Source organism: Neltuma alba, unplaced genomic scaffold (assembly GCF_004799145.2).
Source record: "Neltuma alba isolate B1F8T4 unplaced genomic scaffold, ASM479914v2 tig00010684_pilon, whole genome shotgun sequence".
Taxonomy (NCBI): domain Eukaryota; kingdom Viridiplantae; phylum Streptophyta; class Magnoliopsida; order Fabales; family Fabaceae; genus Neltuma; species Neltuma alba.
The window spans coordinates 1,353,473-1,425,561 of NW_021635524.1; the positions used below are offsets into that span (position 1 = coordinate 1,353,473).

Below are 72,089 nucleotides of genomic sequence, written 5' to 3' on the forward strand. Positions count from 1 at the left end.
AATTCCACCTCATAACCAGCCTGACGTCTCGGAGCAGGACGCTGTGCAGCCTGGGGATACTCATTCCCCTGATCCTGCTGCTCCTCCTCCTCCTCCTCCTCGTCAGCAGCATCAGCATGGGGTTGCTCATCCCCAGTAAAATGAGCCTCCTCAGTCCGCTCAATACCATCCTGCTCCATAAAACTGAGGATATCCTCCTCGCTCAGATCGTAGTCATGAATGCTGGGAAATGGCTCATCAGCATCATGATGAACCTCACTGGGTCCAGCTCTCTCAGGATCAACTGGGTCTTTCCCATGTCGACGAGGCATCCTAATAACAACAAATAGTAATTATTTATAAATGAAATAAAAAAAATTAATTTATAAGCTATAACATAATAAAATTAATAAAATAAAACATAAAATAAAAATTATTTATCAATAAATTACTATTTTTACCTGAAAATAAGGATCTGCAACTGAATCAGAACTCAAATATGTTTGTGAAGAAAATTCAGCAGAGCTTCGCTTCCAGAACGATTGAAGAAGTGAGAGTGTGGGGGGGTATATATAGACCGAAACTTTCTAGCGGTTAGGCACAAAACCGCTAGAAATTTCTAGCGGTTTTGTGCCTAACCGCTAGAAATTCCCAACGGTCATATGACCGTTGGGAATTTCTAGCGGTTCGCGGCCGAACCGCTAGAAATCTCTAGCGGTTCGGCCGTGAACCGCTAGAAATTTCTAAACTCCTCGGGGAATGAAAAAAATTTCTAGCGCTTCATGCATCAACCGCTAGAATTTTTCAGTGTCTAGCGGTTTATTAGCCTGAACCGCTAGAAAGTAAACGCTACAAATTTGGCGCCAAGTTCCCGCCAAAGCCCGGGGAGTTTTCTAGCTCTAATTTTCTAGCGGTTAGGGGGTAACCGCTAGAAATGTGCGTTTAATGGTCAAACCGTCTGTATTTTGCAGCGGTTTTTGTAGGAACCGCTAGAAATATCTGAAATTTCTAGCGGTTTTCTTTAACCGCTAGAAAGGTTCCGCTGCTACTTCTACAATTTCTTGTAGTGTATTTTGATTTTGATGAGCCCTCATGATCCAACTCATCTCATTAAACTTTTGGTAAAAATATACTTTTGATAATTTAATTTTATGTATGATTTTACTTTGATCTTTTAATTTTAAAAAATATTTTTTTCAATCCCCTAACATTAAATAATTGATACTATTAGTCTCAAATGATCATTATTTTTGTCACAATGATTGTTATTTTGGAAATTCAACTTAATATGTTAACATTTGATAATTGTTTCATCAATACTTATTGTTACAAATATTTAAAATTTCAATGTTAACATTTTTTCTTTGCAACATTAAGGTTAAAAACCTAAGAGTATAGATGCTTTATAAAATTAAGAGACTAAAATAAAATATTATAGGAAATTAAAAGGATCAAAGTGCGCCCGCATATGTATACAAAGATTACTAGATTCAAACAGAAGTTCAAGAGGCCTCCCTTTATTTCCCAAACTTCACAATTACACCCATAAAATTAAGAATACAACAACTAGCTTTTTTTTTTTTTTTGATAAAACAAAACTTCAGTAAGTGAATTGGTTCTGGAGTTTACTAGGGTCAAGAAATGCTTTCAAACTAAAAAAATCTTTACAAAAGTACTTACAGATTGCTCACCATATCAAGATCCTTATATCAATAAAGCTTCAAAACTAAAATATTAGGGATATCTTTAACACTTTAGTGTACCACTTTAAGAAGATACAACAGCAACATAATTGGCCCTGAAACTACGATAGCTAGCAAGGTAACAGCTGAAAGAGCGCCTATAACACACAAGAAAACCTTAAAAATCTCGTCACGATACCTTGATATGATGCATACAACTAAAATACTCCTACTCGCATTTGACAATATTAATATGCCACAGAACGAACTGATCCCAATGAATATTGTGAGAGATGAGATCCATGAGACATGGGTCACAACTAGACTGAAAGCAGCCATGAATGAGAAAGTCATTGACAATAAAGCTAAACCCACCATGAAAATTGCAGAACTGATGAAGGAACTTGAAGGAGACAAGAAGAAGTTGCCAATCTGTGCCCACAAGAGAAAGAAAGATCCAAATATGGAACTGTACATAGCTACCATGTTGAAAAGAGCAAATATCTTGAACATTGGTTTTTGAGCCAAAATTGCTGTCCCTCTTTTATTTGGGTTTGGATCTTCAGAGCTATAAACACCTCCGGGTACTGTGAATCCAGCTATGAATGTCACTGCTACTATTAGTATCGCCATTATCATTAGTGTGTTCGTTTTATTCTTTGTCACATCATCCGGTTTCATTATTGGTTCTCGCCGTTTAAGTAAATCTTTGGCTTTATCGCTTTCTTTGGCACCAGCTAACTTCAACACCATGTTTGTTATCTCCTATGCAAAGAAACATGAAATAAAAGAATGATACTAGAAGTAATTGGAAGATATAAGATGTGTGTTTTGTGAGTGTGTGTGTGTGTGATCATAGTTTAGGCGGTTTTTTTTTTCTTTTGTGCAGTTTGATGAGGTTTGAAGCTAACTACACGATCTTATTACCCATTACCATTCATGGATTTGCGAAATATGAACTTCAAACCTAAGAACTTCTTCTCCGATGGATCTTAAATGCATAGAAGCTAGTGGGTTTATTGCTTTAGTTTTAAATATAAGATCTCAATTTATTGTCTACCAAATTTATAATATGTTCTTCAATTATTTCAATTAATTACAGTTGTTATATTAAATCAACACATATTTTTTATAAATAACTAACAGAACTAAATTTTTTAATATCTAAAAATTAGTTTATAGCTTATATATTTAAGACAGGAGGAATAATTGTTATTTGCAAGCATTTTGTAAGCTATCTACGCACTTTGTGCCAGTAAGATTGTTGATTGTACTACCTACTATCCTAAATATAAAAGACAGACAAGAGTTTTAATTTATCTTGGTTATAAATATAAGACCTTAATCTATTTTATCTCTTAATTCTATTATTCTTTCCTTGAAGTATTCCTATTGATTAAACCCAATAAGGGGATTTCCATCAAGGGGTAGCTACAATGGATATGATTAGGAAGTATATTCTAGGAAAACCAAACATACATTTATTACAAATAACTAACTTAACTAGTTTTCTTAATTTTTTATATAACTCTTGTATTAAAGATTCGGGTAGTAAATTGTATTGAGTGAACAACTACATAAACCATACCTGCACAACTCCTCTTTTGGTTTCTCTTGTCAACAAAACAAGATCTCTAGCTGTTAAGCCGTCATTATTCGTGACTTTCAGATCAATCCTTTTGTCCAATGTGAGATTCATTACAGTGGAATAATGCAAGTTTTCAGCAGCCAAATGCAATGGAGTGTTCCCATTTCTGTCTTTCAGGTTCACATCGAGTTGCTCATGCTTTGTGTTTCTTAAAAGATATTGTACAACGCCTTCATGTCCATGCTTTGCTGCGACATGAAGAATGTTTCGACCTTTCTTATTAATCAAACTTCTCAGAGAAAGCTTTTTTCCTTCACAGAATTGCTTCACCACCTCAATGTGACCTTGTTTTGAAGCAAGATGAATAGGAAGGTAACCCTTCATATCAAATTCTTGTGCTGTTAAAATAGATTTCTCTAACAGTATACGAACGCCTTCAGCATAACCTGTTTTGGCTGCAAAATGAATTGCAGTTCCTCCCTGTTCATCTCTTAGGTTTATTAGATTTCCATATGATTCTTTCTCCACCATCAGTTTCAATAACTCTGCAAATAATTAATTAAATCATCAAGACACCTTAGAAGACAACAAGTTGACATTTTGAAAATCATCTTATATATTGACCCTATTATAATAATGCATTTGATATAGATCATCTCTAAGCTTTCTATCAATACCTTTCTCCATGCACAATTTTATTATCCATTTGACTTAATGGTGTCGGATCACTAATTGTGACATAAAACAAAATATATTATTTATTTAATTCACTACAAAAAAAAGACTTTAGGCGACGACTTTCAGCGGTGACAAAAAAAGTCGCCACTGAAACTAAGACTTTTAGCGGCGACTTTTTTTGTCGCCGCTGAAAGTATACCTTTGAGAATCATTGGATTCACTTTTAGCAGCGACATTCTATGGTCGCCGTTGAAAGTAGACTTTCAGCGGCGACTATCAGTGTCGCTGCTGAAGGTCTGACTTTCAGCGGCGACTTTATAATGTCGCCGCTAAAAGTGTAATATAAAAATATATATTTTATTTTACAATATTAATAAACAAATTCAATTTCGCTCAGCGGCAAGAAGATTGGACATGAAAGGACGTGGTCATGAGTTCGAACATTGAAGAAGACACATTTAAGGTGAAAATATTTGGACGATGATGTGGCGGGGAGGAGTGATATGGCAATGACATGGAGGTGGCTAGTGATGACGTGGCGGCCGGCGACGATGGCATGGCGGCCGAGGGTGATGACGTGGCATTGGTAAAGCCAATTCTTCTTAGGCATTACTTTCAGCGATGACAAAAGAGTCGCCGCTGAACATCCCTTTTGGCGACGACAAATTGTCGCCCCTAAAAAGTCTTTTAGCGGCGACATTGAAAGTCAATTTTTTTTGTAGTGATTACTATCATAAACCCTGGTCCAAAAACGTATTTCTATAGCAAGTTGGTTGCGCTGGTTATAGCGGGAATGGTGTAGAAAAATGTGGTCATTGGCACTTTTATATATAAAAAGTGAGACTGTTGACTTTCTATATCGGTTGCTATTTAATTTCAACCCGTGTAAAAAACACTTCCTACACCGGATTAAACATGTAGTGTACAAAGTAATTAAAAAAAAGGTTCTTTTTAACCTTTCTATACTGGGTGTCTTTATAAACGGTTTATCTACCCCGACTTGGATGTAGATGTAAAAAGGTTTTTCTTTTTCTTTTTTTAACCAACATGAAAGACCGTTCTGCACTAGTAAAACCGGCATTATGATCTTATTTTCAAAAGCATTTCAAAGATAATAATAAATGATTAGCCTTTAAATCATATGAATAATCAATATTATATATGGATAGATGTATTGAGAAAAAGTTTGAAAAGCATCCAAATCCGTAATTTAAAGCAACACTCAACCAATGAATAAGAATGGTTTGTTCATATGATTTACCTGCATTTTTTGTAGATATGGCAGCATGAAGTGGAGAGATTCCATGGATCCTTGGAAGAGTCATATTTTCAGGAAATAGATCTTGTGCATCCAACCAAAGATCAACTAGATCCCACCAAAGATCAACTTTATTCCTATTTGAACTCTGAACTGCCAAATATAATGGTGATATATTCGAATTATTCAATAAATGAGCAACTTGTTTATCGGCAACAAAAAGTATATCAGCCCCTTGAAGATTATTGCTATATACTGCTTCATGAAGAGCTGTATTCCCATACTCATTAGTTATTCTCGTTATTATACTCCTTTCTTCATCACACGTTGATTCATATTCAGAGAGGATAACTTGAATCAGAAACGAGCTATCGTTTGATCTTGCAGCAACATGAAGTGGAGTATCGCCGTGGACGTTTTTCTTGGTGAGAAGCTGAGGAAAGTGATGACTGATCAATTCTGCAATTTCTTCTCTTCCAAAATAAACAGCATCATGAAGCAAGGAATCACCTGAAGGAGAGACTTGGTTGAATATAGCAGACAAATGAACTGATGAAGAAGGAGAAGAAGAAGATATGATATTCTCCAACATATCAACGAACTGATCCACGTTCCCATTATTTTGAATAGCTTCTTGCGATTCCAAAATTAACACACCAGTACTATTTTCAGAACATCTTTGATGATCTTCGGTACTATTTGAAACCTCTCTTGCTTTTAGGCCTTCGATTCTTCTGTTGCATCTCTCTCTCCAATTTTCTAATTCATTTTCTTCCACAGAAATTTCAAGTTGAAGATCCATATTTCTCCTTGCACCTGTAAAATCTCGAGGTCTTTTGCTGGGCTTGGGATTTCCCAAGTCTTCTTTGATTAATTTATATATCATAGATACATATGCTCCCTTTTATATATAAGAATAATGTATGATATGCATACTTGTAATAATTAATTGTTTTTAGTTTCTTGCTCTGAAAGATAGAGGGTGACCTATGGGCTATAATATGTTCCTGACCTTATCAAACCAGATTTTACAATTAAGTTGACTTGTATTATTTATGGAATAAGCCTTTCATATGAGCTGTCCCTTAACACTTTCTTATACACACATACGTTTTACAAAATCTTAAATAAGCTTGTATAATTTCAAAGTAGTTTCAAGGAGCATATGTTTTATGAATTTTGGAAATTAAATAAGAAAAGAAATCTGTAATATCCTAATTTTCATATCTCTAAGATTTAAATAAATTTTTATTAAGATAAAAAAAGATAGAGGTTAAATATATATAAGCAATTAAAATAATTAAAATTATATGTATTTGTGTATATGTATAAACACATATATAAGTAACTGAATAAGATAATAATATTAAGAAGTCTCACATGGACTAAATGATGAGAAGATGGATAAAATACTAATATGAAAATCCCACATCGACTAAATGATGGGTAGATAGAGCTTTTGGGGGCTATATATAGATGGTAGTAGAAGAGAGTTAAGAGTAAATTAAATAATTTTCACACAAAATTGAGATAGTCTCAGTAAAGTGCTATTTAGTTACAAGTTATTAGGTACATTTTTTTTTCCAGATTTGGTAGATAGAATACTAAATAAAATTAGCATTTTTAAACTCGTTGGATTAACCTGAAATTTAGAGAGTAGACTTGCAAAATTTAAGATATTAAATTCAACAGTTGGATTAACAATTAAACTTCTACAATAAAAATAAATTAATTCATATTAAGGCTGTTTGCCCAAGTTCTTTGAAGATAGAGCATAAGTTATAAATTGAGGGTTTTCTATTTAGGTTATGAATTTGGTGATTCTAATTATGTAATTTAATAATTAAACGATAATATAAGTTAAGAAAACCTAGGAATAATTGAATTTAAATCCTCATATACATGTTCTTACTCCAAATCTTTTGAACTACAATTTTGAGTAACAATTGAAGGTCTTAGAGGAAAAGTTAAAGGCTAGAAATTTGTAGGTAGTTTACTCTAATATGGTAGAGATAATGTTTTAATTTCATTTGTAAATATAAATACTACTATGGCATTTTCAAGTGCGGTCCTCATTTGTATTTGACTGTTAGTTAAGAACCTAGATAACTAAATTTCTATCTATTGCATGCTGTATATGAGGTTGGTAGGTGGTTTTATAACCAACTTTTGTATATATAGATTATGTTTTGTATGAACTATCTTGTGGTATGCTATTTTGAAAAAAGTTGAAATCTTTTGTGTTAATAGAAATTAATAATTATAACTATGAGGTATTATTCTAGAATCTGGTTAATTATGCATATAAATGTGTTGTTGTGAACCCTGTGCATCAGGTTTAGGTGAGGGAAGGAGATGATTAGAGTTAGATTTATATACTTACCACGTGGTATTAGCCTCCATACGGAGTTCTATGGTTGGCTGCTATTATTGTCCCACTAGTTTTTCGAGGGACTGCAACACCCTACTAGTTCTTCAAGGGGGAACCTCTTCATTTGCTTCATTATTGTAAATGTATTTAGTAAGAATTTTTTTTGTTGATTCAAGAAAAAGTTGTACATTGATTCTATCAAGTGCTCTGTGGTCTTTGACTTGTCCAAATCACTCGTGTGTTGAGCTTGTGAGAGTATCCAGTCAAATAGAAAGAACTTAGCCCATGAGTCCAGTCGGCAAAAATAAGGTGGATATAAGGGTAGATTTGGGTTCACGGGTTGCATATGACATGGAATCTTGATATTTATATTTTTTGGATAGATGAAAAATATATGTTATCCCTTATGATATTATCGACTACATGCATGAGACTAGTTGAAATATCTAATTTATATGGTCATTATGAGTTTAACTGTCAAATAAGTGATATTGTGAGCTTAACTGTTAAATAAATTATCATTGATTTATTAATTGTGTATCTCAATTTCATCACAATCTAGAAAACTCTAGGGTTCCACCAAAAATCCTCAGAAATTCCAAGAAAGAAAGTAAATTAGAGGTTAAAATCACTTACTTGAGGTAATGGATCCTTAGAAATGCCCTCTCCAAGCCAAAATACCGTAACACCTCGCTAGCCCATACTAGTGTGTGTGATAGTAGTGATTTAGTTACTGAGATATTGTCCCATCTCTGCTACATAGTTTGCATTTGAATAAGTTAAGGAAAGTTTTTTTATCCGTGACAAGATATATGATTGGGTGCTGCTCTTTTTTATCACAGATAATATTATTATATACTTAGCTTATATGAATATGATATAATTTGAATTTGTTGTTAGCATAGTTTAGTTACAAAAAATTATTTCTTAAAGTTACTATAAAAAAATTATGTTTATCAGTTTATTTAGGAAAATTGTTTCAAAATGGTTATGTTTTTAATGGAGTTTGTGAAACTACAGAATAGTGTTGTTTGAAATTCAAAGTGTGTTATGTTTTGAACAACTTATAAATAATAAAGCTTTTTAAATATTATATGCTCATTTTATACTTTAAATGAAGTTTCAAATGATGAACCGTTTTGTTGAAGATTTATTATGGTTTTTTTAAATAGATTATTTTATAACATATATTAATATTAATATATTGATTTTGAACTACGTATCTTTCTCCAGTTAACAAATAAAAAAATTGTGAGATGGTGGTGTTTAAGATTTTTTTTTTAATGAAACTAGTGTTTCCCAAAAATCTGAAGCGAAGCAAAGCAAAGCATTCCAATAAATTTTCAAAATATTCATAAATATAAATTATTGCAAAATTCCAGAAAAAAATTATGAAATTAATACTTTTCAATTCATGCATATAATACTTCAAAATGATAGAGAATGAAGTAAACCCAAATTAGAATTTTGAAATTTAAGGGAAATGATAATAATGCCCCTCTATGAATAACAATTCATATGGAAATAACAAGGTCTGATTGTGAAATAATAAGTCTCGACTTGGGATTAACAGCATGCTTTTTTCTAATACATAACATGTGAAATAACATGTGAATCAATTAAAAATGATAACAATTCATTTAGAAATAACAAGTCCTAATTGTGAAATTATAAATCTCGATTTGGGATTAATAACACATATTTTAATGGGATTAACAAATGGGTATTTTTGTCATTTCTATTGAATTTCAAAAATTTAATTTGGGTTCACTTCCTTCTCTCATTTTCAAGTATTAGATGCATGAATTGAAAAATACTAATTTCATGATTATTTTTCTTGAATTTTTCGTAAATTATTTTGTTGTAGTTCTTTCTTTTTCTTTAACTGCCACCACGACCATGTTCCCGTTGACCATCTCATTCACAGCAAATCAACCAACCAAGATCTAGAAAATTATAACATTAACTTGCAAACGATCAAAAATATTTTTTGAACTTAATTAGATTGCGTGCGTTTGAACTTTCCATTGGAATTTTGAATATACATTCACATACATACATAATTTCCTGTGCAATAGTTTTGACTATGCTAATAATATTGTTTAAAACAAACTAATTTAGCACTGTCACTCGCCTAACTTTAAATATTTGGTCAACGATAGTAAATTCCTATGTAGCAAGTGTTTAAAACGAAAAATTGGTTTTTACTTAAGAATAACAAGCCCTAACTTCAAATTTTTCTCCACCTCTATATGATGACAATAGTTACATTATGGTTGGGTTTTAGCGGAAAATATTAACCCTTCATAATATGACAAATCAATATTTGAATTCCTATAAAGAGAGAGGTGCTCACATTAAATCCCCAATAAGTACATCAAAAGAAAGAGTTAGTTAATATGTAAAACCACACACACATATGAAGCGTAATTTGTTTTAATGACTACTTTTATAAATGCTTTGTTAATCTGAGTATTTTTAACGTATACTCCCATGTCTATCGCCATTATTCTCAACGTAAGCACGAATACGATGCTGACCAAAATGTTAATTAAAACAAAGAAAAATAGAAAAGGTTGAAACGTTCAATTTTATGGGAATTTTCCTCACAGGTTTGTGCGTTTGTGTGTGTGTGTGTATAACTCCGAAATTTCGTTCAGCTGGTAAATGCTTGACTATATTGTCAGTCAAGTTATGTAGAAGATTCAAGAGAATAATTTTCTTACTTACAAGATAGAATATTCAATGTACAATCACATTTATCACCTCATGATTCTTCCCTTGTGAATTCCTCGCAGTTTAGTCATACTTTGTCTATCGTCATCCTTCAAGGTTTAGATCCTCCAAAATTTACCTCTATGAATGAAGGTTTTGACCTTTTATTTCTTTGTCATTTTTTAATTAAAACCACTATCCAGAATTAATTCCCATCTCACATGGAAAGGCCCGTTTCTGGGGGGCTTTACCAGTTTTTATAATGGTTTTCAAATATCTTTTTCTCGTGTGGCAGTCAGAACTCGTCTAGCCTGGCCTTATCCTTCAAGATTCAAATCTCTGAACTTTTCTCTTTAAATCTTCATGAAATCAGTTGTTTCAATCATCTTCTCCTTTTAATAAAAATTTATACATTCTTTTGGGTTTGTCATCATTATTACTATTACTATTACTATTACTATTATTATTATTATGAAACTGAAATCTTAATTACTAAACCTGAGTACAGCCAAACAACACAACCTAAAAAGGCTATCCCCCCTTCATCAATTGCCTCATGAATATTAGGTGGGGGTTGATCAAAGGTACAAAAATTGTCATCTAATCTATGAGAGAGTTTTGATAGAATAATCAGCTACTCTAAGATGTTCCCTATCCCTATATATGCCAAATATTAACAACTCAATGTCTATGTACAAGTAACCTAGCTTCATCAATGAGGTCTCTAAACAGGTGAAATAATAAGTGACACCCCCTATTGAGAAGATTTGCAACTTCAATATAATGAGTCAAAGTATTGATGTTCTTCAGTCCTTTAGACTAGCAAACAGATAAGCAATTCATGATTCCAAAAAGCTTCGCAATGGCAGGAGGAATGTTCATGAGTTTACAACTAAACCCACAAACCCATCTCTCATGAGAATTCTGAATGAATCTACCACACCCACTTTCTCCATTAGGCTAGACAGACTCATTGACCTCCAAGGTAAATAATCCTTCTTGTTGACGTTGAACTTGCTGCTCATGATTGTAATCTATCTAGAATGGATGACACTTTGCAAGCAGATCATAGTCAAGGCACTCTCTAAATAGCTTTGTACATTTGGAAACCCAATTATCCCAATAGATATACCCAAAAAGGGTTGACCAAGGAATCTTTGTCGTATAGTTATGTCTGGCATCATGAGTTAGATTCCAAGAAACCCTCTCCTTCCCATTTAATATGAAGAACCTGTTCCATAAATTTGGGTATACCACTGCTTCCTATCTATGTTTGGCATTCTCACAGTCTTTGAGCATATGCATCTAATGTTCTACCTCCTCATAGTTAAAAAGACACTATGATGACTCTTGTAGGCCCTTATCTTCTTGCAGTCCCATAGAAAAGTAGGGTGCTTATGATATGTATGTGTAGGATGAACCACATCCTTATTGAATTTGATTCCTCCATTAAAGTGTGCTTGTACATGTTTTGTAGTATCCCTTGTGAATACTTTGCCAGTATGAAAAGTTCTTAATGTTAGTTAAGTGCCTAATTCTCCAATAGATTAACCCATCATATGTGTTCTTCCGTAGGTAAAAAGCCACATGAAAGCTTTATTCTTTTCAGATACTTTCCATTTTCAAATGAGTCTCTGCACATCCTTCTCTGTATCTTGGTTACCTACAAAACAAAAGTGATAATCAGATTTAATAGAAAAAGTTTTATCATCAGATCGTTTCTAGTAGTGTTTATCCTCTCCTCTCTCCTCACAGGGTGGGTGTACACAAATAGTGTGATCAATGACATGGTCTAGAAACCAAACTTCAAGTTTTTCTCTATTCCACTCTCCAGAAGGTGTGACATACTCTTCCACTTTTTCATCCCTGTCAACAAGTTCTTTTCTCCCTTGGATGAGGCTAATAGGAGGGACATTTATTAAGGACCAGCTATTAAACCAAAAGAAAGTTGATGATTCATTTCTAATCTTCCTATGCATTGATATGCTCCCATTTTAATACTGGATTTTGGGATTAATTAAAAAGTGAACATTGATTTTGTGGACAAAAACTATTGTTTTGAGAAAATAAATAAGAAAAATAACTATAGATTGCAATTTTTGGAATATTGTTCATATTGACAAATCACTTGTTTTTCTTGAATTATAATTCAGGATGTTACTGGTAGAATTAAGAGATAAAATTCAACGGTATTCTTGAAAAATGGTAAAGTATTTTGTTGCAATAAAATCCAAAAGAAAGAGCAGTTTTTGGCCAAGTTCTTTGAAGCATGCAATGAGGAAAAGTTGGAAATAGGCATTTTGACTTAGAAAAGTTAGAGTTAATAAAAGGACAACTAGTTAGTTTATTTGAGGGAACTCATCAATATTTTGAGAAGGAATGTAAAAGATAACTCTATTGTAACTTGATTTAACACTTTACTTATTCATCTCTCCAGCTCTTTGCCTCCTTCTTTGTTTTATCACCATCTTTTCCAGTGGTTCAGAAACAACTCATATCTTCACTATTGAAATTTCTCTCACCCTAGATATCTCTACTTTCTTTCTTCTTTCATCTTCCAAAATCGTAACACTTCACTTCATCCTTCAAGTTCTTCATTTCTTCCTTGTGGATCCTGCATCATTTCTTTTCTTTGTTTATGCAATTCTCCACATGCATGGCTACTTTAATTGTGTCTGCATGGAGGATGCCATGCCTAAGTTTTTGTTTTAACTGTAATGGAAAATCTTTAGTTCTCTAGCCTATTTTGGAATTTACAATGAGTTGTGTGAGTTGTATAATTGAAGCTTTTATGGATGGTTATACTATATATGAGGATTGTTATGATAAATGTGTAGCCAATTTAGAGAAAGCCTTGACTAAGTGCCTAAAGAAAAACCTCATTCTTAATTTTGAAAATTTTCTTTTCATTATAGATAAAGGGATAATTCTAGGTCACTTGGTCTCTAAGAAGGAAGTACAGATGAATAAAGCTAAAATTGAATTTATATCACACTACCTTATCACACAAACCTAAATGAGCTTAGATTATGTTTACGATATGCTAGATTTTATAGAAGATTTATTAAAGATTTTAGTAAAATTGCTCGTCCATTGTCTAAGTTGCTATAAAAAGATGCAGAATTTGTTTTCAATGATGCTTGCAAATTGGCTTTTGATGAAATAAAGCCTAGAGCTATTTTACCACCTATCTTAAGTTCTCCTAATTAAGATCTTGACTTTGAGTTGTCTTGTGATACATCAAATGGAGTTGTTGGTGCTATTCTAGAAGCCCAAAAAAATGGTAAGCTCTCTTATGTGATCTGTTTATGCATTAAAAACATTGGATAAAGCTCAAATGAATTACACTATAACTGAAAATGAGTTTTATCCAATTGTTTTTCCACTTGACAAGTTTAGAGCTTATCTTTTGAACTCTAAAGTGGTGATTCTCAATTATCATAGTGTTGTAAATTTTCTATATAGTAAGTCACAAACAAAACCAAGGCTCTTACGGTGGATACCTCTCATTCAAGAGTTTGATGTTGAGATAAAAGACAAGATACAGGCTGAGAATGTAGTGGCTAACCAATTGAGTAGATTACCAACTGAAACAAGGAGAGTAATTTATTCTAACCTTACTTGTGATGATTTTAGAAATTTGCAGTAGCTAGTGTTTCTATTATTGATCCTTGATACTGTCACATTGTTAATTATGTATTTTTCTAGTTTAACTCCCCCTTCTATATCTCATTTTTAAGGCAACAAGATAAAACCTAAAGCTAAACGCTATATATGGGATCCACCATTACTTTGGAAGATGTGCAATGGTCGACTGATTAAGAGATGTGTGCCAACTAAAGAAATCCAGAGCATTATTACAAGCTGCCACTCCTTCACATGTGGGGGCCATTTTAGTGCTAACAAAATAGCAAAGAAAATATCAGAAGTAGGACTATATTAGCCTATAATTTTTAGGGACACTTACGAGTATTATAAGAGCTGTGATAAGTGTCAAATATTTAAAGTCTAAGTTAGAAGCATGAGATGCCTTAGCATCTAATACTATTTTATGTGATGTTAGAATCGTGGAGAGTAGATTTTATGGGACCATTTCCCTCTTTCCTTTGGCACACATATATCTTACTTATAGTGGATTACCTCTCTCATTGGGTTGAAACCATAGTAACTAGAAATAATGATGCTGCCATTATTACAAAGCTTATGAAGACTAACATTTTCTCAAGGTTTGGGGTGCCAAGAGCTAAGTGAGTGAAAATGGAACTCATTTTTGTAACAAGTTGCTTGGAGGGTGTAAGACACAAAATAGCTACATCTTATTGCTCTCAATCAAGAAGATCTTAGAGAGAATTGTCAAACCATTAAGGAAAGATTGGAGTTCTAGGCTTGATGAGACTTCATGGGCATATATGACAGCCTTCAAAACACCTTTAGACATATCTCCTTATAGGATGGTTTATGGAAAAAGTTGTCACTTACAAGTAAACATAGAGAACTATTCCTATTAGGCAGTGAAACCTTGCAATCTGGACATAGAAGCTACTGGAGAACGTAGATTATTATAGCTGCAAAACTTGGAAGAAATAAGGTTACAAGCTTATGAAAATTCAAGGATTTATGAGGGGGGGGGAACAAACGCTATGCATGAAAAGCTAATTTTAAGAAAGCAATTTCTGATTAGGGATAAAGTGCTTTTATATAAAGCAAGATACATCTTTGCCCCAAGAAAATTGAAGACTAAATGGAATTGCCCTTATGTGGTGACAAAGACCCATGATTTTGGAGTGATTTGAGATTATAAATGAGAATGGAGGGCAAACTTTTAATGTAAATAGACATTTGTTAAAGCTCTACAAGGAGAATGATCAACCTCCCTAAGTTTAGGTTGTCTCTTTCCTTATCCTACCTTCATTAGTCTATTTTAATCCACTTTGATTGTTATTGAACTTTATTATTTAACTCTCTAGTGTGGGGAGGAACGAGCCAAACCAGTAGAGTAGCTTTAAAAGGAATTTATTCAGATTTGACCTTGATTTTAATGTTTTGATTTCCTTTTGTGCTCATTCTATCTTTTGCTTCTTTTACCATGGAGGATAATGTTAGACTCTGGCATGAGAGAGTACATTGAATAGAGCTTGTTTTGGACTTATTTTCTCTTAGATGGAATTGATTTTCCGTGGAATTACAGTGGAACTTGACTAAACTTTCAATATATTGATAGAATGGTCTTGCAGTTTGTTCAAGTCTTCTTGCTTGCTAAGTCAATTAATTTTTGGACTATGCATTGTGAAAGGTATACCTTTGTATTAAGTTCATTGCCCATGCAATCCAATTTTGGTAAGTAAATAAAGATGAGTAAGCTAGTTGGAATGAAATTTTAGGCTATAATTCATTCTAAATTATGTGTGATGGTCTCTAGTTTGCTAACCTAGAACTTATCTCAATGTTTAATTCAAGACCACATGAGCATTCTATTCAAATCCCTTTTTACCAAACAGTAGCCATTGACAATTAATCCCCTTGCTTAACCACTTAAGCCTTCATTGATTCTTTAATGTCCATTAGTGGTTAATGAGTACTTAGAATTGGCAATATGAGTTGGACCCAACCCATCAAAAATGACGTGTTAGAGTTGGCTAAGTCACCCTGCTAGTAAACAAAGCTTTTCAACTCACACCTTTTAACCCACAATCCGCCGCGGGTTAGCTTGCCAAACTGCTTTTTTTTTTTGTCTTTTTTAAATTTTATTAATCATTATATGTATATTATTATATTTTCTATTCTATCTAAAAAATTGAAAAAATACCTATATCATTTATTTGTTTAGTGTTTTTAATCAAGTGTTTGAAGGAAAGATAAAAATTTCATTATATTTTTCATATTGTGTAAGGAAAAACTTTTCTCTAACTCATCTTGCACAACGTCTTTGGCCATTTTGAGCATGTCCTTCCTGAGATTACTAACTCGAGGAATAGGCCAACATAGCTTAACGGGAAGGGGATCATAAAAAATGAAAAAAAAAATAAACGAAAAGAAGAAAATAATAGCCAGCGGGTTGGCCCGCCAACCCACCATAGACTATTATACAAGGCCTTTTTAACCAACATTGCCTAATCCTAACTCATCACGGGCCAACCCGGAACCTACGAGTTGACCTGTATTACCACCCTTATGAACACTACACATAATTGGAATTGGAAAGGTTTATGATTTATTGAGTAGATGAGTTTCATGTAGTTTTTCTTTTTATTTTTTACTTGGTGACAGCAAAGTTACTGAAAACAAAAACATATGGACATAGAAAAAATATAGAGCAAAAAAAAAAAACAAACAATAGGAAAAAAAGAAAAGAGAGAGAGAGAAAAGAAATGTCCCAAAAACATCTATAATACACATAAAAAAAATAAAGGGTAATTAGGTGGCCAAGATTGGAGGAGTTACTCATGATGACAAGTAATTGACGCTATATTGAATGATGAATTCTACTTTAGTGTACTCTAACTCAAGTACTCTTATAGTAATTGTTTATCCGGATATATGTAGTTAGTTTTGTGCAGTGTCTCATTACTTGCTAATTTTCATTCATTTCCATTTTTATTATTTGGCGTTTCTAACATTACAACTCTCATAAAGATTCTTTGATTCACGAGACCTTATGGCATATAAGTGGGGGAGATGTAGGATGGTTACAAGCCTATGGTGAAGCCTAAACTAGATGATTTTGAGAGAAACAACCTTGATCAACGAGAGTGAGAGAAATACTTTGCCATGTGAGAAATCTCATCCTCTATTTCCTTCCTTTGATCAAATTGCATGGTTATATTTGGTCTTTTAACAAGGATTCATTAGGATCAATGTCATGTCAAGGTAAAATTGATGAACTCAAGTATTTTGCTCTTAAGCTTACTGTGATATGATTCTTTAATGATGTGTTCAAGGTTTAATCTTCTTCCATTGTCCATTATTTGCCCATAGTGCAAAAGATAAGTGTGGGGGAAACTGATAAGCTCTCATTTTTATACTAGATTTTGGGATTAATTAACATGTTAAACATTAATTTTATGGATAAAAAATATTTTTTTGAGAAAATAAATAAGAAAAATAAACATGGATTGATTGGAACTTAATTCATATACTTTTTGGCAGTTTTTGGAATGTTGTTTATATAGAGAAGTCATTTGTTTTTCTTGAATTCTAATTCAGGACATTGCTAATGGAATTAATGTCACACCTCCTTTAATATTCCATTATACATCAACTGGAACCATTATAATGCATTTCCCAATGTTTCTGAGTGAAAATTTTCAGTCTCAAAACTTTCTTTTTTGTTCTGTCCGTACACTGTTCATCCAAATTTGGGCTAACTTTGAAAATTTATAACTAATTCTAGAAAAATCAAAATGAGGTGGTTTCAATTTTCACTCAATGCTTGCTAAGAGTTCTATAAAGGAAAAACAATCATTGGACTCAATTTCATCCAGAACAACACCAGAAAATTCAACAAAGTACACTGTTTATATGGTAAATTTTCAAATTTCTAGTATTTTAGCACAAATTTGGAAGGGCATAACTCTTAGCACACAACTCCAAATTTGATGGTTTACCATTTGATTTAAAGCTAAAAATGAGATCTAATTTCTTGCAAAATCTTAGGTCTAAATTCTATTATCTGCTCATTAATTTATGTGGCAAAAATTTGTCCCTCATTTAGGTAATTTTATCCCCTAGTCATACTCTTCTTGCATTTTATTTTCCATTTTAATGCGCCATTCCATGAAAGCATTCCATGACCCATATTATCCAGCCTTCACATACATTACACAAATATAATTTACATCATACCATCATTAAAAATCCATTACAAATTAACATAAAGTTCAATAACATATTACATAACATCCCAAAACAATATAACATTCGCAAGCTCTTTCACCCTAGCACCAATTCTTTGCCTTGATCCATGGATGAGTCACTCCCTAATTGAGACATGAATTGACATAGAAGAAATAAGATTTCAAAGAAATCTCAGTAGCATTTGAACTATAAATATCATGTAAATCAAGCAAGTTATAATGTGACATGTTATCACACCTCAAGTTATAACTAAACCCCATATAATCATAGTTAATATCATACTAGGAGAGGAACAGCAACACTTCCACAATAACATAATTCAACGCATTTGGCCAAAGTATAATCCAAAGCCATCCCATCAACAAAGATCACAACGCAATTCTTCAATCCAAGCAAACAACATAATCACATTAAACAAGCAAAATAAACAATCAATTTATAATTCACTGTGACCTTTTAATACTTGATAGTTTTGGTCTCCCCAAGGGATAATGATTCTTCTTAATTCCTCCTCACAAAGCCTATTAATTCAAGCATAAATATAAGCTATATTAATAACCAAACCACTTAAACATAACACTTTATCTTTAACTTAACATCTTCCCCTTTTTTCTTTGATTTTTAACAAAATAATTTCTCCATTAGAATCAATGATCTCTTGACTCAATCCTACACAATTTTTTATGAGGAATCCAAATATCTAATTATTTTTTCAAAAATCAAAGTCCTTCCCCATGAAATCATGTTCACTGAATAGGGGGTTCTGGCTTTCAAAAGTTTCATTTTTTATTCCACTTATTTTAAACACTTCCCAATAGTATATCCCTACACAAAAACACATTTTAAAGCCATTTGAATCATCAAATCAATGCAAAACAAACTCCTCCAGCAAGAACACCCCTTGGCCAAAATAAACATATATAGCCTTAAGTTGATTTTCTTCCAAAAACTACTTCATACACCACTTAAACAAGCTTGTTTCACTTGATATTTAAGGTTTCTATCCTTTCCTAATGACCAAGCAAGTCAACCGAATTTGTGCAGTATTTTTTCTTAATTTTTCAAGCAAAAAACCCTACCAAAACTAGCTTAAAACTTAGGGATAGGAAGGCTTGAGCATATCTTGATGTTTCCTTGATATAAACTAAATGGTTCCTTGCTAGACACAAAGTGGCAGTGCCTCTCCCTCTTTTTCCAATTTTCCAATATTTTCCTTGTATTTTAGGAGGGGGTATTTATAGAAAATTCAATCTGCTCATCCCCCTCTCTTGTTGGGAAAAAACATGACACATAATGGAGGGCATGTGGCAGCCATCAAAGCAAGAAGGGACCAGATCACTCCAAGTGTCTAATTCTAGACTTTTCCAACATTTATCCCTTAATTTTGCATTTTATTTAATTAAATATGGTGGGGTCTAAAAGCTGCACAAGATTGGGCCTAATGTGGGCTCTACAAATGGTCTAGACTGGCCTAAAAAGATGACCCACAATCCAATTCAAAATCCCAAACCAATTTGAAACTTTATCAGCTATTATTCACTAGTAACATTTCATGATTTTTTTAGACCTCTGAAAATTCATTTCTCTCCATTATAATTCACCTTTTAATATGAGAACATGATCTAGAAATTTTTAGAATTTTTTACCACTTCTACGTATTTATTTTGAATTTTCTCTGATTAGGCCTCTATTGGTGTCACTTTGAAAAAATAAATTTTCTAAACTTAATTCCTTAGCTTCCAAGGCATTAAGCCAATTATAAATTCAAAAAAAATGTAGATGATTTTTTCACATTTTTTTCAAATTTATTGAGGCCTTTAACTAACTAAAATAATTATTTTTCTCTAATTTTCTAATATTTTCCCAAAAAACCTCTGTTATCGAGAAATTCTGCAACAATTTATTTTCACAATAATTTCATCTTTCGGGCCTCAACCAAATTTCCAAAACCTCTAATTTGCATTTTTTTATTTTTTGAGAATTTTTTAAAATTTTTCTCGAAATTTCTTGTTTTGCCCTTCATAGACTGATGATTACGAAAATGCCAGCCCGGACCTTATCGGGGTTTCACCTCAAAAGTTGTTTTGTCTCCCAGTCTAGTGTCTATATTGGCCCTTATCCCAATTTTTAACTCCCTATACCCAGATGAAATTTTTTAGGATGTGACAATTCCTCCCTCTTTTAAATAAATTTCATCCTCGAAATTCAGAAATATACCTTAATTGAACAGTTATGGGTATCTAGCCTTCATTTCGTCTTCCTACTCCCATGTAGCCTCTTCTTAAGTTAAGTCCCTCTAGGTGACTTTAACCATCGGAATGGCTTTATTCCGCAGCTGCTTAATCTACCGATCTATCACTTACACCGGTTTCACCTCAAAGGTGGGGTTATCTCACAGCTCTATGTCTTCGTATTTCAAGACATGTGAGGTACCCCGCTAATATTTCTTCAATTGAGAAACATTAAAGATGTCATGAATCTGGCTCAGATTAGGGGGTAGGGCCAATCTGTATGCTACTAGGCCAATTCTTAATCGATCTTCCTACACCCGTAGTTGGAGAGACTTTTAAAAAAAACATGATCTCTAACTTCAAACTCTAGAGGCTTCCTCCGTATGTCAGCATAACTCTTTTGTCTACTTTGTGCCGTGAGTAGTCTCTACCAAATCATCTTAATTTGTTGCGAGGTTTGCTCTACCAAGTCGGGACCAAACACCTTCCTTTCTCCCAATTCGGTCCAACACAATGGGGATCTACATTTCCTCCTGTATAAAGCCTTATAAGGAGTCATCTAAATACTGGAATGGTAACTATTGTTATAAGCAAACTCCACCAGTGACAAATATTCATCCTAGTTCCTTTTGAAATTTAGGACACAAGCTCTTAGCATATCCTCTAACGTCTAAATAGTGCATTCTGTCTGCTCATCCACTTAAGGATGATAAGATGTACTAAAATTTAGCTTAGTTTCTATGGCTTCCTGTAGTGCTTTCCAAAATCTAGAGAGAAACTGTGGGTCCTTATCAGATACGATCGTTTCGGGTACTCTGTGCAACCTCACAATTTCCTTGATGTAAATCCATGCCAAATTTTTTAGTTGGTACTCTTTCTTGATGGCTAAGAAATAAGTCGCCTTCATCAGGCGATCCACAATCACCCATATCACATTGTAACCTGACAACGTACGAAATAGTCCCATTACAAAATCTATGGATATACTGTCCCGCTTCCACTCCGAGATACTTAAAGGTTGTGGGGTCCTGAGGGTTTTTGATGTTTGACTTTTACCTTTTGACAGGTAAGGCACCTTGACACGTAGTCCGTCACATCTTTCTTCATACCAAGCCACCAAAAGGATCTTTTAGGATCTTGATACATTTTGGTCATGCCTGGGTATATGGTGTATCGACTCTTGTGTGCCTCTTCCAGGATTTGCCCCTTAACTTCTGAGTTCAAGGGAATGTAAGTTCTTCTCTTATATTTCAGGATCCCTTCCTTAGTTATTTCGAAATCTCTCGTCTCATTTCTTAGTACTTTGGCTTTCAAAATGTCAACCAGTTGATCTCTTTGTTGGGCCTTCTTGATTTGTTTAATGATTTGTGCTTATGCTTTTGCAATGCCAATCTGGCCTACTATTAGCTGTATCTGGCCAATGAGATCCCAATCTCAGATATTTTCAATCAACTCTTGTTTCTTTATCATCAAAGACACCACATGTGCTGTCTTTCAATATCTTCTACCACATTTGCTTTTCCTGAATGGTATTTAATTTGATAATCGTAATCCTTGAGCAATTCCATCCATCGTCTTTGTCTCATGTTGAGTTCTTTCTGGTCTTGCAGGTACTTGAGGCTCTTATGATCATAATACAATTCAATGGTTGCCCCATACAGATAATACTTCCGGATCTTCAAGACATAAACAATCGCTTCCAGCTCAAGATCATGTGTGAGATAATTCTCCTCATGAGTTTTAAGTTGTCGTGAGGCATAAGCAACTACTTGAGCCTATTGCATCAGCACACATCCCAATCCTTACTTACTCGCATTTGTATACACCACATATGGCAACATAGGATTGAGGATTATTAGCAAGGGAGTCAAGGTTAATTTCTACCTTAACTCCTGGAAAATAGCCTCACACTTAGTATCCTAGTTGAACAGTTGATTCTTCTATGTGAGCTTGGTCAGCGGTAGGGCAATCCTAGAGAAATCACGTATAAACCTTCTATAGTACCCTGCCAGTCCCAAAAAGCTTCTTACTTTCGTTACTATCTTGGGCCGTTCCCAATTTAACATGGCTTCTACCTTACCTGGGTCAACTGCCACTCCTTCTCGGGTAATTACATTACCCAAAAACTTTACCTTATTTAGCCAAAACTCACATTTGCTCAATTTAGCATACAGTTGCTTTTTTCGCAACATGCCTAATGCAATCTGTAGATGCCATTCATGTTCTTTTGGTGATTTAGAATACACCAGGATGTCATCAATGAACACCACTACAAATTGATCCAAGTATGGCTGAAAGATCCTATTTATGTAATCCATAAATATAGTAGGTGTGGTCGTTAATCCAAACAGCATTACTAGAAATTCGTAATGCCCATACATTGTTTGAAAGGTAGTCTTTGGGATATCTTCTACCTTGATCCTCAACTGATGGTATCCTGATCTCAAGTCAATCTTAGAAAATACAATGGCTCCTGCCAACTAATCCAGCAAGTCATCAATTCGTGGTAATGGATACTTGTTCTTCACCATTACTTTGTTCAACTTATGGTAGTCTATACATAACCTGAAGCTATCGTCCTTCTTCTTCACAAATGGCACTTGTACACCCCACAGGGATATACTGGGCCGTATGAACCCTTTCTCCAAGAGCTCCTCCAGGTGCTTTTTTAGTTCTGCCATCTCATTCAGAGTCATTCGATATGGAGCCTTTGAAATCTAGTTTGCTCCAAGTACCAAGTCAATAGCAAATTCTATTTCCTTTTTAGGGGGTAATCCGCTAATTTCTGTCAGAAACACCTCGGGAAATTCCCATACCACTGGGATATCCAAAAACCCTTCTTCCGTCTTTGCCTTCACCAAGAAGAACACCATATAACCTTGGCAACCCTACCTTAACCACCTATCTGCTTGAGCCACTGAAATCAAACTCAATTTCACTTCCGTTGAAGGGGTCAACTTTTAGGCAAGAAGGATCAATGTTTTGTTTTTACAGTCACGGAGGATATTTTAGGAAGACAACCAGTTCAAACCAAGGATAACATCAATATCACAGAAAGGCATGTGATTGAGCTCAAATTGTTTATACTATTTGATGACATTTTCTATGTTTTTGTTACACTTTTTGTTTCATTTTAATGATATTTGTACTTAATTGAGATTGAGGGTCTTTGTTCTGAGTTAGTGTTATTTGAGGGTACAATTGTCATATTTATTCATTAATTGTATTTAATTGATTTCTAGGATAATCGATACCTCAAACCATTTCTTTTTATTTCAGGACACTCAAGAAAAGAGCCAAGAGTGAAGATCAAGGAAGTGTAGCACACAAGACGCAATGACGCCTCTGCCAGGTTACACCGCGGTGAAGAAAGGATTGTCCACTTGAAGATCCTTCTCGGCCAAGGTTTGCCGCGGCCACCTTTTGTCTTTGCTGTGGCGAAGGCACCACATCAAGCAGAAGTCTTCTCGGCTAATGTTCACCGCAGCAAACCCCTCAAATAAGCAACCCAGACCCGAACCATTTTCGAAAATTTTACCTACCCACTCTCATAAACCAACCCAGTACATCCCAATACCAGTTTAGAAACCTTATTTTTGTGCAAGTAACATCATTCACTCATACCACAGCCTCTATCTCCATTCTCTCTCATCTTTCTCTCATCTAACCCTAATTTCTTCCATTTTCCACTATCAAACCTCCACCATGGGAAGCTCAGATTCATTCCTAATTGAGATGCTTCAGACTTCTGTGTGTGGCTAGGCATTTTCCTTCCTCTTGAAGGTGTAGCAATAGCTGGAGTTCAATGAGCTAAGAAGGGGAGTAGTTTAATCCTAGTTCAGCTATGAATTTATGAGTTTCTAGGTTTAGGATTTGTATTTTGTAGTTGAACTACTTGATTATAATTGTAATCAGCTTTGGATTTTTATTTGTGTAGTGGATTGGTTATTATAGAACCTTGAGCTTAAATAATGAAGTTTCATATATGTTAGTTGTAATCTTTTGGTTCTCTCTACTCCTACATGGTTGTGTTTTGATATTGAGTTGATTTTGATTGCATTTGACCTGTTGCATTAATCAATCTTTCTACACACACTAAGAGCACTTAACAGGATCTTGAGAAATAGAGTTCATTTATTAAGATTCTGGACTTAAAGAGTACTTTAAGGTTTATCATTTCGAAACTTAGTGATTTCTACTCCCATATCAATTGATTTTGAACTATGACAGCCTGAGCACAGTTTCAAGAGGAACTTCATCATAATTTGGTTATTGTCTACTTGCATTTATTACTCATTTCCCTAAAATCTGAAAATATTTTGTTTATCATTCATTCAATTTACTTAATGATTTCAAAAAACCCAAAACCCCCTGTTTATGTTCAAGTTTGCATTGCATGACATTTAAGTTAACTTAGGTCCATTTCGCTAAGGCATCGTTTAAGTGAAACGACTCGAGGTTGCACCCTATAGTGCAATCCTTATAAAATTTTTGATTTAACCTCTAAGGTCTGGAACAGGTTTGGAAAATCAGCATGAATATAAGGTCTAACGTAGTGCAACAGTGGGCATACTGGACAAGATAGTTTAAACAAACAGCACAAGTTAAAATTTATGTTCCAGTGGGAGTGGAAACACACAAATCATAAAGTAATGTGTCGATAGCAAGACCTAAGTGCCTAGCATAATCATACGATATAAACGAGTAGCTGGCACCCAATTCAAACAAAGCATCCACAAGGTAACCTTTCACAGTAACCATACCTTGGATCATCTTGGGTGACTTACAAGCCTCTTCCCGATTAAGGGCAAACACCCTGCCCTGAGCATGTGGTCTCCTCGTGCTATTGGCACCTTATGAGCACTCCCTGGCAAAGTATCTGGGTTGTCTGCATCTGAAGCACATGCTCTAACCCATCGTACACAGCCTATCTCTGTGATTGCGGTCACAACGCTCGCATTCCCGTCCTTGGCGAACATTCTCTGCACCCCGGTGGACATTCTCTATACCTCCTCATTGGGCTCCTCACCTCAACTTCCTGCTCCAATTAAACCTCCTCTTTTTCTGGCTACCACCAAAAGAGGTACTTTCCTAACCTATTGCTGCCCCTAACTTCTCGACGCGGGGTTGCCTTAGCCAGCTTTGTATGATTCTGGCTATTTTCCATGATGCGGCAAACTTCCACTACCTTATTGAAAACTTCCAATTGTCTCAGGGCCACCTTCTCTTTTAACTCAGGCTTTAGCCCCCTGATCATCTTTTCTGTAAACCAACATTCATCATTCATATGCTGAAAGTAAGTGGAGTACTTGGATAACTTAATATACCTTGCCAGATACTTGTCAAAAGGGTTCATTTGCGGCTTGTTTTATGGTGAGGAACTCTGCTCCTTTCTTATCCCTCACAGAGTGGGGAAAGTATTTTAGGAAAAACTGGTCCTTAAACACTTCCCATGTAACAGGGGTTCCGTTGGCTTGGAGGAACAGCTCTGTGTTCTTCCACCATCTATTGGCCTTTCCTTTAAGCTTGTATATCACCATCTGAGCCTTCCTCTCAGATGGGCACTCTAGGATGTTGAAAATTTTCTCTAGCCGAGTTATCCAGTCCTTAGCTACTTGCATATCAAATGTTCCCTCAAAAGCAAGAGGGTTGTGTTTGTCAAAATTAACGATCCACTATTGCAATGTGTCAGGCTCTATAGCAAATTGAGCTCTTACAGGAGCGGTTTCCTGTGGTTGCTGTGGTGGTGGTACTGGCTGGGTTGTCCCAGCTATACCTTGCTTGGGTTGCTGTAACTGTACCAGTACTGCCGTTATTGCTATAGCTATAGCAACGTCCCTCTTTTGTTCTTGTCTAGCTTGTGTGGCTTGAATCTCAGCCATGGTTCTTTGCTGTTCCTCTAATATTTCCATAATTCTCTCAATCAGATCAGCAGGGGGTCTTGACAACTCTCCCCTCGTACTGGGTCCCCTTTCTCTTAATCCTCGTCTAGTTCCTACCATATCATTGTTTTCATCTTAACTACAAGAGGAGCAAAATCATTAATTTACATAAATGGTATTTATATTACTTCTTAGTTTATATATACATTAGGCACAGTCAGCAAAATATAGGGCCACAGCCCACCACAGTTAGCATAGCATACAATCATCCTATATTTGCAATCCTGAGGTAAAAGAGGGAAGCAAAGTACCTATAAAAAGTTCTAAGTCATCCAGTCGCTAATCAAAGTCACTAGGCATAGAGGATTTGCAGAGCTGTTGAATCTGTGTCTACCAAACCCGAGTAGTAGGTAGCGTCTATAATAACACCCGGCACGACAAGGCATCATCTACGTACTGACCTTCCTCAACTACTTCATTATGTAGTGACCTCAAGTAATAGAAGTAGTCCAAGTAGATTGCAACATACTGATTCTAGGTCTGATCTAGATATTTACCCAGCTCAATGAATCCCTTAAAGAGGCTGTTATGATCTTTGAATTCCTTCCTCACTAACAAAGATCTCTTCTTGATTGGCAGATCCTTGGCCTTAATCTGCTCCGACCTTATGTTCTAGATAGGTACTGCCCTGATGGCACTAGGGCCCGCCTTATCAAGGTATGGCTAGGGTCTTGTGGTGCTCAAGGCATCACCCTTTTCCAACTTTACTAAGTCATTGGAATCCTCCTTTAAGTAGATATCCTCTATCTCACTGAGGAGCTGATAGTATCCTGGTGGTGGAGTCGGGTCATTAGGATACGATATATGTAGGTGGTACCATTGTGGGTACAGCTCCCTTGGTATCCTTTGATTTACAATTTTCTCAGAATCGCTGCTACAGCAAGCCATAACTTTTCCTGCACTTAACTCAATCTATAATATACCAATATACCACAAGGTATAACCCCAACCAATATCATTCAATCAAGCAACCCCAATCCATAATCATTCACAACAACTAATCACAATTCACAGTTCATAATACACACTTTACAACATCAAACAGTCAGAACAGTACAACTACAACAGAGCCAGAACCTGGCTCTGATACCAAAAAGTGTCACACCTCCTTTAATATTCCATTATACATCAGTTGGAATCATTATAATGCATTTCCTAATGTTTTTGAGCGAAAATTTTCAATTTCCAAATTTTCTTTTTTATTCTGTTTGTACACTGTTCATTCGAATTTGAGCCATTTTTGAAAATTCATAACTAATTCTAGAAAAACCAAAAGGAAGTGGTTCTAATTTTCTCTCAAAGCCTGCTAAGATTTTTGTAAAGAAAAAATAATCATTGGACTCAGTTTCATCTAGAACAGCACCAGAAAATCTGACAAAATACACTGTCCATATGGTAAATTTTTGAATTTTCAATATTTTAGCCCAATTTTGGAAGGACATAACTCTTAGCAAAAACTCCAAATTTGATTGTTTACCACTTGATTTAAAGCTAAAAATAAGATCTAATTTCTTGCAAAATCTCAGGTCCAAATTCCATTATCTGCTCATTATTTTATGTGGTAGAAGCTTGTTCCTCATTTAGGCAATTTTATCCCCTAGTCATACCTTTCTTACATTTTATTTTCCATTTTCATGTGCCATTCCATGACCCATATTATCCAGCCTTCACATACATTATACAAATATAATTTACATCATATCATCATCCAAAATCCATTACAGCTTAACATAAAGTTTGATAACATATTATATAACATCCCAAAACAATATAACATTCACAAGCTCTTTCACCCTAGCACCAATTCTTTGCCTTGATCCATGAATGAGCCACTCTCTAATTGAGACATGAATTGACATAGGAGGAATGAGATTTCAAAGAAATCTCAGTAGCAATTGAACTATACATATCATGGAAATCAAGCAAGTTACAATGTGACATGTTATCACACCTCAAATCATAACTAAACCACATATAATCATAATTAATATCATGCTAGGAGAGGAATATCAACACTTCCACAATAACATAATTCAACTCATTTGGCCAAAGTATAATCCAAAGCCATCCAATCAACCAAGATCACAACACAATTCCTCAATCCAAGCAAACAACATAATCACATTAAACAAGCAAGATAAACAATCAATTTATAATTCAATGCTATCTTTTAATACTTGATAGTTTTGGTCTCCCCAAGGGATAATGATTCTCCTTGATTCCTCCTCACAAAGCCTATTAATTCAAGCATAAATATAAGCTATATTCATAACCAAATCACTTAAACATAACACATTATCTTTAACTTAAAATTTTTCCCTTTTTCTTTGATTTTTAACAAAATAATTCCTTCATTAGAACCAATGATCTCTTGGCTCAATCCTACACAGTTTTTCATGAGGAATCCAAATATCCAATCATTTTTTCAAAAATCAAACTCCTTCCCCATGAAATCATGTTGGCCGAATAGGGAGTTCTAGCTTTCAAAAATTCTATTTTTTATTCTAATGATTTTAAACACTTTCTAATAGTATATCCCTACACAAAAACACATTTTAAATCCATTGGAATCATCAAATCAATACAAAACAAACTCCTCCAACAAGAACACCCCTTGGCCGAAATAAACATATATAGCCTTAGGTGTATTTTCTTCCAAAAATCACTGCATACACCACTTAAACAAGCTTGTTGCACTTGATATTTAAGGTTTCTATCCTTCCCTAGTGATCAAGCAAGTCAACCAAATTTGTACAACATTTTTTCTTAATTTTTCAAGCTAAAAACCCTACCAAAACTAGCTTAAAACGTAGGGATATGAAGGCTTGAGCATATCTTGATGTTTTCTTGACATAAACTAAATGGTTCTTACTCAAAACCCTCTCAAATTAAGTCTCCTCAGATCTGGACACAAAGTGGCAGCACCTCCCCATCTTTTTCTAATTTTTCAAAATTTTTCTTGTATTTTAGGAGGGGGTATTTATAGAAAATTCAATTTGCCCCTCCCTCTCTCTTGTTGGCCGAAACTATGACACATAGTAGGGGGTTATGTGACAGCCATCAAAGCAAGAAGGGACCAAATCACTCCAACTGTCCAATTCTAGATTTTTCTAACATTTATCCCTTAATTTTACATTTTATTTAATTAAATATGGTGGGGCCTGGAAGCTGCACAAAATTGGGCTTGGATTAGGCCTAATGTGGGCCCACAAATGGTTTGGGCTAGCCTAAAAAAAATGGCCTATCACACTTTACTTCTAGAATGACTTAGAGTTTGTTTTGAGCCATTTCGGACCACTTTGTAGGGTCTTGAGCTCAAAAATCTCATTTAGGACGTTACTTTTTGGAAATTACTATTCACTGTATGTTTTTCAAATTTCAGGTCCAAATTTGAAAAATCATAACTAATCCTAGAAAAATCGTATGGAGGTGTTCCAAAATTTTACGGAAAGCTCTTTTAATGCTCTTCAAGGAAAAAATATCCAATGGGCTTATCTTTGGCCAATTCGTATAGTTTAATCAATAAAGATTACTGTTCATTTGGTAAAATTTAAAACTTCCAGATTCTGCGCCCTAGCTTTGAGAATTCGTATCTCCATATATACATATCCAATGGAAGTGATCTACTCTCATTTTAAAGCTTGGGATATGTAATATAATTCTACCAAATTTCCTGGCTTAACTTGTTCATTTCATTGGTCAAACTGGAACTTGAAGCTAACTGCTTCAGAACCTACGTTATATCCCTTAACCACTATGTATTTTAATTCTTTTTATTTCTTTGGTATACATAACTTGGGTTTGATCTTTCCCATTTATACTCATACATTTTCATTCATGCCATAAACATTCTAAGCACATACATTTACATTAATCTCATTCATTAACATCAATAATTCTCCACTTTCTTCTCCTTCATTAACATAATTTACAACGTAGGAGAATTGTATATTGAACATTAATCTCATTCATTAACATTAATAATTCTCCACTTTCTTCTCCTTACTTCTCATGCCATTATTGCCCATCATTGATTGACTTAAATAGTTGGTTAGGGGGTGAGATTCGAGGGATTTTAGTAACAAACAATACCATATTAATCATGCTAGATGGATGCTAATGCACTACACACAACTTGTTTATTCTCTTGTTAATTAGTGACATATTAGCATGCTCAAAGCTAACTTCTTGACGCATGGCCATAAAGACACAATATACTCATCAAGTATAGCAATTACAGCAGCCAAAACATGTCACAATAACATTCAAATAACATGTATACAGTAACACACAAGCATACAACATCAAGCAATGACAATAGGTAAGTTCACTACCTTGGACTTCAAGCTTTCCTCTTACTTTTCCTTTGACTCCCTGGACTTTCCAACCATGTGGGCATTCGGTCAACATCACCAAACATCCTCTTGGATGTTTTGAGGTCCTAAACATAGTCACATTGATCATAAAATCTATTAGGACCAAGAGATTACATAAATTTCAAGACTAACCTTCTTAAACTCAACCTTTTCTCTAAATTTTTGGATTAATGTTCTAGCTTTGTAAAAATTGTTCTCTTAGGCTAATCCTCTACAATTTTGCCCAAAGAATCCAAATATAAGCTTAGAATAATGAAAATCCAACTTCTTTCCCAAAAATCAGTTTGGCCGAATAGGGGGTTCATAACTCCAAAAATTCTAACTTTAATTCTAATGCTTCCAATGCTTGTTCTTTAGGTTTACCTTACACCATTTTTCATTTTAAACCCATTGGAAGCCTTAGAGTCATCAAAATTACATCCTACGTTATACTTCTTATCTTGGCTGAACCATACTCCTAGTGAACCAACCACGAAATCTTCTCAATAACAACTTAAAACCATTTGAAACAAACTTGAATCAAAGTGTTTTAGCTAAACATAACATCAAAACTTCCACCCCCTAACATTATACATTTCTACCAACACCAAATGCTAAGGGAAACAACATTTTCCAACCATCCAAACCAAGAAAACTAAGCAAGAAACAACATAGATCAACTTACTAACCGTAGATCCAAGCTCAGGTAGATGGTTTTCTCTTGATTGATTGATCTTCAAGAATCAAAATGGCAAGAGTTTCCCCTCTTATTCTCCACCTTGGCTGAAAATGTGAAAGAGGGAGAGTCTATTTATAGGCAAAACTTTGATTTGAATGGACCAAAATGCCCTTGGTGGCTAATAGAAGGAGTAAGGGCAATCTTCGAATTTTAAGTGCACTTTTGTATCATCATTACATCACCTTCTTGCATCATCCTTACATCATTCTTCTAGAAGGTGCCAAGTGTCACAACTTAATCCTTGGTGGAGGAGAAAGGAGATTAAATCCTAACCATTGAATCAAAACTTAATCCTTAAGTTTCCTCCTAATTTACTTGGCAGACGTTTCTTCGGCTTTCTTGACAGCCTTCCAGAGCTCAGAAAATTCTTCTATCTACTCCATAATTTTTTTTTATTCTAGAGAATATCTATAAATTTTCTCAGGTCATAACACTTCCTTTAAGCCTTGCATCAAATTCATTTACTACCCTTTTATTGGCATAATCAGCTTTTTAATTTATTAAAGCCATTCCACTGGCCTTTTGGTTATGGAACTAATTTTATAAATTAGTACAACATTTCAACCATTTAATCTTATTTTTGTATATATTTTTGAGATTTCTTTCTATTTTAAATAATTACCTCAAACAGTATACTTTTTACCGGTCATAACCTCATAAATTCTATTTCAGCTGTCTCAGGGGTATTTTCATCATTTCTCTTCACAAAAGAGTCTTAGAATATTATTTCCTATTTTTTGAGATTTTCTTAGAATTCTCTGTATACTTTTTTATTTTTACCCCTATTGGCCGTAACTTTCTAAATTTACAGTTTAGTCCATGCTTGGACTTAACTTCATAGAACCATCTCTTTGATGTTTCTAATCTACCCCTTGGCCTGTTTCTAGTTTTTTTCCCCTTTCTAGGCTCTTGAGACTTTATTGAAGCCTCTAACTTTGATTACACCTCAGCCCCTGAAAACTTTCACTTTGCATTTTAGTCCCTGAAACTGCTTTGATTTCCTTTCTCATCTTCAGGACTTCTGCTCAAAAGGAGCTTAGTATCCCACCTTTTTAAGGCTATTTTCAGGGCTCCTAGGCCTAAAAATTAAGATGTGACATGGCCCACAATCCAATTCAAAATCCTAAACCAATTTAAAACTTTATCGGTTACTATTCACTAGTAACATTCCATAATTTTTTCAGACCTCCAAAAATTTATTTCTCTCCATAATAATTCAAATTTTAATATGAGAACATGATCTGAAAATTTTAAGAATTTTTTACCACCTCTAAGTATTTATTTTGAATTTTCTCCGATTAGATCTCTATCGGTGTCACTGCGGAAAAATAAATTTCCTAAAATAAATTCCTGAGCTTCCAATGCCTAAAAATAATTTTATAAATTCAAAAAAAATATTTATATTTTTTTTATATTTTTTCCAAATTTATTAAAGACTCTAACTAACTAGAATAATTATTTTCCTCTGATTTTCCAATATTTTTCCCAAAAACCTCCATTATCGGGAAATTCTGTAACAATTTATTTTTACAATAATTTCACCTTTTGGGCCTCAATCAAGTTTTCAAGACCTCTAATTTTTACTTTTTCCTTTTTCAGGGATTTTCTAGAATTTTTCTCATAATTTTTTGTTTTGCCCTTCTTAGACCGATAATTACAAAAATGCTAGCCCGAACCCTATCAGAGTTTATGGCCCTTATCCCAATTTTTAATTCCCTATACCCATATGAAATTTTTTGGGATGTGACAATTAAGGGATAAAATTCAAGGGTATTCTTGGGACATGATGAAAGTATTTTGCTGCAATAAAATCTAAAAGAAAAAAAAATCTTTCACCAATTTCTCAGCTAAAGCATTCAATTAGGAAAAGTTGAAAATAGGCCCTTTGACTTAGAAAATGTAAAGAATTAATAAAATTACAAATAGTTAGTTTATCTAAGGATGCATGTCATTGTTCTAAGAGGGAATCTAGAAGTTGACTCTACTATAACTTGACTTAACACCTCACCCATTCATCTCTCAAGCTCTCTGCCTCCTTCTTTGTCTTATCACCATCTTTTCTTCTGGCTCAAAAACAACTCTCATATCTTCACCATCAAAATTTCTCTTGCTTTGGATCTTTCCACTTTCTTTCTTCTTTCATCTTGCAGAACCATTCCCTTCATTCTTCAAGTTCTTTATTTCTTCCTTATGGATCCTACATCATCTCTCATCTTGGTTGATTTAGTTTTCCACTTGCCCAGTTCAATTGTGTTTGCCTAGAGGATGCCATGCCTGGTTTCATGTTTTAACTATAATGGAAAATCTTTAGTTCTCTAGCTTACTTCAGAATGTCCAGTGATTTGTGCGAGTTCTGTGATTCATTGTATAATTTTGTAATCTGAATTGCTTGTATTAATTTGAAGCTTGAGGATTGTTTGGACTTGTTAATTGGTAACTATTTGTAAAAACCTGGTTAGTACTTGCTTTGTCTTTTTTTGAGATTGTGTTGATTATAGATTTGAGCTGAGTTGAATAATTTTTGTGATTGATACAATTGAGTTTATAATAGTTCATAGTTTGACTATTGGAAGAGGAATTAGTTCGTCATATTAACTGTTCTGAACTGAATCACTTAATCTCATTGTAATTTTCTATAGTCATAGAAGTTGCAATGAGCAGTTTGGCAAGTTGTTGGACATTTCCTCTTTAAATTTAGTTCTGGATTTTTCGATTCAAAGGTGAACTAGGAAGGCAGAGGCATAATCTTTAGGTGGATACTGCATCAATAATGTTAATCTTCTTCCTTGATTCATTGCTACTGTTTCTTAATAGTCTGTTATTGTAAAAGGAAAAAGAAAAACCAAAACTCATAAATATCAATCATCTCTATTTTACTAACTTTTCATACAAAAACTTAAGCTTGTTAATTTGATTAAATTGTGACTCATAGGATTGTTAGGAAATTTTATTCCATTCAAGCTCCTTGAGAACCGACCTAGGCTAGACTCTATTTCCACATTTAGCTTAGTAACTTTTGAAGAGTAAAATGACATGCTTTTCACCCACTCCTATTTCAAATTTCTTCCATACCTCATAAATATATACTACACTAAGTAAGTGAGGAGTTTGCTTTTTTTCTAAACATCTAGCATAGCATTTGACCCACACTTATATTTAGTCTTTAGGACTTTAACCCACAAAGCTTTTGAATTAGTCACAAGTTTCTAATAAAGCTTCATCATAAAAGCCTCATTTTCAAGTAGCATTTAACACCTTGATATTATTTTCACAAAGTATTTAGCACTCCCTGATATTATTGTCCATTTACATCCGCCATGCCTAATCTTATTTATATAAAGTTTATGGTGCTGGTTGCACAACAAATAAAATTGCTATCTAGCGTAAAATGCAAGAGCGCTAGTTGGAAGTAGTATAAAAATATCATTTCCACGAAGACTAAGGCAAATGTGCTCCTAATTAGGTTGAGTGAAAAATCAATTGGAATCAAGATCTTCATTCAGAATTCAGTTGTTTTACAATGAGAAAATTAATAGGGAAATTAAACTAAATTTGTAACTTTGACTTCTAGATAAATGGAGGCTAGGATTATCTGTCCTTTTTGCACTTCATGAAATTCAATTAAATCCCTCTCAATTAGCATGTAAGTGAAAACATGTTTGTCTAATGTTCTAGAGTATTTGATTAGGCATTCTCAAGTCAAAACCAAATTTCAATCATCATTAAAATGCACAATCTCTTGCAACATTTAATGAAGACAGCTTGAAGTATCAACCTTAATTTGACAATATTTGGTAGTAAACATATCTCTATTTTACCAATAAAGCATCCAACAATTGAATTTTAAGTCAAGCATGAATTTATCTAAGTTCTATATCCAAATTAGCTTTATCAAATCCAATCAAGATGAACAAAATAATCCAAGTGGTGGCTAAATACTAAGAAGCATTGAGCACAAGATAAATTCAACACGTAAATATCACTAAATACTAAAAGAGATGAATAATCGAGTGTCAATACATATAAAGGTTTGAAATAACCCTAGAACAAGCGGTTTAGCTACTCATAATTGGAAAAGAACAACAAATATATATGACTTCCATGTCCATATCAACAAATAAGAAAATAAAGGGAAAAAAGTTTAGCAAAATCAAAGAATGTAGCTTGAATCTCTTTAATCTTTCAATTCCAAGCTCTAAGATCTTCAAAATCCCAAATCCTAGCACCTTGCTGCTAAAACTAGTTTTTTTAGTCGCTCTCTCTATTCCTAGGTCAAGGATGACGTCCAAAATGCCCAAATATTGACTTCCTTAGGTGTTTTAATGTCAGAAAATGAAACTTTGCGTTTTGGGTACCATCAGGGTGTTATGACACTCCTACTGTTGTGCTATGGCACCAAAGGCATTGTTTCTCTTTGCACAAGGTGTCACGGCACTTCCATTTATATTGTCATGGCACCAGAGCTATCTTCTTTTCCTGGAATAGAGTGTCATGGCACCAGAGCTATCTTCTTTTCCTGGAATAGAGTGTCATGGCACCTAACACATGTTCCTTGACATTAGTAGATCTTCTTAGCTTGACTTCCATACTCATCAACTTGTTTATTTCATTTTTCTAACAATTTTACATCATTTCTTAATAATATTAACATTATACCCATTTGATGCCGTTGGTTAATTTCTCATTACCAACTCATGAAAACACTTCCAAATTTGCATTTATAACTCCCCAAATATACTCAAAATAGACTTCAAATCTATGAAAAATTGAGAGTCACTAATAAAGCACTAGAAAAATAACATTACGAGAACGGATGCAACATAAATAGGATTATGGTGTTTGTTGCAACTGAAAAGTAATATGAAGGTGATGGATGCTATCTTACCCATTTCTTTTCTAAAAACTTAATCACCTAACACAGTGCTTCTTTAAGTAAGCTCATTGTAAGGTATTAGTTTCAGTGCTCACCACCAATGAGGATAAAACTTTACATAATGCAAATCTAATCTACATGGTTCATATTTAAATTTTTGTGCTAATGTATAAAGTTGTCTCGAAAGCTTAAAATTGTCAATTTTGCCCTTTACTATTAAAAATATTAACAATTAATGTAGTTTATTAATGATAAAGTTGTTACAATTTTAAAATTTTATGAAAAATTTCTACTGAAAACAACGTCCGGGTGCCTAGCATTCCTAAGTAAAATTTTAGGACAAATTTGCATCTTAACCCTAAATTTTTACTTCCATATTTTGGGGAAAAAAAAAGTTGATAGATACACAATTTAAAATAAAAATAGTATCTTAACTATCATTTTTTAAACAAAGAAAATCAGGAAATAAAAACCATAGATCTAAAACATCAAATTTGAATTGTATAGATAAGATTTAGATAGTTTAGATTACATCACACCAATGAACACCAAACTGAATACTAGACCACGACTCGGCCGGTTGCCCCCTTGAATTTATGAACTGTAATGTTTATTCTAGCTAGCTCTTAAGCCAAGTTCCTATTATCCTGATGCCTTAAGATTTAAGACCCAGGCCAAATTAACCTCCTGAATTAGTAGGCCCAAGATACATATTAGCACTAATTCAGATACATCATACATGTAGCCGCTGAGAACATGTTATGAAGCTTGTTGGCTAAACAAAACATACCAAGAAAACAATTTTCTCCATATTGGATATTAGGAAGGCTAAGATAATGACATTATTTCGGATCACCGCAAGACTTTTTCCCATCTTTGGTTGACCACACAAAAAGCTACCAAACAAACAACCCAATTTTCTTGTCTTTTGCTTTTTGGGTTTTCTTCGTCATTCTCTTTCATGGTCTTCTCTGTGTTTTTGAAACACCCAGATACCCCCTTTTCGCTTTGAATTATCTCCTTCTTCGTACCCTCACACTGTACATGATTTTCTTTATCTAAGTTTTTGGTCGATCAAGTATTTAATATAACCATTATTGTTGCTGTTGATGAGATTGTTCAAGTTCTAAGAAAATGGGTTCTGATCACGAAGAGAAGGGAACAACAGAGGAAAAAGATCATGATGATGAGAGCCAAAGTACGAATTTTAGCAGAAAAGCGAGTGAGTCATCTGTGCATGTAACCGAGGAAGATGATGATGATGATCCAGGAGCCAAACTAGAGCTTGGTCCTCCTTGCTCTCTTAAAGACCAGCTCGAGAAAGATAAGGTTGGTCTCCCATTATGCTCAATCTTCAGAAATATCACATCTTTCTCATTTTTCTAGAATCAGTTTATATTTCGTCAATCAATGTGTCTCTTAATCCATCATGGGTTTATTCAATTGCCAATTAGACACATACAATAGAATTTACAAGTAAATAATAAGGATTAAGGTGTAAATTTATCTTGAAAATTTAAGATCGTAACAATATTACCCCCTACCATTAAATTTTTAAATTTTTGAGGCAAATTTACATTTAGAAAAACTTGTGATTGCCCAGCGTTCTTGAGTGATAACTTTCAAAACAAATTTACACTTTAACCCAACTAATGATACTCGTTTCTCAAACTCTTTATATAGTGTGCTAGTAGTATCAAAGTTCTTCTATGAAAAGTGATAATAGCTAATCAAAGATATGGTAAATATAATCATTGCGTCTCTTACCAATACCAAAAATCAAACGAGGTCTAATTGTGTAATTAACATTGTGATTCAACTAGAGCTCGCTTTCATGTATAATTTGGGTTTATTGTTGCCTTCTTTCTTAATTCGTTGAGCATATTATAGGACGATGAAAGTCTTAGGAAATGGAAGGAACAACTTCTGGGCAGTGTGGATATGAACAATGTTGGAGGTACTGTTTTCCTTACCACCTAATTATTGTATAATTCGAAGTTCTCATATTTTATTTTGGCGAGTTTATTAATTAATTTCTTATTTTACCAGCAATTAATTTCTTACTTTTGATGCTTTAGATTTAGGTGACTTTTATATTAATGATATAACTGTTTCAAAATGAAACAATATTTTAAAAAAAGACCGAGAAAATTGTAAAATCCCAAAGTAGGTATTTTCACAAAAAATATGGTGTTGTTTGCAAGTCAATCATTATCAAACATGTTTAAATGTTGTAACAAATTCTGATTTGGGATTTTGTAATTTTTACAGTTTTTATTTATCATTTTCCCTTTCAAAATTCCTATGTTCTCTTTTTCATTTGTTTAAAACCTTTTCTCAGACGTGGTCAAAGAAATTCCGGCAATGTTGGGGCTGTTTTTGGTTCAGAGGAGATTGGTGAACTATCGATTATAAGGGATAATTAAGGAGCGTAAAGGTCAAAAAAAAAAAAATTCACATGTCATCGTTATAAAAAATAAAGAAGAATTTAGGGGAAAAAGACACTATAATACCCTCAAAAATACTAAAAGACAAATTAGGATAGATGAATTTCAAAATCTCAAATCAAACCCTTTGTACTATTTCGAAATTTTAAAATATTTTAAAATAACAATATTGCCCTTACTCTCAGTCACTACTTTCACGTAATTATTGACTATTTTTGTTTCTAAACTTTTGATGACTACTTTTATTTAATTATTGACTACACAAGAGTAGTAAATAACTAACCAAAAAGTAGTCACGAGATCTCAAACAACACTCAATGCATTTTTTTTTAATTTTTAAAACAAAAGTAATCAATAGCGAGACCAAAGTAGTCAAACTAAATAAGAGTAGTCATCAAATTTTTAAAATTAAAAGTAGTCGATCACAATATTAGAGTAGTCAATAGTTAAATTAGAGTAGTTATTAAAGTTCTAAAAATAAATATAGTGAATAACTAAGAAAGAGTAGTTAATACATGAGAAAGAAGAGTCATCGGAGCTCCAGTGGCAGGCCACCTATAGGGTTACTGGCGCTAAAGCTCCGGTGGCCAAAAACTGGCGAAGAATGCTGAGGTGGTAATATTTAAGAAAACAAAACAAAGGAAAAAATAGTGAAGGGTATTTAGGTAATTTTTCCAGAATTGAAAATTCTGAAAGAGCACCAGGGGTCTGAACTCAGATTTTAAAATTCACCAAACTGATTTGTCTTTTAGCAATTTTTAGGGTATTTTATTATCTTTTTCTCAAGGATATGAAAAGAAATTCTTTAATTTTTTCCTTCCCTTTTTCTTACTAATACTTTAGGACCGTTTCGGTGTGCTGGAATTCAGAAGTATAAAATAATTAAGCTAGTTATTTGGCACAATTAACTAGTTACGATAATAAAAACTAAAGTAGCTACATATGCAGGTATAATTTTTCTGTTTCATTAATTCGATATTAGGGTTTTGAAATTCTCAGAAACTCTGGATGCTGAAGTGAAGATTACAAGCCTGTCAATTATATCCGCTGAGAGAGATGACATTGTTCTTCCAATCCCTGAAGATGGGAATCCACAAGGCCTATGGTTTACCCTCAAAGAAGGAAGCCATTACCGTTTAAAGTTCACCTTCCATGTCAGCAACAACATTGTGTCTGGCCTTAAGTACACCAATACTGTCTGGAAAACGGGTCTCAAAGGTGTGTATATCTATGTACATATCAAAAAATAATAACGTCTCTCGGACTTGGGGTGTTTGTTTCCCATCCTCTGCTACTCTCCCGCTGCCCCTTAAATTTTCCCAACTTTTCAGATATTTTTTTTAATAATTAGATTTTACATATGATGAGTAACATTTTAATATTTAATAGGGAAAAATGATGTAGTTTTAAATTTTTTTAAAGAAAAAACTCTAAATTAAAAAGAAACCGCACAATTTTATAGTATATTTTCTCTGAAAAATTATAAAACAAATCAAAACTGCAGCACGTTCTGCCCATATTAAAATGCCACTCATTTTATTTAAAATCTAATTATAAAAAAATAAGAAAAAAACATTTGGCAAGTTGGGGAAATTTAAGAAACAGTAAGTAGGGCAACAGAGAATGGCAGTACACACCCCAAATGCCTATATATCTATGTTTTGTTACGTACAAATCATTTTGAACATGTTACAAATTAAAACTGAAGTCTTAAGAGTTTATGAGAGTTGTTTGTTTCAGTGGACAGCGCGAGAGAGATGATCGGAACTTTCAGTCCTCAAGCGGAGCCTTATACGCACGAAATGCCCGAAGAAACCACACCTTCCGGCATGTTTGCTAGAGGCACTTATACAGCAAAATCGAGGGTAACTCACTCACTTATTAACAGAATACATTCAATTCATTGTTAGAATAAATATATACACGCACTATCATAAATACATACATATGTGTGTATGAGAAATTGATCACCTAGTTTTTGTAGATTTAATTATAACTTAATTCCTGAACTTTAACTCAGTATAACTCATTCCACATAGTTTTAACTCGGTTGAAAATTAATCTATACTTTAATTCAATACAACTTAGTCCTATAGAGTTTCAACCATTTAAAATGTTGGTTCCTACATTTTTGAAAATAAAATTATAACGACTAAAGGTTTTTTTTTCCAACTTCAGAGACTAATATTTTAAATGGCTAAACTATTGGTACTAAATTGCACCAACTCAAAGTTCAAAAATTGAGTTTCAACCAAGTCAAAATTATGGAGAATAAGTTTCAGCAAATTAAATTTAGGAACTAAGTTACAATTAAGACAAAAATATAAGAATTGAAAGATTGATTTTACTCTGTATGTATTCCTTCATCCTTTTTTATAAGAACCGTTTGAACATTTATAGAGACCAAAAAAAAAATTTCTTTTCAATTTTACCCTCGATTAAATGCCACAATCTCTCTTTTTTTCCTCTGTAAAAAGTCTTATTATTCCTAACGGCATTTAGTAGAGATATATTTGGAAACATTCTACAATCCTTATAACTTTCAATCGACTCTTATAAATTAAAAAGGGATGAAGGGAGTATAAAGAGAATACTTGCATGCAACTGTTCGCTTCAATACTATTATAACTTGAGTTAACTAATTAAGAGCATAAATTATGTCTTAAGGAAACTTTTTTTTGTCCCTGCTAATATATATGTGTGATGTGTTTTCTGTTTTGCAGTTTGTTGATGATGATAACAAATGCCATTTGGAGATAAACTATAGTTTTGATATCCGGAAGAACTGGGCTTGATTACTGAACATACACACACAATCTATCATATTCTATTTATAGAAATTTAGTTACCTTAGATTTTAGATTGCAATATATTGCACTCCATGTTTTTCCATATATAATTAGTTAATAGAGAAGAAGAAACATTCTTTGGCATTTGTTGTCCTAATTAATAAAATGTCTCAGGTTTGTTCCGGTATTTATGCTCCTCTAATGCTTTAAGTTATTTGTTCACAATTAATAGAGGAATGGTACTCTTCCAATCCTAAGTTATTTAACTAATTTGGGTAGTTGAAAATGTGAAATAAATTACATAATTCTAACAAATGTGACATGATCTTTCTAAAATACCTTTATGTAAGTTAGATAAATAATAGAGAAGAAGAAACATTCTTTGGCATTTGTTGTCCTAATTAATAAAATGTCTCAGGTTTGTTCCGGTATTTATGCTCCTCTAATGCTTTAAGTTATTTGTTCACAATTAATAGAGGAATGGCACTCTTTCAATCCTAAGTTATTTAACTAATTTGGGTAGTTGAAAATGTGAAATAAATTACATAATTCTAACAAATGTGACATGATCTTTCTAAAATATCTTTATGTAAGTTAGATAAATTAGTTTGAGAAAAAAATATAATAAATATAAAAAAAATAAAGTGGATGAAGGTCTTTACATTCAAGATCAAAACCAATTTCCTAACTAACCTCTACATTTAGGACAAGAGATGTATTCTCTTTCTCCTATATAAAAATATCGAGATATATATCACCTTCTCCCAATAATAATTATTATTTATATGAACTTTTAATTAAATGGCTGACAATTTTCACTTCATTACCAAACTACGCTCCTTGATCATAGTAGCTATTAAAAATATTTAACCACACCATATAGGCATGCTTAAATTATCCACACAATAAAAGAGATTAAGCCCATTTTCAAATTTTAGCTTCTCATTTAAAAAAGTGACGGGAAAAATTTATCCCTTGTAATATTTAAAAAGAGCACTAGGCACCACAATAAAATGTTGGGCCCAAAATTACCTATGATGATTCAAAAAGAACCCAAAAATGCTACTTTCGTTAAGCTGACCTAACATCACTTTAACTGAGTCTAGTTGGATTATCTGCATGGGCTAGTTTGCCTAATGAGATTGTTTTATATGGCAGGTAAGGAAGACTAATTTTTATGTGTAAAGAGCCATTAGAGCTGAGAGCTTCCTCTACTTAGGCCTCTATTAAAATGGGCACCAACTCCTGCAATGAAATTTATCGAGGTAGAAGGTGTGTTATGTGTGGCGAAAAAGGTGATCTAACTTGAGCAAGGAAAGCAGACATAAGGAGAGGAAGGAGATGGCATCATCATCTTACTTGATGACAGGAAGAACGAGAAGAAGGATAGTGATGATCAAAGCACCCTGCCACATGGATCAACATCAAGATCGTGCGAGGTATTGCCATCACAGAATGGTGGCTTCTCATTGGACATCATGGACAGAAGGCAACCCAAGAAAGAGATTTTATGGGTGTCAAAACTATTTCTTTGTCTACATCTATCTCATCTAACCCTTTTAGTCCTTCTATATCCTCTATCACGTCTTGTGTCTCACCTCTCTCAGTCCCTTCTGTTTTATTTATTTTGTTTTCCCCTATACTGGTGTCAACCCGAGATTCCCATTGCCAAATGTGTCCAGTTTAATTTGTCTAATACTCTCAACTATGGAACTATATATGCCCCTCTCGTAGACATGTCTTCTTTCTTCCACACTATTTCTAGCCAGGATACAAATTTGAATCAGCTTCTATAGTAACCTCGCGTACTTTTCTTGTAATGATTCCTCCATTTTTCCCTTTTCCTCTTTGATATCAATGTTACCTACTAAATTAGATGTCCTTATATCTACAGGAAAAAAAACAATAATCACTATCAATAGAGAGCTTCCATGACATTTCACTATGCAAATACAATATTAACAAGTTTTGGGTCCTATTCAAAGCTTAACTTTTGCTTTTGCCTGCTCTGACTTTGCCATTCCGTAGAGAATCCTGTCACATGCGTTGAAGATTTCCACCACATTGACCTTTCCACCCTCTCACTTTATTGCTTTCCTCATCAAAAGCCTTAGATTCTCTTTTCAGTTGGTTCTTCAATTTTCACTGTCGCAACCTTTTCTTTTATCGAAGGAGCCCTATACTTTTGCTCTTTCTCGATTACCTCTCTTTGGTCACATGTGATCCTTTTTTCTTTTTTTTTTTCAATTTTCTGCCAGCATACACAATTCATTCACTCACTGCCATGAATGTTCTTCTCCTAGTCAATACACAACCACATTGCACTTCATAATGTACATATCACCCTTCCCCGTCACCTAATTTGGTTAACATTTTCAAAGTAACAATCAACGTTGGTCAACTTAACAGAAGTAGTATTTTTGGGCTATTTTTGAATCATCACCGGTAATTTTGAGTCCAATATTTTAGTAAGGTGCCTATGCTCCTTTTGAATATTACAATGGGTAAGTTTGCCCATTTACCCTTTAAATAAAACCTTTTTCCTCTTGTTTATTCTTCCTTTTGGGTCCAATATTTTAGTAAGGTGCCTATGCTCCTTTTCCTGGATCTGAAATTTATTCTCCATGATTGTTTTTTATAATTGAATTGATATAAAAAAATTAGTAAAGGAGTAGGATTATGATTCCTTTCTGAGAGTGATAATTGAGTGAGATGAGTGAGAAGACTAGTGAGAAAAAGAATGTGTATATATTAGTTGAATGTCACGGGGTTCCGTTGAAGGAAAACTAGGATTGTTTTGAGGTGATATGTTCTCATCATGGCGAAGAGAAAGTAATGGATCAATGTAGGGAGGAAAAGAAATCTCATTCCTAATCAAAAAGAAGAGTGTGTGGAAAACACCAATTTCATGCAAAGCCAAGCTCATTCCTGATTAGAGGAGGAAGTTATAGCCCTTGAACTCAAAATCTACCCACGCTAAACATCAAAGATGAAAGGCTATAAAATAGTTGTGTTAACCATGAAAGGACACGCTAATTCTCACCTTATTAAGGTAGAATACAAATACAAGAATGATGAAGAATAGAGTGTAATCTAAGAACTTTGACACCTAAAAATTATTTTGCGTTTAGATGACCTGACAATAATTTTTGTAAACAATTGCTTTCTGATAGCCTTTGGTTAATACTGGGAAAGGTGAAGCTCAAATTTTAATCTATAGTGCAACAAAGTCAGGAAGGTTACAATTTAGGTGAGGATTCCCACTCTACCATTGAATACTCTTACTGCTCGCCAGTGCAAAAACAATAGTACCATTATGGAATGAGGGAAGTTTGCTAGAGTTAGCGTGGAAGTGGATTTAAACAAGAAGCTCTAGTCTTGATTTGTTTTAAGGAAAAGAATTTTTACGATTTAATATGAGAAGTTAGATGTGATTTGTTTTAATTAGGGTGAGTATGGACATAGAAAAGAGCATTATCCTCTCAATGCCTTAGTTGCAAGGGATAATACAACAAAAGAAATAGACACTCTAACCTATGAAGCAAGGGTGTCATAGAAGGAGCTTAATACAAAGCAATCATTGATTAGTATCTTGGGAGTCTCAATTAACGAGACCTATGGCTCTTGGATGCAAGCAAAACATGCTTTTCAATAGAGAACTCAAAAACGATGAGGCAAAGAAGAAACAACAACCACAGTTTATAGGAGTAGGAAAGTCAAATATGAAAGAACAGAAAGCTACCTCAAACTCACGATTTAACATACTTTAAGAGGCAAACATACCTGTCTTATCAGCTGAAAGGAAAGCAATTAACCAAAATATGGGTTCTATTACAGCATGGAGGAAGAAAAAGGGGAAAACTTCTTTCAGTAGAGAGGATACAATTTTTTGACATCAAAGAAAAGAGCAAGAAGGGAGTAAGTTTGAAAAGGGTGAAAGCAAGAAAACTCAATTCATGAAAGAAATGGCAAGTGACAAAATAAGGGATCTGAATAGAAAGGAGCAGCGACATGAAACTGAAAACAAAGAAAACCCTTTTGTGAACCCTATGGATTTTTGTAGAGGACTAAGCCCTTTCAATGCTTTGTCCAATGTGAAGAAAAAGAAAGTGGCAGGGAGAAAAAGAAGAAGCGTATCCAGGCCGAAAGTGTTATCCCCAAGACTTAAAAGAAAGCTGACCATGAGTATCCACCAACTAGTGATTGGATCACTTACAAGTCTTGGCCCAAGTAAATTAAATAACGCCACAAGAGAAATGATGGATAATAAGGAGCATAAATGGAAAAAAAAAAAAATGAAGACATGGATATCATAGTACAAACAGAAAATTTGTAACATCCTAATTTTTCATTCTTAAGATTTAAATATTTGAAAAAAAAATTATTTTATGAAAAATCCAATTTTATCTTATAATTATTTGAACAAAGAAAGCTTACCCAAAAATTTGATTTTTTTTTTTACAAGATAAAATTAGAAGATAAAAAGTGGGGAAAATATACAAGTTCGGGCCTTAGACCCATTAGGGTAGTTTGCTCTAATTTCTTTTATATGTAGCCTCGAATTGTCCCAACTCCACGCCGCCTTTTTCTTTCTTCTTCCCGTCCATTCGGAGCCTAAGAGTCCTCCCCCACTCCTTTTCAAGCTGAAGTTTCACTTTGTAGATATTTTTGGTAAGTAAATCAATCTCTTTTCATTAAACTCTCTTCATAAAAATTATTCTACTTTTTTAGATCTATTCAATGATAGTAATTTTATACTGCTTAGAGAAAATTTTTGAGTCTCAAGTCTAGAGAAAGTATTGAGTTTTGATGATTGATGATTGTAGTATTATTGAGCTATTTTAGTAGGTCATTTTTATCAGTTTAGTTTTATTTATTAGATAACTTAATATTTTAAAATAATTATTATAGCTAAAAAGTCTATTATGTGTCAAAAATATGATATTTATGCCATGAAAATTGTGATTAGATTATTTATTTATGAATACTTAAGGTACTATTAAATTTTTGATGGTTTGATTTTGAAGTTTAAACCTCAAATGAGACTTTTATAATTTAAAATATAATAATTTCATATTTGAGAATTTTGAAAAATTCTTTTTATTAGAGTAAATAATTAGGAGGATGTAAATGAGTAATTTAGTTATTAGAAAATTGCAAATTAGTGCTAAAATAATAAATTATTGGATTATTGATTTGAGTACAGGATTGACCCTGTGATAATCATTTTTTTTGTTTTGGCGAGTGGTAATTACTTTTTACTTGTTATGTATGCTAATGTGTTCTTTGTGAGTATTTTACTATTTTGAAATAATGATATGCTATTTGGAACTTGATAAAATATGTTATTTCTTTTGAACTATGAAAATTATCTTGTGGGACTCTTGGAATTGTGATTAAGAAGTTTAAAAAAATATATGATCTATATCTTATAGATTATGTTGAGAAAAGATTGACATATTTCTAGTTATATTATGATTGATTGGATTTTGAGTTCAGTCACATTCTACCATGTACTAAAGCCGCAATTGATGCATATTGGTTGGTTTTCTTTGCCCCACCGTAGTAGGGGAAGAAGGCCTTTGTAGCTCCTTACTCGTCACCTGTCATATCCTGTTAATTTTAACCTGACAAATAAGGAATTTAGAAATAACCAAGGGTGAGGTAGTACAACAGAGATAGAGACGGAATGACTTTTAAAATGAAACCCAAGCAGGGTCGATCAAGGAAGGACAGAATTAGAAACTATGTCTGAAATTCCTAGAAATTATTGAAAATTCATTAAAAAAAAAAGAATAAATGGTCTAGAATAGTACTTTAAGGCAGAATTAGAAACTATGTCTAAAATTCCTGGAAATTATTGAAAATTCATTAAAAAAATAGAATAAAGGGTCTAGAATAGTACTTTAGGACAATAAGGTGAAAGTAGAATAAAAATAATTTATTTTAGGGTTTTCTATAATTATTAGTATTTTTGACTAATTAAGAAAAAATTAGACATAATGAATTATGTTAAATATACAAAAGCCTTAACAATTTAGAAAAAAATGAGAAATTTTTTTGAGAGGTTGTTACAGATTGTAAAATTATTTCCTACCTTTGAAAATACAGAAGTTAGCTTTAAAAATACTTAAAGCCAAATTATATCGATAAAAAACTGATTTCAAGAAAAATTAAATAGAAAGAGTTATAAGTCAAATATTGACCTAAAAAAATTGAAAAACTTCTCCTTAATGAAAGAGAGTCATTGGCATAAAGAAATGAAATTTTATAGCTATTGGATTACATAGGATCTGAGAAAAATTTAATCGATATGGTGAGATTATACACTAGAATAATCTAAAGCTTGGTGGAACAATTTTTCCCCCCAAATCTTCTGCTAATTTTGGTGCCAAGTATGAGGGGAAGGACATGGATAGAATTACACAATTTGTTAAGAGGCAAGCTTGGAAGAAATGAAATTGTTTAATAAAAAATTATATTTTTATCACATGTGTAATAGGTGGATGGACATGTGGCTTGATCATAGAGTGGAAGACTTGATCGGAAGCCAAGTAGCCATTGAAAATTTAGGGTTTTTCAAGAGCAAAACAAGAAAATCCAAGCCAAAAATTTGTCTATAAATACCCCATAATTCAAATAATTTCAATAAAAAGAAAAAATTAGGAGGAAATGTTTTGCTCTTTAGTCTAAGGAAAGAGTAAGAGAAAAAGGAAGAAGACCAAGTTGGTTTCAAGCAATCATCCAAGGTAAGATCAGGCTTTTATTAAGGATTTAATTGCTTTGATTAGTGATTGTTTTGGGATTGATTTAGATGGATAAAAATTGGTCAAAAACCCTATAGAACCTTCAATCCAAATGCCATATAACTTGTTATGAATGATTAGAAGATAGCATAGGGATTGGAGGGTATAAAATGATTGAAAACTTGTGCTTTAACTTGGTTTATAAAAGAATTCCAACTTGTGATAAATATATGTGTACATCTTTCAACCAAGAGAGGATCATGAGGCTAGGGTTTGATTCATGTTAATTTGATGCCTCTAATGAGTTTAGAAAATAAAATTATGTACAACTATATTGAGAAAATGTGTTTGGAAGCATTAACATTAAAAATGAAAATTTTGGATTTCCATACCTTGTGTCTCAACGAAACATGGAACCTGGGGAAGGAGTTAGATTTTGATTACTCCAAATTCAAATATATATTCTACATGAAAAATCATGTAGAAAAATGATACAAAAGTTATGTTAACAAAAATGATGCAAAAATCCTAAAATCAAGGATAAAGGGTTAAGGTTTTAGGTTAAGTTTTAATGAAGTTGTTTCAATTGATATTTAGAGAGCCATTATTGTGTAATTGATAGGCATTGAGTTTGGACAAGAGGAGACTCAAGAACAAAGGCAAGGGAACAAGAATCAAAGATTTAACAAAGGTAGCAAAAACTTACAATTTTAGTGTTGACTTGTATTGATTATTTTTGCTATGTGTTCTGTGTCATAAAGTGGTTGAGTTAGTTATGATAAAATGTGTTCAACTCCTTGTGTCTATATCTTAGAAATATGTATAGTTGGATTGTTTAATAGTACGATCATGTGCTCCCTTTCCATGACATGATATTATATATGAATGCATGAAAATGTTGAATATATATAGCATAAAGTAACCTTACATAGTTAAAATTATGATTATTGTTCTTTGCTACTGAGATTTTTTTTGAAATCTCACCCCCCCTTTATATCTAATTGACACCACTAGGGATTAGCACTTCAAGGGAAAAAGGAAACAATGTGGAGGCTTAAAGAAAATTTTCATGAAATGTCATGTAATTATATATATGGTTGACTATGTTATGTAATTAAGAGTTTTAATTATATTTATGTAATGTTGTGTAAACTTTGATGAATGGATGTATGGGATAATAATCCCACCTCTTGAGAGGTATGATGATGCATAAGTATATGATGGTATGAATGGTAAATGGTAAATATGGAGGGTATGGCCTAAATTTTATAAGTTAATGCAATTAAAAAAAGATAGAAATTGTCAGAAAATCAAGCTTTTGGGGCTATGATTTTTTTTAACCAAATGAAGGAATCTGGCCATGATATTTGGTGACCTTAAAGTTCACATTCTAGGCTTCAAGTGAAGTGGTAGATTACTAATGTGGAGTCATATGCCAAAAGTTATAAATTTTTGAAATTATAATAAAAACCTGAAAATTAAAAGTTGACGAAATGAACAGTACTTTTTACACAAAAAATGGAGCCTGATTGGTAAAAGTAATTGACCAGTGATTTTTTTTTCATGTAAAGAAATAAAAGAGCTTCAAATAGAACTTAAAACCACCTTATTTTGATTGTTTTAGAATTAGTTATAAATGTTTAAAATTGGCTAAAATTTTAGTGTTACCAAGTAAATAGTAACTTGCAAAAGCGATTTTTCAAAGTTTGATTTTCTAAGTCTAATGCTATACAATATGATTTTATTTAACATTCTTTGCCTCTATATGTGGTTGTAAATTAAGGTTTTATATTTTTTATATAAGGGCAAAGGTTTTGGCTTTATATAGTATGTCCTGTTGGTGTGTTAGAATTGTTGCATTAGTTATATGTGAAAGGATTTACTGGAAATTAGTAAAATGGCTTGTGTAGAGGAAGCTAATTGAAATATCCTTCCATTTGACTGCTTTAGTATGTGTCCGAAAGTGTTACAGTTTAAGTGAATTACAAAATAAACCAGTAAATTGAAATTTTAAAATTTAATTCTCAGGTTACTATTCACTGATAAATTCCAAATTTTTGGTCTGATTTTGAGAATTCATAACTAATTATAGAAAAATCACATCGAAGTGACTTAAATTGCTATTTAAATCCCTTTCCATTATCTATAGAGAAAAAAATACTTATTGGTTCATTTCCTTACTCATTCATTCCATAATTATCTAGAAATTTATATTGTACATTTGGTCAAATAGTACATTTTCAAATTCTCTGTTCTAATTTTGACCAATTATATCTCTTAGTACACATATCCGTTTTAGGTGATCTATCACTTATCTTAAAGCTTAGGATGTGTACTAATTTCTTACCAAATTTCATCTTCAGATTCATTCGTTTACTTTACCTTTACTCTGTCACAAGTTCATTGCTCATAATGGGAAAGTTTTCCCTTTGCTTACATTGACATGTTATAAAATTTTTTTATCTTGCATGCTATCATTTCAACATACCATTGATCATTTTCATGCATCATCAAACTCATTCATATATACCAATATCATTATTTATCTTTACATAATATTATAAGTATATTCATTACATACATCATCATAAGAAATTACATAACATGAAATAACATGATACATTTCTCAATATCTTCTCTTTTGTTGATTCAACATCTTGCATTCCTCTTCCTTACTCACAAACCTATTATAGTTGGTTAAGGGATGGTGAGACTTGAGAGAATCTTAGTATCAACTATTACCATATATGTATGCAAGATGGATGCTTAGTACATGGCATGTTTGCTTTATATAAATTCATGCTCATATAATAACATGCTTACATGCTCAATATTTCATTCACACATGGCCATAAAACATACAAGAAATAGAGCATCATTCAACCATTCATACTTTATATCATTTCAAAGCAACATCATACTTAGCAATACACACAAGCATAAATATCAAGCAACAATAAGTGTAAGTTCACACTACTCTATAACTTTAACCTTTCTTCTTGCCCTCTTTTGCTCACTCTTGCTTCCAACCATTAACGTTATTTGTTCAACATTTTTCATTCATCTTCCTTGATCTCACATTGCCTAACACATCATTGCTATTCATTTATTAGAGTCATGGAATCAATGATATTCATACTTTACTCTTTAACATACTTTAACCTCTAACTTTTGGTCTTTGATTCTGATCTTTCTAAATTCTACATGCTATTCCTTGATAATTTTTCATGTAGAATTCATTTTCAAGCTCAAATTAATTAAAATCCAACTCCTCCCACTTCACCAAGACATGGCTGAATACATAGGGATTTTAGTGTAAAATTTTATTTTGAATTCCAATACTTCCAGGCTTACTTTTTAAGTTATACTTTGCACAGTTTTTCATTATAAACACATTAGAAGCATCAAATCAACTTGAATCAAGATCTAACCCCATTAACCCATGTTGGCCAAACCACGTACTCTAGGTAAGCAATCATGAAATCTTTCATAAACTAAGTTAAAACACAAAGTTTCTAACCATTCTTTATCTTCTAATCTCTATGTCATCTTCTAATAATTCATAACAAGTTATATGGCATTTTGGGCAGCAAGGTTCCATAGGATTTTTAGCCATTTTTATCCATCCAAAACAATCACTAATCAAGGTAATTAAATCCTTAATGAAAGCCTTTGCTTACCTTGGATGGTTGTTTAAAGCTAACTTGGTCTTCTTCTTCCTTTTTCTCTTCCTTTTCCTTAAACTCAAGAGTAAAACCCTCCCTCCCTAATTTTTTTTACCAAAATTTTTTGAATTAGGGAGGTATTTATGGATAAATTTTTGGCTTTTTACCCTTGAAGTTGCTTGAAATTACAAGGGTCTTGCCATCCATTCAAGCCTTTTGCCATGTGTTCAAATCCCTTGTCATGCCATTTGATCTCTCACCACATGTTATGCCACCTAATTCACATGTGATCATAAAATAATATTTTATTATAATCTAACTTCTTATGCCCTTAGACAAATTGTATAATTCTATCAATGTCCCCTCATTAACATTAAAACGGGGAGGAAAATAGGGAGAAATTCATGCTCCCTCTCACTCTTGATTTACCCGGTAACACTAAGACATATTCTAGTAGCTTTTTTCATTTCAAATAACTTCACATGGCATTATATATACATGTATATAGAGAGAGATACTTTTCTCATCGTCTCTCGATTAAACATTTAATAATATGATATCAAAAAATCTAGGTGTGATTGGTAGCAATAGGGAGATAGAAACACTAGTTTTTTTATACTTTCATGGTGATTAAAAGAATAAGAAACCATATAGGGAGGCTTCAAAACTCACTTGGTGAATGAACCTCTAATTAGAGAAAGTTGAAATAAATGGCTTTCTCTCATTATCAAAATTTTTTTAGAAGTGATCAAGAGGTGTTTCCTCTTTTCACTAACTCTAACAGATTTTCTATACTAAGTAAGGAATATAGATATTGACTATCAAGGGTAATTAATGATGTAAAGATAAAAAAGGCCATATTTGATCTAGGAGCATTTAAAGCCCCTGGTCTTGATATGATATAAACCATTTTCTATCAACAATATGGAATGTGATAGGTGAAAATATGTGCCGATTGATCAAAGATATCTTCAACTCTCTTTGCCCATCCCTAAGATGGAGAAACTAAAGAACATCAAAGATTTTTAAATTGTGTCCCTTTGTAATGTTGGCTATAGAGTGGTCACTAAAATTCTCAGCAGGTGTTTGAAAGCTATTATGAGAAAAGGGGTAGGATATGATCAATATAGTCATATTGTAAGCAGACAAAACAATAACAAAATCCTACTACTCACGAAGTCATTCACTCCATGAAAAACAAGAAAGGAAAAACAAGATGGTTAGCTATAAAGATTGATCTTGGAAAATCATATGACTTACTAGAATGGTCTTTTATAGAAAAAACTCTTAAAGTCGTTGGTGTGAATGATAATATGAGGGATTTGATCATGGCATGTATTACTAGCTCTTCCATTCAAGTCCTAAGAAATGGGAAGGCTATGAAGAATATATTTTTCTACTAGAGGCATCAAATATGGAGACCTTATTTCCTCTTATATATTTACTTTGTACATGGAAAGTGTAAAACCCTTTCCCCCAAAACATTATAAAATCGTCATAAAATCATTACTATGGTAGAAAAGGAAAGCTGTTAAAATGAACTACCATAGTAGAAAGAAATTTGCATATTTTTAGAAATTGACTTTCAAACTCGGGTCAAACCCAAACTCCGTTGCATGCAACTAAAAATCATTCATTAACATCTACTGGGCCTTCGAGCCTCCGGCCTGGGTAACAACATACATCACATCAGTCCATCCAAATGGTTTCCAACACAATAAATCAGAGTTTCATAAGACACTAGAAATGGCCTCCGGCCAACCAAAATAAGGAGATAACATTCTCTCCAGTTTACAACAAGGCCGGGTAATCAAAATATTTCAAAAGGGATCCTAAATGTGGCAATATATACTAGCCATACATATACAAGGGCTAGAGGCCTAAAGCTAACCAAGCTCAAGCCTCTGCGTCTCTTCCCAATGGCACACGCCCGGAACCTTCACCTGAAAACATTGTAAACCACGGGGTGAGACAACGTCCCAGTAACCAATCTTTCCAAGTCAAGGTACTACTAAATAGGTGCTTGTGAGGTGTCAAGTGGGGCAGTTCACAAGTAATATGATAATGATAGCCACAACAAGTCATGCAAGTGCAATGATGTAATCCCATCAACCATATCCCTCACTTTGGGGGATTTTCAAGAGCCGACCCGGTCTATCCCTCACTATGAGGGACATAAGGAGCCATAAAAAGCCTATCCCTCACTCTGGGGGACGTAGGGAGCCAAAAGGCCTATCCCTCACTATGGGGGACATAAAGAGCCAACCATCATGCATTCATGGAGGCCTTACCATGTGGTAGTAACAATCAAAACTCTCACCAATTCCCAATTCATGCATCATGCTCAAACCATAATTAAAGAGTTAATAATCATTTCACAATTAATTTCTTTCAGTGGCCTATCTTTCACAAGTTACAAATTCAATCAATATCAATTTAAACCCCACAAGACGGTTTTCCTTTTCAATATACAACATACACTTTGAACACAGTTACTACTCGAAGCACAAAGCATAAATCCACTCACAGTACCACAAAAGCATGTACAAAGGATTGGAAAGTGGTTACCTCTTGCCTGAGCAAGGAATAACAAACCGACAATACGGCCCCGTGCACTAACAAGGCTCACAACCGGTCTACACAAGCACACAAACACACAACCATCATGTATTAGCTTTCAACTAATAATGTGGCTAAAACAACACTTGGGAACACAAAAATTCCTAACTCCAACCAAACTCTACCCAACTCAAAGGGTATAACCATCAAGGCAACACTCCAAGGTAAAAAATCCATTTAAAACCATAATTCCTTTCTAAACATCAATTAAAACTCATAACCTCAAGGACCCACTATAGGAATTCAACACCCAAACATCCCATTTGAACAATAGAAGTCTTAACAACATTCTAAACCGATTAAACATCCAATTTAACCCTCCTTAACATAACCCAAATCACAAAACTCAAAATCAACCTCTCTATTATCATCCTCAATCACAAACCTCCCATTTCTATAAACCCTAGCTTCAAAAGCTCAAAGTTCTTTAAATCTAAGAAAACTACACTAATTAAATACTTAGACTAACCCAAAGCAATCAATTAAACTCAAAACAATCAAAAACCTCAATTCTATAACAACCTAGAAAACTCTAAGGTTTCACCATAAATCCTCAGAAATTCCAAGAAAGAAAGTAGATTAGAGGTTAAAATCACTTACTTGAGGTAATGGATCCTTAGAAACACCTTTCCCAAGCCACAACACCGAAACCCTAGCAGAGCTTCTCTCTCCTCCTTCAGATTTTCTAATTTTCGCAGAAACAGAACCTCCCGCGACTATATAGATTTGACACCTTTCGCCGTGGCGAACCCAGAACTTCGCCGCGGCAAACTAATCCCGAGAGGGATTACTCGCCTGAAAACCTGACTTCGCCGCGGTGAAAGTTTCCCGAGAGGAAACTCTCGCTTGCCTAGAAAACCTTCGCCGTGGCGAGACCTTCCCGAGAGGGAAACCTCGCTCACCTGAACAACTTCGCCGCGACGTCCCTATGACTTCGCCGCGGCCAAACCTACCCGAAAGACAATCCCCCTTGGAACTCCCGGTTCGCCGCGGCGAACATACCCTGAGAAGGGTCTGTTCACCTATTCCTCTAACATACCTCAATTCCAACCCGAACACCAAGATCAACATTAAATCACTAATCTATCCTCAAAATCAACCAAAAAGAGGCTATTAAAACCCGATAAAACTTATGATATTACAGAAAGTCTTAACCATTTTGTCCAAGATGCTATAGAAGAAGCTTTGTGATCACTAATTCACCTAAACTTTGGAGGACTTCCTTTATATCATCTCTTTTCTATAGATGACTTGATTCTCCTTAGTGAGGCTTCTACAACTCAAGATGATAAAACCAAGATGTGTTTCTCCAAAAATGTGCACTTTTTAAGATACACACAAATGATTTCATAAATGGGAGTAGGTTTGACAAGTAACTTGGGTAAATATTTGGGTATTCCTATGGTTCATAAAAGGGCTTCTTATGGACTATTTTCTCCTATACTTGAGAAAACCCAAAAGAAGCTCTAAAGCTCGAAAAGAAGATATCTTAACTTCGCAAGGCATGCAATGCTCATGAAACCATTTCTTTCTTCTCTTCCCTCATACCATATTTAAACTATTATGCCTTATAAGCTTCTTATTAGTAAATTAGAGAAGAAGAATAGAAGTTTTTTATGGGTGAAAATGAGCAAAGAGGGAGATTATACTTTATCTCTTTGTTAAAAACTATACAGGATACCTTGGGTTTAAAAATCTTCATGAGCAAAATGGGGCCTATATTATGAAGCTATTTTGGAAATTACTCAATGAGAAGATTGCCTTATGGGTTCAAGTCTAGATAAGCAAATATGAGTATGACGATAATCCTATGGCAAGAGAGGAAAAGAAAGCTAGCTCTTTACTAATGTGGAAAGTCATCTATGAGGTATGAGACTGTTTTAGAAAGGGAATAGGGAAGATAATTGGTGATGAAGTCTCCACTTCTTTCTGGCTTGATAATTGGTTAGAGATAAATGTTCCTCTTATTGCTTTGATCCCAAGACTTGTAAATCTTAATGATACTAATAAATGGGGAGAATGGTTAGAAAAATTAGAAACTATGTTGTCTTATTATGTGATGGAGAGACTTATTTGTGCACACTTACCCTGCGAGGAAGAAGGAGAGGATAAATTCAAACAGAAACTATCTATTGACCATTATTTTAAAGTAAAATATGTGTATCATTTTATTGTTACAAGACCCTACAAGGTTGTAACATCCCAAATTTTAGGCTTAGAGGTGTAGGAAATAGCCTAAGATGTGAAGGCTACTAGACCCCTTCTAGCAAGAGTCCCAAAAGTTCCCTGGAGGGACAGGGGGATTTTTGGAGACTAAATCGCAAAGAGAAAGTTTGCTTGGACTGAGAAAAGAGGAAGATAGAGACTTCGGTGAAGCCTCAGGGGGTTCAGTATAAGGAGTTGAGGTGATTAAGGGCCATAGGCTGTGCTCAGAACCTCAGTAGAAGGATTCCTGAGATTAAACTCAAGTAGAGACTTAAATGTAAATTTAAAAAGTTCCAGACTGGAAATTGAGTAGTGATGCAAGTGGGCTCAAATATTTGAGAAAAATTTCAAAAAAAATGGGAAATGAAGTTTGAAGGCCCGTATAGGGTAAAAATGATGAAAATACCCCTGAAGCAAATTGATGAGATTCACAGGGTTCTAGCTAATTATAAATATTTATTAAAATTGAATTATTTAAAATATGAGGAGGCCTCAGTTAATTAGAGAATAATGAAAAATAATACTTGAGGAATCATCACAGGTTTTAAAACTAATTCCATCCCCATAGAGGAAAGAGGTTAGCTTTAACAGAATTTAAAGCCTATTTGTGCGCTATCTGGGGAAAATCAAAATAAACCGTCTATAGGTTGACTTTTAACTTAAGAAAAATTAGAAAAATTTCTTGTAACGAAAAAATAGTATTGGTGCTTAGAGACAGATTCTCGGAGTCATAGACCAATAGAAAAAATTCGATCAAGTTTACTCCGAAATAAATATTATTAAATGTTTTAATGAAAGAACAAAGGGAAGAGCACTACTCTCTTTTTAGGCATGTTATATAATGCCATGTGAAGTTAATTGTGATTTTAAAAAAAAAGAGTGCCAGAATATGTCCTAGTGGTCTAGGTAAGTCAGGAGCTAAAAAAGTACCCTATACGATGCAGAATGGCTAGATAGGTAGAGGAATAGTTAGAGGCTGCATTTTGCCTAAATTTCTCCCTCTTTTCCTCCCTATTTTAATGCCAAAATGGTGAGGAGACATGAAAGGGATTATATGTATGGTTAGATGGAGGGAGAAGGTATTACATGTATGGTTTAATAGAAGACGAATAAAAAGGAAAGACACATGGCATTAGATTAAGCTTCATGCCCTAGGATTTACACATATGGATTAATCAAGATAAAAGGCAAGAAGATAAGGGCCACATGGTCAAAGAGATTAAATGAATGGCTAAGATTAAACCGCATACACACAAGATCAAGGGCCAGAATTTAAGCAAATTTTTATAAATATCTCTCCTGCCCATTTAGGTTAAGATTTCAGCCAAACACAAGAGAAAAAAGAGAGAGGCCGAGCAAGGGAAAGCCAAGGAATGAGAAGAGGGAAAGCTTGAAGTCCCATCCAAGATCAAACTCTAACACAAAGTAAGATTGTAGTTTTTGATATTTTTATGTTTCCCATGGTGTTATTGAGTTTAGATATGGTTTTGTTAAGTTTTCAAGGCCAAAAACTTTAAGGAGAGGTGCTACACGAAATTTATAAAGTGAGAACAAGATGGAATTGAAGTTAGATTAACAATTAAAGGCTAGAAAAGAATCAAGTGGTTTGTGATGAGTTTGCAAGAAAACCAACTTCTCCCTAACCCCTGAACAATATTGGCCAGACCTAGAGTTTGAGTTAGGACTGGAATTCGATAATTTTGATACTTCCAATGTGTTTAAAATGAAAATTTTTATAGGGTATAAGTGAGAAAGAAAATTTGGAAGCATTGAAATTGAAAATGAAAGTTTTAAACCCTAACCTTAGGTGATTTCACCCAAATTGTTTTGAGGGGGAAGGAAGTTGATTTTGATTATTTTGAGCTTAGAAATAAATTTTACATGTAAAATTATATGGGAATAGCGTGTGGAATTAATTTTAGAGAGATTGGAAATAAAGCTCAAGAATTAAGGCTAAATTATGATTAAAAAAAAAAGTTAAGGATGGAATGTGTTTGATGTCATGGCTTTACTAAGCATATGGCATTATGTGATTGATGCATTTAAGGCTATGAGACATCAAGGAAGAAAAATGGTTGAGTAAGCAACATTAATGGTTGGAAGCAAAGGAAGGAAAAAGAGCTAGAGAAAGGCTCAAAGACACAAGATAGTAAACTTATTCTTATTGTATGCTTGATATGTATGATTGTGTGTTGATGTTGCTTGATGATGATTTAGAATATAAAAGATTGAATGTTTCTCTATTCTTGTATGTTTCATAGCCATGTGTGAATGAAATATTAAGCATTAAAGCATGTTATTTTATAAGCATAAAAGTATGAAAGATGTAACCAAGCATGTCATCTACCAAGCATTAGTATTGCATACATAAAAAAAAAGAAGAAAAAGAATTGAAGAAAATTTATTGTAGTACATTATGCAATTTGCATGTCAATGTATGACATGAATATGCCATTAATGTTGTATGATGATAAATGACGATAATGGCATGTAAGATTGAATATGATGATGTATGAGAATTAATTATACAATATTGGAATGATAATATGCATGAAAGGAATTAAATATGAATTATTAATGCAAGTAAGGGGGATAAGTTATCTTTAAATGAGCCATGAAATTATGACAAAGTGGAAATAAGGCAAACGATGTAATTTGCATATGAAATTTGGTATGGTCAAAGTACACATGCTGAGCTTTAAAACAAGTGGTAGGTCACTTAAAATAGATATTTGTACTAAGAGTTATAACTGCTCAAAGTTAGGAAAAGAAAACTTAAAAGTATAGTTTTTACTAAATGAACAGTAAATTTTCACTAATTAAAGTAAAAATTGGCAAGGGTTAAATCTAAAATTTTTTTTTTCCCTGTAAAGAATTAAAAGATCTTCAAATAAAATTTTGAACCACCTCAATATGATTTTTTTTATAATTAGTTATGAATTTTCAAAATTTGACCAAAAATCTAGAATTTACCAATAAACAATAAACTGAAAATTAACTTTTAAATTTTTAATCTATGGGCTTGCTTCATGATCTGCTTGAACCGTAATGCTTTCGGATGCATACTAAAGGTGGTTTAAGGTAGGATGTTTCACTAGTTGCCCTTTTGGATGTAAGGACATAAAAGACTCAATGCATTTGCTAAAAGATTGCTCCAATACTTTGCAATAATGGAAAGCTATAGTTGATCCCATATTTTGCATTAATTTTCTTGTTTATAGGGAAGGGACTAGATGAAATAAAATCTCAAAAAGGAAGCAAGTCAAATTCATACGAAGAAAATACCTTAGTCAATTTTCTTTAAACATATATGCTAGGATATTTGGATATTGAGATGCAAAAGATTGTTTAATCTAGGCACTACTAGTAGTAATGCAAATGCTTAGTCCAACTTTTTTCATGCTTATTGTGACTAAGATTTTTTAGGTGTTGTGCTTTCTACACAAAAAATTATGGGAACGACTTGAGTTTAGGTGATCTTGGCCGTGAGTATTTTAATTTGGAAGTAGATGGATTTGTGCTCAATGATGGGAAAAGTAGTTGTGGGGGAGCAATTTATGACAAGGAGAAAAGATGGATATGTGGCTATACTTGTAAGCTTACAACAGTTCCACCAATAATTGCAACGGTACGCAGAATGTTATTCCATAGCTTAAGTTTGTGTTAGTCCCAAGGTTTTCGAAACACTGTACCTTGACTGCATAGAAGTCATCAATTTAATCTCTAGATGGCGTGATCGTAGTCACCCATTTTGAGGTCTTATTGATGATGTTAGATCTATTGTTCATAGAGATTAGCATGTTATGCTAAGTCATATCCTTAAGGGGAATATCTTGTGTGCATACTATTTAGCAACACTTTCCAATAACTTAGATTTTCATTTTTGTATCATAGATCAACATCCCCTTATTAGATAGTTAGACGAATGTAGATGAGGAAAATATGATACTCTTTCCAAGTCTTTTCTTTAGTGTTTATTACGAAATTTTAGTATTTTACCAAAAAATTAAAGATTATGATCCCTTCAGTGAGGTATCCACCATTCAGAGAAAGCAAATACTTCTATTTAGGCCATTAGCCCGTTTTTATGTTATATAATGCCTAAGAAAAATACCAAATCATGCAGCTTAATTAGTTTTCTACATATAAAAGGCCATAGTACCAAAAAATTGCTTGTGTGCTCTTTATAAGGAAAACTCCCACGGTTCCTTCTTCTAGTGAGAAGGATGATTTACTTATGCGAAGCTCTAAGAAGATTATGAATGGCATCAATAATGATGGAACTAGCAATGCCAATGAACAATGGTGTCTATTGGGATACAAGTCCTCTCCTAAAATGTTTGCTGGAACTTCTTTTATGGACAAGCTGAATGGAATGAATAAAAATGAGGATATGTCAAATGATATTGAGAATGAGGATGAACTGATATTAGATGACTCAATGTCCATGAAATCCAATGACGATTAAAAAGAAGAAGAAGAAGAGAGAACTACCATGTAGGATTGCAGAAGACCTATCTAGGAATTTTCCCACATTCATCTTCTCTAATAAGATGAAACAATTCTGGCATGAATCTTAGAGTAAGGCAGTCATTGTCAAGTTACATGACAGGCCTATTAGTTACAAAGCTTTAGAATCAAGGCTACAAAGAATGTGGGCAAAGAGAAGCATTACTATATTGATTAATATTGGATATGGTTATTTAGTTGTCAAACTCTCAAACAAGGAGGATTACTTCAATGCTCTTACTAAAAGCCTATGGATGATATATGAGACCTAATATAGCAAATATTGACAAGGTTGCAGTGTGGGTCAGAGTGTCAAGGTTTTTTTTGGAGTATTATAATGAAGAAGCTCTTTCTATTATTGGGAACTAAATAGGTGAGACTATCAAAGTAGATATGAACACATCTCGTTAACTCCATGGTCATTTTGTAAGAATTTGTATTATGGTGGAATTAGCGAAACAACTTATGTCTGGGTTCACCCTTGATGAAGAGGATTACTACTTGGAGTATGAAGGCTTACATCTCCTCAACACAGCGTGTGGTGTTTATGGACATAGAAATGAAGTGTGTCTCCTTAAGAAGAACAAGGAAAAAGAACAAGAAGCAGTAGTTAACAATGTACGGGAATCAATGAATACGGATCAAGAGTGTCATCATTCAACAATTAGTCAAGAGTATTAGAAAGTAGTCTAGAAACTACTCTGGCAAAGGAAGAATAAGGAGAAATCCAGTGAGCCTTCACAGTAAGGTAAGGTGGGTTCCAGATTTAATATCCTTGCTGAAGTGGAAGAGAAAAATGTGCAAATCCAGATGTTAGAGGGGGAGATGCTAAGTTAATTATACCAACTAAACCAATAGAGCATCAGCAAAGGGCAAGACCAAAAGCTGTAAAAGGATCAAAACTAGGGAATGCTTTTAATGCAAGCAGTACCAGAAAGGGTGAGAACAAGGTGAAGCAAAGAGCACTGTTAATGCAGGTATAATAGGAACATACTATCAAATGAGTGGAGAAAAGGACAACAGAATGCGATGGGAATGAAAGAAAGGAATGAATGGGATACTATCATGCTTACTATGGGAGAGGAGAACAATGGTGGACATAATATGAGGGCTGATTTTGATGGGATCTGTAACATCTCAAATTTTAGGCCTAGAAGTACTAAAATTAGCCTGAAATGGGTAAGCTACTAGACTTTTTTTGGCAGGGGTTTCAGAAGTTCCCTCGAAGGACAAGAAGATTCTCAAGACCTAACTCACAAAGTAAGAGTATTTTGGAACCATGAGACAGGCCAGTTAGAGACTCTAATAAAGTCTCAAAGACTCAAGTATGGAAATTAGAGATAACTAAGGGTTAAAGGTCTACTAGGAACCTCAGTGAGATGATTCCTGATGCTAAAACCAAGCAGGGACCTAATGGTAAATTCGGTAACTTTCAGGCCAAAAAAAGCAATGATAGAAAGTACACCCAAAAAAATTTTAAAAATTCCAAAAAAAAAAGGGACATGAGATTTTGAGGCCTATAAGGGGTTAAAAGTGATGAAAATAGCCCTGAAGCAAATTAACGAAATTATGTACTTGGGACTTATTCTATATAATTTGTAAATAGCTATGTATGAATGACCTAATAGCTCTATAGTGATATAAGGTATAGCTAAGTTGTGTTTATATGCCATTATGTTTTAATTATGATTACATGATTTGACAAAAGAAAGAATTCCCAAAAAATGGCATAATAAGGGAGTAAAAATGACCTAATAAGGGTAGAATTTGGTAATCACATGAATCTGAGTAAATAGTGGAGTTTGGTCACAAATTTTTCGTAGACTATTAGATCTCATTTGAAGCTTTAAAATGAGTGGTAATTCATTAAAATTGGAGTTTTGTGCAAAAAAATTTTATGTCAATTCAAAGTTAGGTATAAATTGTGAAAAATTAGAAAATGATCAAATGAATAGTACCATTTTGGCTTAAAACTAGACTCGAATAGTGAGGTAATGACATAAGTGATTATTTTTCCCACACGTACAATTAATAGAGATTTAAATAGAACTTGGAACCACTACATTTATATATTTTTTTTTATAATTAGTTATGATTTTTCAAATTTAGCTAAAATTTTAAGGCTTGCTGTGAATAGTAACCCGAAAGCAAAGTTTTTGAAAACTTGATTTTATGATCTAGTGACCAACAAATATGGTTCCAAACACTTCCATTTGATGCGGTATTAGATACTAAAGTAAGGTGTTATAGGATCTTTGAGAGTACCCCTCTGGTAGCAGTGTAGGATAACTAAAAACCAAATAATGTCATATCGTCCTCAATGCCAATTGACCCAGGCGATAAGAACATCAGAGAAGTAGACCATGGAGACTATCATAATGGGCTACCTTCTCAAAGCCCAATACACAGAGTGTCACAATTAAGTGAACAGAGTAGAGGGGTAGTGGTTCTCGAGACCCATTTGTTTAGTGAATATCCCAGTGGCAGCTCTCTTCTGTCACACCTCCTTTATTATCATATTATACATCAATTAGAACCATTAGGAACCATTATTCAAGTCTTAAATATGAGAAAATTTCAATTTCACAATTCCCATTTTCGGATTTGCGTACACTATTCACAGCAATTTAGGCCAACTTTAAAAATTCATAACTAATTGTAGAAAAATCGAAATGGGATGGTTCCAAATTCTGTAGAAAGCTCTTGACATGATCTTTAGAGGAAAAATATAATTAATATTCAGATCTCATACATCATTTCCAAATTTTGTTTAAAGTGATACTGTTTATTTGGTCAATTTTCACTTTTACAGGATTTATGCCCAACTTTGGAAGGGCATAACTGTCTGTACAAAACTTCAAATTTAATGCGTTACCACTTGTTTTAAAGCTAAAAGTGAGATCTATAAGCATGTCAAATTTTAGATCCAGATTCATCCAATTGCTCAAAATCACTTTGGTCAAACTTTGCTCTCAAAAAGTCAACTTTTATCTCTTTTTCATACCATTCTTACCTTTTCTTTTTCTTTTCCTTTCATCTAGCTTTTCCAATCATGCAACACATGCATAGACATAACTCTTAGTCAATTGTTCATGAATAGAGTATCTTTAATCGTCAGTACAATATTTCAACATTGTTTACAATGATACATAACAACTCATAATAATTTACAATTCATAAATTCAATGACATTTAGCTTAAACTTCTTCCAATATGACTTCCAATCCTTTTTTCCTTGCCCTTGGCAACACCACTTGAGGTTTCTATTATTGTTTATACATTGAGGGGGTGAGATTTCATAGAAATCTCAGTAGCAATGAATCATAATTATCATGTCAACCAAGCTCCACAAAATGTGACATGTTACAATGCATAATAATCAATTTCAAGACCATGAATAGCACATTATTCCATTAAGGAAATTAGTACATATTCACATTTCATATTAGTGTAAATTTGGCCAAAGCATATCAAATATCAAAAAGCATTCCATACCATAGTATAAATCAATCAATTCACAGAAACATAAAGCAAGCAACACATGCACATTAAGTAAGCAAGAAAAACAATCAAATTAGATTCAACGCTACGTCCTTTATACTTGAACCAATTCGGCTTGTTCAATTCCTTTGGGTTCCTTCTTCTTCTCTTGCAAAATGCCTATCAATTCATGCATAAACGCATTCCAATTTATCAATAATTCAAGTATAAACACAAATGCTTGATATTAAACTCAATTAAACCCATTTTTCCTTGATTTTTAACATAATTATTTCCTCTTTGTTCCTATTCATCTCTTGGTCTATTCCCACACAATTTTTCATGTAGAATCCAAATATCAAATCAGATTTATAGAAATCAAACTCCTTCCCCTTCAAGTTGAGTTGGCTAAATAGGGGGTACATAGTTCTAAAAATTCCATTTTTGATTCTAATGATTTTAAATACTTCCCAGTAGTATATCCCTGCAACAAATATGTTTTAAACCCATTGGAATCATCAAATGAAGCTAAAACAATTTCCTTCAGCAAGAACTATCCTTGACCGAATTGAACATATAGAACCTTAGGTAAATTTTCTTCCAAAAATCAATCCATACACCACTTAATCATGCTTATTCCACTTAATATTTAAGGTTTCTATCTTTCCCTAAACATCACATGGTCCAATAAAATTTTAGCAACACATGCACTTGATTTTTCAACTCAAAACCCTAACTGAATTAGTGTAAAACTTAGGGATAAGGAGGCTTAAGCATACCTTGATGTTTCCCTAATATAAAATGAATGATTCCTTGCATAAAACCTCCACAGTTCAGTCTCCCTTGGTCTAAAATGAAAATGGCAGCACCTCCCCTCTTTTTCTAATTTTTCCAACATTTTTCTTATATTTTAGGAGGGGATATTTACACAAAATGAATATGCTCTTCCTCCCCTTAGTTGGACATCCAAAATTGCAAAAAAGAGGGTGAGTTGGCAGCCATCAAATGCCTCATCTGTTCAGATTAAACCATGTGTCCCAACTCTAGAATTTTCTAACAATTATCTCTTAATTTTGCATTTTATTTAATTAATTTTAGTGGGTCTGAAAGAGGTCTGGAAGATGCACAAAATTGGGCCCTTATTGGGCTCAATGTGGGCCCCACAAATGGTTTGGTCTAGTCCAAAAAGATGGACCACAATCCAAATCAAAGTCCTAAACCAATTTGAAACTTTATTGGTTACTATTCACTAGTAACATTCCATAATTTTTTGAGACCTCCAAAAATTCATTTCTTTCCATGATAATTCACCTCTTAATATGTGAACATGATTTGAAAATTTTCAGAATTTTTTTTGCCACTTCTAGGTACTTATTTTGAATTTTCTCCGATTAGGCCTTTATTGGTGTCACTGCAAGAAAATAAATTTTCTAAAATTAATTCCTGAGCTTCCAAGGTCCAAAACTAATTTTATAAATTTAAAAAAGTATTTAGATGGTTTTTTCATATTTTTACCAGATTTATTGAGGCCTCTAGCTATTTAAAGTAATTATTTTTTCTCAATTTTTTGCTATTTTCCCGAAAAACCTTCGTTTTCGGGAAATTCCATAAAAATTCTTTTTTCCATAATTTTTATCTTTAAGACCTCCGTCAAGGTTCTAAAACCTCTAGTTCACTAATTTTCTATTTTTAGGGAATTTTCTAGAATTTTTTTAAAAATTTTCCGTTTTGCCCTTCCTGGACTGATAAATTTGAAAATGCTGGTCCAAACCTTTTTTGGGTTTCACACCATACTTAGTTTTCTTAGCCAATCTTCTTTCCCTATTGGCCCTCAACCAAATTTTTCATCTCTTCTATCAATGCTAAATTTGGCGGGTTGTGACATCTTCTACCTCTCGAGTCCTGCAGGCTGCCATCCTGAGTTTCGTGTAGGCATCCTCGAAACTCTTAAACTCATGTAAGGCCATTTGTTGCTTCAACTCTAGCCTTGCCCATTCTATCAATTTTTTTGGCCATCCACTCTAGGTTATCTTTCTGCTGCAGGTAGGTGACATGCTTAGAGATATCAATATATTTGGCTATAAACCCATCCTCATGCATATTCTCCTGTCGAAAAGTATAAAAACCTGTTTCTTTTTCTTGTCTCATGGCTAGGGGAAACTAGTGATCAAAGAACATCTGCTTGAATTCTTTCTAAGTAACCCCTGAGTTATCTATGCTGCTTACGCTCCTCCACCACCTCTTAGCTCAGTCCCTCAATAAGACTACCACTACTTGTACCTTGTGACTTTAAGTATTACAGCCACAAGCCTTTAATATTATCTCATGTCATCAATCTAAGCTTTAGCTTTATGAAGATCTACACCTGTATCAAAAGTCTTCGGGTGATGATGCTTTATGTCCTTCTATACACTCTTAAGGTTCACAGTCTCCTCTTTCTCTTGTTGCCCTGGTGAGCTACTCTCTTCTCTGGTTCTTTCAACAGAACCCCTGTGGGTTCTCAGGAAGCCCACTCTCTTTGAACACTTCCATAGCTTTCTTGCTTCTCAAGTTGTCCTCCAACTTCCTTACCCTCTCATCTACCACTCTAACTGCCAGTTCCTTTAGCTATTGCAGTAAGGTCTCTTGGTTAAACTACAGAGAATTTGATGGTTGATTAGGTAGGTTTGTGGATTCATCCATATCCTGATTTGTTTGTTGGGATCATGTCCATACCATCCTCCCTACCTAAGGATAGAACCCACTAAAAACAAAAAACAAAAAGTAAAGTCAAGCACATACACAAAGTAATAGGGAAGGTTATGTGAGATTATTGTATATTGCCACTAAATGCAATTTAATGCAACGCAGTTTGCAGAATCTTTAGATCTGATACCAAATTGTGACAATCGTTCTTCGAAAAACTCATTTATGTTAAATCAAATAATTTATTCGAAAGATTAACTATAATAGAAAAGAAGAAACCTTAAAATTATAAAATCACTATAATGATTAAAAGGAATAAACTTATATCACGAGCAATATCAATGATTAACTTGGGCCTCAAACTTCCAAAGTTCAAAAATACAATTCCACCATTAGCCCAAACAAATCTCATACTTGCAAACATACAAACTGATAAACCATTTTAAAGTAAGCTATAGAGTCTATTAATTAAAAGTCAACACTTTCAAAAGAATGTCACATGTAAAGTGTTAAAGGCCTCTGGCCTTATAATGGCCCTCCCATCAAGTAGGAACAATCAAAAGTATTAGCTCACAACATCAAAGAAGATGGGCCTTATATGGCAATATACAATAAATCAGAATATAAAACAAAAGAAGGGTGGCTATACAAGCTATAACATCACACTAAGCCTCTAGAGCCTTCCTTGATGGATCACCACTTGAACTATCACCTAAAGATAGTAAAAACCACGGGGTGGGACAAAAGCCTCAATAACCAACTTTCTAACTCATCATATATACTAACATGTGCTCATGAGGTGTCACATGTGATAATTATTAATTCTCAAGAAATATAGATATATCAATAGAAATATAAAACACGTATACTAAGATGATTTCAATTATTGAAACCCTCATTGTGGGGGCTAACACATAGGCCACATAAGTCTATCCCTTATTATAGGAGATCAATCAGACATAAAGGCATGTCCCTCACTCTGAGAGATGAATAAGAAGCCATAAGAGCATATCTCTCGCTATGGGGGATGAAAAAGCTAACCAATATGCACTAATGGTAGTCTTACCACGTGGTAGAACAAGACTCAACTCCAAAACCAAACAACATCAACTCAATCACAATATATCCGAAAATATGTCAATCTTTTCTCAACATAATCCATAAGATATAGATCCTATATCATACTTTTTTTCAAACTTCTCAATCACAATTCCAAAAATCCCACAAGACAATTTTCATAGCTCAAAAGATATAATATATCTACTCGAGTTCCAAATAGCAAATCATTATTCTAAAATAGCAAAATACTCACAAACAACATACCAGCATAAATAACAAGTGGAAAGTAGTTACCTCTTGGCAAAGTAATAAAAAGGATTACTACAAGGTCAATCCCTTACTCAACCAATGATTAATCTACACAATTAACATGAATGCATATTAATATAAGCTAATTAATTAATTAATTAAGCTTATATATTTTAGTTAAATTTCTAATTTAACTTTATTTTATTTTATTGTATAAAATTATTAATTTATAAGTTAAGCTTCAAACTTCAAAAATTCTCTAGTAATATATCCTCAGCATTTTCAATATTTTAAATTAATTATAATCTCAATGATATGTCAAATAACCCAAATAAATTATTTAACTTAATTTTAATCAATAAAAATATGATATATATATATATATATCATATGTAATAGATTTTTTAACTAAATTAATTAATTTAAATACTAAAAACCAGCAAATGGGCAAATCTAAACTGATTAAAATTAACTACTTATTTATTTCTAAATTTCTATGGTCATCTGTTATCAAAACTCAATACTCACTTTATACCTAAATCTCAAAATTTTTTCTAATCACTATAATAATACTGTCATTAAAAAGATTTTAAATATATAGAAAATATTCATGAAGAAAGTTTGATGAAAGAAGTAATTTTATGTACATAAATTATCCCTAAAGCTTGCCCTCTCCTTCAGAAATGGCAAACTGTTCTCTTCATGCTCCCTCTCTCCGTCTTTCTCTTCCTCACACTCTCTTTCTTTTTTTGCCTCTCGCTCTCTTTTTATCTATAACTTTATACTATTCTTCCCCCCCTTTTTTTCTTCTTTCATTAACTCCTCCCTTCAACCATCCTTCCCTATTTTCTTCTTCATAATAAATGTTCCAACTTTTTTCCACCGAATTAGATGTTCTTTTTTTTTTATCTATTTTCTTATAAAGTAATATTATTTTATAATAATAAAATATTATTATTTTATATTATTTAATTTTTTTAAAAAAAATTTTACGCTAGTATAATATTCAGGATGTTACAATTGTAATTATTGCAATTTATGTGATTCTGTACTCAAACTATTGTCAAATTCTTTGGGATAGATTATGGAATATGGCTTTTGGTATTACAAGGCCTTGGGTAGTTATTAGCGACTTCAACAATATCTTTGACTAATCTCACAGAATTCGGGGCATTTAATGTGTAAAATCCCTTTACCTCAAAACATTATAACTTGTCATAAAATCACTACTATGGTAGAAAGGGAAATCTGTCAAAATGAACTACCATAGTAGAAAGAACTTTGCATATTTTCAGAAATTGACTTTCAAACTCGGGTCAAACCCAGACTCCGTTGCATGCAACAAAGTAAAATCATTCATTAACATCTACTAGGCCTCCGGACCTCCGGCCCGGGTAACAACACACATCACATCAACCCATCCAAATGGTTTCTAACACAATAAAACAGAGTTTCATAAGACACCAGAAATGGCCTCCGGCCAACCAAAATAAGGAGATAACATTCTCTCCAGTTTACAACAAGGTCAGGTAATCAAAATATTTCAAAAGGGGTCCTAAATGTGGCAATATATAATAGCCATACATACACAAGGGCTAGAGGCCTAAAGCTAACCAAGCTCAAGCCTCTGCATCTCTTCCCGATGGCACACACCCGGAACCTTCGCCTGAAAACATTGTAAACCACGAGGTGAGACAACGTCCCAGTAACCAATCTTTCCAATTCAAGGTACTGCTAAATAGGTGCTCGTGAGGTGTCAAGTGGGGCATTTCATAAGTAATATTATAAATAATAGCCACAACAATTCATGCAAGTGCAATGATACAATCCCATCAACCATATCCCTCACTTTGGGGGATTTTCAAGAGCCGAACCTGGCCTATCCCTCACTATGGGGACGTAAGGAGCCATAAAAGGCCTATCCCTCACTCTGGGGGATGTAAAGAGCCAACCATCATGCATTAATGGAGGCCTTACCACGTGGTAGTAACTATCAAAAACTCTCACCAATTCCCAATTCATGCATCATACTCAAACCATAATCAAATAGTAATTGAACATTTCATAATTAACTTCTTTCAGTGACATATCTTTCACAATTCCAAGATTTATTCATCATCAATCGAAACCCCACAAGACGGTTTTCCTTTTTATATACAACATACACTTTGAACATAATTGTTACTCGAAGCACAAAACATAAATCTACTCACAATACCACAGAAGCATGTACTAAGGATTGGAAAGTGGTTACTTCTCGCCTGAGCAAGGAATAACAACCAACAATATGGTCCGTGCACCATCAAGGCTCACAACCGGTCTACACAAGCACACAAACACACAACCATCATGTATTAGCTTTCAAACTAATAATGTGGTCAAAACAACAATTGGGGGATACAAAATTCCTGACTCCAACCAAACTCTACCCAACTCAAAAAGGGTATAACCACCAAGGCAACACTCCAAGGTCATAAAAATCCATTAAAACCTTAATTCCTCTCCAAATATCAATTTAGGATTCAAACCTCAAGGACCCACTATAAGAATTCAATACCCAATCACCCCATTTGAACAATTGAAGTCCTAACAACATTCTAAACTGATTAAACATCCAATTTAACCCTCCTTATCATAACCCAAATCACAAAACTCAAAATCAATCTCCACATTGTCATCCTCAATCACAAACCTCCCAATCTCATAAACCCTGACTTCAAAAACTCCAAGTTCTTTAAATCCAAGAAAACTACACTGATTAAATACTTAGACTAACCCAAAGCAATCAATTAAACTCAAAACAATCGGTCAAAAACCTACCCTAGCAGAGCCTCTCTCTCTACCTCAGATTTTTCTAATTTTCGCACACTGAACCCCTCCCGCGACTATATAGATTCGGACTCCTTCGCCGCGGTGAACTAATCCCGAAAGGGATTACTCGCCTGAAAACCCGACTTTGCTGCGGCGAAAGCTTCCTGAGAGGAAACTCTCGCTCGCCCAGAAAAACATTCGCCGCAGCATACCCCTACCTTCGCTGTGGTGAAACATTCCTGAGAGGGAAAACCCTGCTCACCTGAACAACTTCGCCGCGGCGTCCCTAAGACTTCGCCGCGGCCAAACCTGCCCGGAAGACAATCCCCCTTGGAACTCCCGGTTCGCCGTGGCGAACATACCCTGAGAGGGGTATGTTCACCTATTCCTCCAACATGCCTCAAATCCAACCCAAACACTAAGATCAACATTAAATCGCTAATCTATCCTCAAAATCAACCAAAAGATGCTATTAAAATTCGATAAAACTCAGGATGTTACATAATGCATTCTTTTAGAATAAAGTGGTTTCGGGATATTGCAGCTACTTGTAGGATCAC

The 72,089-nt window shown here is 33.7% G+C and overlaps 2 protein-coding genes across 2 annotated transcripts; one reads left to right on the top strand and one right to left on the bottom strand.

Moving 5' to 3' along the window:
• Window positions 1-1,546: 1,546 nt before the first annotated feature.
• On the bottom strand, window positions 1,547-5,997 carry LOC114758303 (protein ACCELERATED CELL DEATH 6-like). The gene is made up of 3 exons (XM_028947335.1): window positions 5,189-5,997; window positions 3,250-3,794; window positions 1,547-2,426 (listed from the first exon to the last, which is right to left on the bottom strand). Exons 1-3 carry the CDS (start codon window positions 5,985-5,987, stop codon window positions 1,734-1,736), a joined length of 2,037 nt encoding a protein of 678 aa, XP_028803168.1. The 5' UTR covers window positions 5,988-5,997; the 3' UTR covers window positions 1,547-1,733.
• A 31,402-nt stretch (window positions 5,998-37,399) lies between these two features.
• On the top strand, window positions 37,400-41,507 carry LOC114758283 (rho GDP-dissociation inhibitor 1-like). Its single transcript, XM_028947313.1, has 5 exons — window positions 37,400-37,594; window positions 38,156-38,222; window positions 39,712-39,930; window positions 40,453-40,577; window positions 41,436-41,507. The coding sequence occupies exons 1-5, from the start codon at window positions 37,400-37,402 to the stop codon at window positions 41,505-41,507; spliced, it is 678 nt and encodes a 225-aa protein (XP_028803146.1).
• The last annotated feature ends 30,582 nt before the right edge of the window (window positions 41,508-72,089 follow it).

Bases quoted from the DNA above. Each gene is read 5' to 3' on its own strand.
- LOC114758303 (XM_028947335.1), bottom strand. From the start codon at position 5,987: ATGGATCTTCAACTTGAAATTTCTGTGGAAGAAAATGAATTAGAAAAT. The intron at 3,795-5,188 runs GTAAATCATATG...AATTATTTGCAG, and splicing joins CATATCTACAAAAAATGCAG to AGTTATTGAAACTGATGGTG. The intron at 2,427-3,249 runs GTATGGTTTATG...TTCTTTGCATAG, and splicing joins CCAAAAGAGGAGTTGTGCAG to GAGATAACAAACATGGTGTT.
- LOC114758283 (XM_028947313.1), top strand. From the start codon at position 37,400: ATGGGTTCTGATCACGAAGAGAAGGGAACAACAGAGGAAAAAGATCAT. The intron at 38,223-39,711 runs GTACTGTTTTCC...TGAAATTCTCAG, and splicing joins GGATATGAACAATGTTGGAG to AAACTCTGGATGCTGAAGTG. The intron at 40,578-41,435 runs GTAACTCACTCA...TCTGTTTTGCAG, and splicing joins CTTATACAGCAAAATCGAGG to TTTGTTGATGATGATAACAA.